Source organism: Bombina bombina, chromosome 7 (assembly GCF_027579735.1).
Source record: "Bombina bombina isolate aBomBom1 chromosome 7, aBomBom1.pri, whole genome shotgun sequence".
NCBI lineage: Eukaryota > Metazoa > Chordata > Amphibia > Anura > Bombinatoridae > Bombina > Bombina bombina.
The window spans coordinates 628,647,120-628,719,208 of record NC_069505.1 but is presented as its reverse complement, the minus strand read 5'-3'; the positions used below and the strand labels follow the sequence as shown (position 1 = coordinate 628,719,208).

General features: G+C 38.5%; 1 protein-coding gene across 1 annotated transcript; it reads left to right on the top strand.

Moving 5' to 3' along the window:
- Positions 1–16,649: 16,649 nt before the first annotated feature.
- LOC128636159 (indolethylamine N-methyltransferase-like) lies at positions 16,650–65,525 on the top strand. Its single transcript, XM_053689209.1, has 3 exons — positions 16,650–16,802; positions 54,521–54,728; positions 64,953–65,525. The coding sequence occupies exons 1-3, from the start codon at positions 16,682–16,684 to the stop codon at positions 65,371–65,373; spliced, it is 750 nt and encodes a 249-aa protein (XP_053545184.1). The 5' UTR covers positions 16,650–16,681; the 3' UTR covers positions 65,374–65,525.
- Positions 65,526–72,089: the final 6,564 nt, after the last annotated feature.

The following is a 72,089-nucleotide window of genomic DNA, read 5'->3' as shown; positions in this document are numbered from 1 at the left end:
GGGAAGAGAGGGGAGGGAGAAGAGGGGGAAGAGGGAAGGAGGAAAGGAGGCAAGAAAGGGAAAGGGGGGGGTGAAAGGGAAGGAGGGTAGAAAGGGAGGGAAGGGAAGGTTGGGAAGGGAGGGGGAGAAGGTGGGAAGGGAGGGGGGAAAGGAAGGAAGGGGGGGAAAAGGGAGGGCGGGAAGGGAAAGGGGTGCAGAGCCTAAAATGATAATAAAGTCCCACTTAATAAGCAAACCGTGGTTCTCAAGTTGTTTTCAGATGGAAATACTTTCTCTCTCCTCAGTGCATAATCTCAGAGAGGGGCCACAGTAGATATGAGGGGTTTGTCTTTCTACAGGGCATATATGGAAAAGGGATCTTAACCAAACCTCTAATAGGGCCCTAAGGTTATTAAATTCGATGGTAACCTGAGCACAAATCAAAATTAACTAGGTAAGTTCTATATTGTTGGTTATATGCTATAAAAGCATCACTCTCTTCAGCTCTCAGGGTGTCCACTTTAACACTAGACTGACCCCTATTTACATAAATTTGGCTACTGTGATCCAGATTTTATCGTATTCATTTTACTTAGTGTAATAACTATAAGAATTATCTGTTTCTCACCAGGTCAATCTCAATAAAATATTGTTTACTCTAATATAGTTGGGTTTGTGACTTTTCATTATAAACCAAAGAATGGGTAACGGGTCACAGGATATTCAAACATAACTCCACAATGTGGGGCGGACTAAAAGATATAATCTTTATAAAAGCTCGTGTGCAGTATTAGACTGAGATGGTTGGCTTGCATGTGTACATTTAAATGTTGTATAAGGCATATCCCTCCCACACTGGTTTCACTCATCAAACTAAGCAGATTTCATTTATAGGACCGAACATGTATTATGGACTCTCTTCTAGGAAACATATTAATGAGGGGGATCAAGGAGGCAGGAAACACCCCAACTGCACAATAAACTTATAGTGAAAATTAGTAAGATGACGCACAGCTAATATGTGAGCCCTGTCAGCCTCTGACTCCCCACCCCAGTCCCAGGATATATATGATAAAATCGAAGGCTTAAGTTGCACAGACCAGTACAGTTCAGTACTATTATAGAATGTTTAAACATGAGTGTATTGAATAAGACATACAGTATATTATAAATTTCCAATCCTGAAATGTATAGGGAGCCCATCCAAGTTCAGACCTCGTGGCTTCATACAAACAGGCTCCCCACACCTAGGTACGATCGCTACCCCCCACACCACAAACCCGTTCCATATATACAAAAAATGGGTGCACAAAGGAGGTAAATTTGTAGGTGTCCACCCTGTCTCAGTTGCTTTACATTTATGAGAGCAAAATCCTCCGCTTCAACTAAAGCAGCCAAGGCAACAGTGTTCAAGACTCAGTGCGGGGTAAACGGCAGGGACCAAGAGCTGTACTAGTCCTGAGCAGACCGCATCCCCGTTTGTGACCAATACCTCACCCGACTCCGACTGGGTCATGAATGTCAGACAGCCAAGTGCCCCCAAGCAGTATGGTCCCAAGCTGTAGGGCTATATCCAGATCTAAAGCGGCTGCGGGACTCAGGTCAGTAGAATGGCGGCAGACCACTTTCTCCTTACTCACGTCAGCAGTGTCATGTCCGTGGGTGCTGGTCACACACCAACCCACATCTCCACCAGTAACCTTAACTGCTTCCGTTACCTCACTGCCATAAGCGGGGGCTTCCTTGTACACATAGACACTGTGCTTGAGTGCCCATAGGTCACGATGCAGCCCACCAGGTGATCCACTAGCGCTGCCGAAGCTATCCACCACAGCTACAGCCTGCGACCGCGACTCCTGAGGGTAGGTAGACATATCAGGAGCTTCCGCCATGTTTAGCTGAATGATGTCGAGCTGTACTCTGGGGCTTGTCTCCTCCTTCACAGCAGGCTCATGTCGCCTTACACCGGTGTGCTCCGCTTCTACAGCTGCTATTAGGGTGTCAAATCTATTGAGTATCAGCAGCTCATGCCTCGCAAACAGGGCTTGAATCTCAGAAAAGTTGGCTCCCTCCATTCTATTGATGAGATCTTCAGCGCTGAAAAAGGCTGCAAGCTTGCAATCATTAGGTCCCCAGTTAAAGTCCTCGGCAATATCCCACTGCAGGGTGCAATTATCTTTAGGATCCTGTTGGAAATCTTCCTAGAGGTTAGATTAATATAATTTAAAGCAAATAAATTCAGGAGCCTCTTTAGTATGCGTCTTGCTTCTTCAGCTACAGGCTCCGCCCCCGAAATTTTGATTTTTGAATGGATTGTTTATGTGCATTAATTTTTATTACTCTAATTTTTATTAATCTAATTTTTATTATCTAATTTTAATATATTTAGTTTTTTTGGGGTTTCACACTTTGGGGATGTTTCTTCTATTCATTCCTATAGATATTGGGGGTGAATATGAGCATGAAACAAAAATGTGTAAATGACATTTAAATGTGTTTTTAAATATTCTTAGAAATCTTTTAAAATATTTTTATGAATTAATGAATTATTATTTATCATTACATTTTTAGATACTGTTTTTTCTTAGGACTTATAAGATATACAGTTGTTCTGTTATTTATTTTTTTATTCATTTCTCTACTTTTCATTTTTTTGAAAAAGGTTTCTTGTAATGTGCTCTTTTTTGTAATTTTAATGTTTTGGTTTTTAGTTGTGAATATAAGTTTATATATAAGGACCATCATTATAGAGAGGTATCAAGTAAGACTGTAGATGCAGAAATAAGAAATTGTGCACTTCATAGACAAAAACAAATGGAATGGCTATGCCTTTAAAAAAAAAAAAAAAAAAAAAAAAAAAAAATTTGAAGATTTCCTGAAGGTATAAAAAGCTGGCATCTGAGACTCACAAACTGAGCTTGAAAAAGGAATTGAAACACGTTGCTCAGTTGGACTATATCAATATTGAACATTGGTCACTCTATGAATTTGAATTTATGAATTTGAATTTGACCAGAGCACTTTTCCATTTTCTGTCCGTTTGGGACCAAGGCTATTTTTACATTTCTGCTGTGTTTGTGTTTAGCTGAAATTTTCCTCTTACTCATTTACTGTACCTACACATATTATATACCGTTTTTCTTGCCATTAAATGGACTTTCCAAAAATACCATTATTTTCATCATATCTTATCATTTACTATAAAAATTTTTATAAAATATGAGGAAAAATGGAAAAAAAACACACTTTTTCTAACTTTGAACCCCAAAATCTGTTACATATCTACAACCACCAAAAAACACCCATGCTAAATAGTTTCTAAATTTTGTCCTGAGTTTAGAAATACCCAATGTTTACATCTTCTTTGCTTTTTTTGTAACTTATAGGGCCATAAATACAAGTAGCACTTTGCTATTTTCAAACCATTTTTTTTTTCAAAATTAGCGCTAGTTACATTGGGACACTGATATCTTTCAGGAATCCCTGAATATCCATTGACATGTATATATTTTATTTTAGAAGACATCCCAAAGTATTGATCTAGGCCCATTTTGGTATATTTCATGCCACCATTTCACCGCCAAATGCGATCAAATACAAAAAATCGTTCACTTTTTCACAATTTTTTTCACAAACTTTCAGTTTCTCACTGAAATTATTTACAAACTGCTTGTGCAATTATGGCATAAATGGTTGTAAATTCTTCTCTGGGATCCCCTTTGTTCAGAAATAGCAGACATATATGGCTTTGGCATTGCTTTTTGGTAATTAGAAGGCCGCTAAATGCCACTGCGCACCACACGTGTATTATACCCAGCAGTGAAGGGGTTAATTAGGGAGCATGTAAGGAGCTTTTTGGGGTATTTTTAGCTTTAGTGTAGAGTAGTAGACAACCCCAAGTATTGATCTAGGCCCATTTTGGTATATTTCATGCCACCATTTCACCGCCAAATGCGATCAAATTAAAAAAAACGTTTCACAATTTCACAATTTTAGGTTTCTCACTGAAATCATTTACAAACAGCTTGTGCAATTATGGCACAAATGGTTGTAAATGCTTCTCTGGGATCCCCTTTGTTTAGAAATAGCAGACATATATGACTTTGGCGTTGCTTTTTGGTAATTAGAATGCTGCTAAATGGCGCTGCGCATCACACGTGTATTATGGCTAGCAGTGAAGGGGTTAATTAGGTAGCTTGTAGGGAGCTTGCAGGGCTAATTTTAGCTTTAGTGTAGAGATCAGCCTCCCACCTGAAACATCAGACCCCCTGATCCCTCCCAAACATCTCTCTTCCCTCCCCTACCCCACAAATGTCCCCGCCATCTTAAGTACTGGCAGAAACTCTGCCAGTACTAAAATAAAAGGAAAATTTGGGCTTTTTTGTGCATTTTTTTTAGCATATTTACATATGCTTCTGTGTAGGATCCCCCTTAGCCCCCAACCTCACTGATCCCCCACCCAACAGCGCTCTAACCCTCCCCCTCTGACTTAATGTGCGCCATCTTGGGTACTGGCAGCTGTCTGCCAGTACCCATTTTAGTGAAAATATGTTTTTTTATAAAAAAAAATGTCCCTTTTCTGTAGTGTAGCTCCCCCCCCCAATACCAACCCCCCACCCCTTCCAGATCGCTTAGATGCTTTTTAAAATAAAGGTTTATTTAATTTTTTATTACACTTTACTCCTAACTTTTTCTGTAGTGTAGCGGTTCCCACCCACTCCCGCCCCGTGCACGCTCCCGCCACCCCCCGTGCACGCGCGCGCCCGTGCGCGCCCCCGAAAGCTCCACCCCCGATCCCGCCCCCCTCAACCTTACAGAGATCACCGATGGCCGCCCACCCGCCTCCCAAGTCGGCTCCCACCCACCAACGATACCGGCCATCGATGTCCGGTGCAGAGAGGGCCACAGAGTGGCTCTCTCTGCATCGGATGGCCAGAAAGTGTTATTGCAGGATGCCTCGATGTCGAGGCATCACTGCAATAACCGGAAAGCAGCTGGAAGCGAGCAGGATCACTTCCAGCTGCTTTCCAGACTGAGGACGTGCAGGGTACGTCCTTGGTCGTTAACTGACATTTTTTAGAGGACGTACCCTGCACGTCGTCGGTCGTTAAGGGGTTAAATAACTATTTTGCAGCTTTCATGTAGTTTTCATCCACCTTTCACAGGTGTATCCTGTTTGGCGCCTTGATTTTTACATCACCCTGGGCTACTCTCTGTAGTGAGCTGCTGTAAAGGCTGTGAGAAGAGCCTGTGTGGATTCTATACACACCGGGACACCTGAGTTTGATAAGAGTCGGGCGCGGGGCTGATCTCTCGGTACCTATGTGTAAGTACCGATATTTGTTTGTTGTATAAACTATATACACCAATTTCAAGTGGACGCTTCTGTCTCCCACCTAGACGCTGTTCAGGACCAGCTGGGAGGAATCAGAAGATTTTTCTTGCCTATTATCGTGCATTGTGCTTTTGTGGAAGGCTTGGGAAGGACATCGTTTGGGACTTTCCTTTTTTGGGACTAACTACAAAGTTTCCATCTGAGTCCTAAAAACTTACACTTTATTTTGTGATCATATTTGTCCTTTTATCAATTTTATGTGTTATTAATTTAGATGTGTTATTAATTTAGATGTGTTTTATAAATTAGGGCCGGTCACTATCAATTGTATCAAATAAGTATTAAATAAATGTTAGATTTATAATTATAACTATTAATTTTAGAAAGAGTATTTTCAATTGTTTATTTCATGTTTTTAAGCATTATAAAATACAATATACATTTTAATCATATGTGGTTTGTTTCATGTTTGTATTCACCACCAATCTAATTTTAATCGAAGTATATGGGAATTAATTTAACCCTTTGGTGTGAGGACCTATAAAAAACCTCTCTGCATTTGAATATATATAGATTTGAATTTTTGCACATGGTTAAAACATTCAGAATTCTGAATTAAAATTTAAAAAACAAAAAAAAACCTTTTTAATTGTATACTTTAGCATCCACTTTGCGCACTTATATTCTGTATTATATTTAAATTTTTGTCTTTTTGGAAGTGATATTGGGAATCTTCCTTATATATAGGTGTTTGTATTCGATTCATTTTACACTGGTCTCTAATTGTTTTATTCTCTTCTAGGGAAATGTATTGCCAGCTGCGAGTACAAGCAGAGGAAATTTACCATGTGGGTACATGTAATTAGAGGTCAGTGTGTTAACAACCTATTGAGCAGGAAAGCAGCCTGTGGTTTGGGCCTTGTCACCAGAGTGAATAAGATTTCGGAAGACACGTTTGGTGAATTGGGCCTACTGAATTGCAACCCAGTCCGAATATCACTTAAAGGTGACGCAGTCCCATACAGCATTACCACTCCTCGTAGAATTCAGTTCCCACTCATGCCTCAAGTGGAGAAGGAACTTCTGCGTATGAAGAATATGGGAGTTATTGCAGAGGTTGTTGAAGCAACTGACTGGTGTGCCCCCATTGTGCCTGTTGTGAAGAAAAACGGGAAGGTACGCATCTGCGTAGATTTGAAAAGGCTGAATGAGGCAGTAAAGAGAGAGAGATATGTGCTGCCGACGCTTGAAGACATAGCTCCACAACTGGCTGGGGCGAAGTTCTTTTCTGCACTGGATGCTTCCACCGGCTTCTGGCAGATACCTCTAGATCCACAGTTCTGCAAAATGACTAACTTCATTACACCGGTAGGTCGGTTTTGCTTCTGCAGACTCCCCTTTGGGATATCCTCTGCTCCTGAAATCTTCCAAAGAGAGATGAGTTACCTCCTAAGGGACCACGAGGGCACGGCAGTCGTCATGGATGACATTTTAGTGTATGGGTCTACATTGGAAGAGCGATTGATCAGCAATTGATCTGTGTGCTACAGACCATTAGAAAGTCCGGGCTGAAATTAAATAAAGAGAAGTGCCATTTTAGAAAATCTGAGTTATGTTACTTTGGGCATATCATCAATGGAGATGACATCAAGCCGGACCCTGATAAAATCCTTGTTATTGAACAGATGAAAAGTCCATCTGATGTACATGAGCTAAGACAAATATTGGTCCTTGTGAATTATGTGGGCAGGTTCCTTCCAGATTTATCCACAGTACTACACCCTATCACAGAGTTGTTGAAGAAAGATGTTGTCTGGGTCTGGGGTCCCCCACAGGAAGAAGCTTTTTGTACTGGTCAAGTCCTTGCAGGGGTCTGCCCCAGTGTTAGGGTTCTACAACCCTTCTAAATAGACCGTGGTTAGAGCTGATGAGGGCAGTTATGGGCTAGGGGCCATCCTCCTGCTGCTGAATGAGAACAAACTACAGCCCATCGAAAAAGAGTGCATGGCTGCAGTTTGGGCCTGTGAGCGCTTAAAGTGTTACTTAGTGAGTTTAGAGAAATTTAGTCTGGAGACTGACCATAAACCACTAGTCCCTCTAATCAACTCCTATGCTATTGACAAAACACCCTTTAGATGCCAGAGACTTCTGATGAGGCTTCTCAGGTTCAACGTTCAGGCAGTGCATGTGCCGGGGAAACAACTGGTAGTAGCAGATACACTTTCCAGGTTCCCGCTGGCTGCTGCTGAAGAATCTTCAACTGAATCAGATGTAAAAGTGTATGTGGATTCAGTTCTGGCATCCAAATCCATTTTTTCAGGAAAGCTAGAGCAAATAAGAAAGGAGACATGTTTAGATACAGACTTCAAGAAGTTATTAAGTACATAAAAGAAGGTTGGGCCGAGATCCGGGCAACCTGGATATCTTTTAAGTTCTTACCAGTCAGAGAGGTCGCAGCTCACAGAGCTGGATGGGTTGGTGCTGTTCCAGGACCACATTGTTATTCCTGTTAGCATGCAGCAGTAGATGTTAAGCAGGATTCATGATGGCCACTTGGGCATTACAAAATGCAGAGAAAGGGCAGCTACAGCAGTATGGTGGCCTGGGATCAGTTCTGACATTGCAAGCCACGTGTCAAAATGTACCTTTTGCCGGGAACGCCGGTCTACTCAGAGAAGGGAGCCCTTGATTTCTACTCTGCTGAATGCAGGCCCATGGCAGAAAATAGCTGCTGATTTGTGCAAACTGCACTGGAAAAAGTATCTAGTCATGATTGACTACTATTCCAGGTATTGAGATTGCACCCTTGAATAAGATCACCAGTCAAGCTGTTATCACTAATCTCAAGAGCTTGTTCACCCGGTGGGGCATACCAATGGAGTTTGTGAGTGATAACGGAATGCAGTTTGCTTCTATGGAGTTCAGTTCTTTAATGTCATGCCGCACCGCTCTAGCCATTGCTAGGGGCACAGCGTCTCCTTCCCTGCTCTTTGCCAGGGGCAGTGTCGGCTCAGGATGCGTGCAGTGCTGACGTCATCACTGCACGCTCCTGATGCCGGTTGGAGCTCAGTGGCGTGAATCCTGCACCTATTTAATTGTTTCCCTAATGATCTGTCACTGCCCAAGTATAGGTGTTACTTCGTGTGCTCCTGGGTGTGACAGATCGTTCCTTCTAAACTACCTATTATTGGTCTCAGTTGCTAAACCTGCCTTTCTGACTACTCTACCTGCCTTAACCTTTAATCTGCTGGACTGCTTTGCTGTTGCCAAACCCTGTCTGCCTGACCATTCTAGTGGTTTATCCTTGGACTGCTTTACTGTTGCCAGACCCTGCCTGCCTGACCAATCTAGTGGTTTATCCTTGGACTGCTTTGCTGTTGCCAGACCCTGCCTGTCTGACCATTCTAGTGGTTTATCCTTGGGCTACTTTGCTGTTGCCAGACCCTGCCTGCCTGACCATTCTAGTGGTTCATCCTTGGACTGCTCTGCTGTTGCCGCTGGGGACTGTCCTGCCTGTGGTGAGTGCCGCCTTCCTCATCTCACTATCTTTCTCTGCTCTGGGATATTCCCTATCATTCCGGCTCGACGCCGGGCTAACAAGACTACTGGCCAAGTTTGGTCTGATAGAGGAGTATCCCACGAGCATTAAATTCCAGCAGTGAATATGATTTTGTCCATTCTATGTCAAGTCCACATTACCCGCAGGCTAATGGAATGGCTGAAAGGGCAATTCAAACAACAAAGATCATTTTGAAGCAATCTGAACCGTACCTAGCCCTCTTGGCCTATAGGGCAACTCCCATCCAAGCCACGGGTTTTAGTCCGGCACAGCTGATCCTAGGACGTCAGACTCGCACCACTTTACCCTCTGTGGGTGTCTTCCAGCCAACCAGCTCTGTTCCTCGGGACAAGGTCCTTAGGAGGGATGAAGAAGCTAAAAGGGGTTATCGATTTGTCTACGACAGAAAACACTCTGTGAGGCCTTTGCAGTAGCTGAATGTGGGGCAAAGTGTCAGAGTAAAACTGGATCATGAGAAGAAATGGAAGATGCCTTCTACGGTAATTGGACACTCTCCAGAACCAAGGTCTTATGTAGTCCTTACTGATGGAGGGACAGTCACACGTCGAAATATAAGACATCTTCAGCCAGTACCAGAGAGTTTGGGACTGAATTCCTCAGAGCCACCATCGGTGGGATCCCCTGTTTTAAGAGGGGTGCCTTCCCCTCAGCAAGATACTTCTTTGCTTCCAGCAGACTCTCAATCACCTTCTTCTATATCAGAGGACACAGTTCATGTAAAATGACGTCAAATGGAAGAGGGGTGAAACTTCCAGCATGATATCGGGATTAGCACTAGTTAGAGCAGTGACCAGAAGAATGAGCAGAATAATCCCATGGTCACTGTGGACTAGGGTAGTCTACCCCGATGTTCAAGTCAGGATTGCATTTCTTGCTGTTCATATTTATTCTCTTTAACTTGTTATTTGTTATACACTTAAAAAGAACTTTTGTATGCTTCTTGTATACCTTGTTATTTGATGTATTCAAAAAAATGTATGCTTTGTCTTTTGAAAAAGGGGAAGATGTGATGAGAGTGGGAGGTGATGTCACCGGATGGGGGGGCATGGCTTATAGCCATTATTGTCTATGTTGCAGTTACTAAGTCAGATGTGTTGTACAAGCTGTTTACTTCTATGCTCTGCAATAAAATAGCGTTGTACCTTCTATACTGTGTCCTGCATCTCATGACAGTGATAAACATAAATACCCTACAAAAATAGATGTTCCCTTCATAACTGATTTTAACACTGACAATACACTTGTCAAAAAAAATCTAAAAAAACATTGGCACCTTTTCCAAACTGATTCTGTGAAAGGAAAAAAAATTCCAGATCACCCAAATATAATATATAAAAGAGCCAAGAATCTAAAAAACATGTTAGCCCCCAGCAAACTAAAGCAAGGAAAAAAGAATTTAACTGAAACAAACCTAGAAGAAAATCCTTTGCAAGGTTTTGGATGTAGAGCCTGTAAATATAGCAGCAAAATAAAAAGGATTCAATCAATTTCCAATAATTTTAGCTTTAATATTAAAGATATTATCAGATGCCAAGATAAAAATGTTATTTATATTTTTAAATGATCGGGCAAAAAATATCACATCGGTTAAACGACAAGAACACTAACGGCTAGATTTAGAGTTCGGCGGTAAAAGGGCTGTTAACGCTCCGCAGGTTTTTTTCTGGCCGCACCATAAATTTAACTCTGGTATCGAGAGTTCAAACAAATGCTGCGTTAGGCTCCAAAAAAGGAGCGTAGAGCATTTTTACCGCAAATACAACTCTTGATACCAGAGTTGCTTACGGACGCGGCCGGCCTCAAAAACGTGCTCGTGCACGATTCTCCCATAGGAAACAATGAGGCTGTTTGAGCTGAAAAAAAACCTAACACCTGCAAAAAAGCAGCGTTCAGCTCCTAACGCAGCCCCATTGTTTCCTATGGGGAAACACTTCCTACGTCTGCACCTAACACCCTAACATGTACCCCGAGTCTAAACACCCCTAACCTTACACTTACTAACCCCTAATCTGCCGCCCACGCTATCGCTGACCCCTGCATTACACTTTTAACCCCTAATCTGCCGCTCCGTAAACCGCCGCCACCTACGTTATCCCTATGTACCCCTAATCTGCTGCCCTAACATCGCCGACCCCTATGTTATATTTATTAACCCCTAATCTGCCCCCCACAACGTCGCCGACACCTACCTACACTTATTAACCCCTAATCTGCCGAGCGGACCTGAGCGCTACTATAATAAAGTTATTAACCCCTAATCCGCCTCACTAACCCTATCATAAATAGTATTAACCCCTAATCTGCCCTCCCTAACATCGCCGACACCTACCTTCAATTATTAACCCCTAATCTGCCGACCGGAGCTCACCGCTATTCTAATAAATGTATTAACCCCTAAAGCTAAGTCTAACCCTAACACTAACACCCCCCTAAGTTAAATATAATTTTTCTCTAACAAAATAAATTAACTCTTATTAAATAAATGATTCCTATTTAAAGCTAAATACTTACCTGTAAAATAAATCCTAATATAGCTACAATATAAATTACATTTATATTATAGCTATTTTAGGATTAATATTTATTTTACAGGCAACTTTGTAATTATTTTAACCAGGTACAATAGCTATTAAATAGTTAAGAACTATTTAATAGTTACCTAGTTAAAATAATTACAAATTTACCTGTAAAATAAATCCTAACCTAAGTTATAATTAAACCTAACACTACCCTATCAATAAAATAATTAAATAAACTACCTACAATTACCTACAATTAACCTAACACTACACTATCAATAAATTAATTAAACACAATTGCTACAAATAAATACAATTAAATAAACTATCTAAAGTACAAAAAATAAAAAAGAACTAAGTTACAGAAAATAAAAAAATATTTACAAACATAAGAAAAATATTACAACAATTTTAAACTAATTACACCTACTCTAAGCCCCCTAATAAAATAACAAAGACCCCCAAAATAAAAAATTCCCTACCCTATTCTAAATTTAAAAAGTTACAAGCTCTTTTACCTTACCAGCCCTGAACAGGGCCCTTTGCGGGGCATGCCCCAAGAAGTTCAGCTCTTTTGCCTGTAAAAGAAAACATACAATACCACCCCCCCCAACATTACAACCCACCACCCACATACCCCTAATCTAACCCAAACCCCCCTTAAATAAACCTAACACTAAGCCCCTGATGATCTTCCTACCTTGTCTTCACCATGCCAGGTTCACCGATCCGTCCTGGCTCCAAGATCTTCATCCAACCCAAGCGGGGGCTAGACATCCACTGAAGAAGTCCAGAAGAGGGTCCAAAGTCTTCCTCGTATCCGGCAAGAAGAGGACATACGGACCGGCAAACATCTTCTCCAAGCGGCATCTTCTATGTTCTTCCATCCGATGACGACCGGCTCCATCTTGAAGACCTCCAGCGCGGATCCATCCTCTTCTTCCGACGACTAGACGACGAATGACGGTTCCTTTAAGGGACGTCATCCAAGATGGCGTCCCTCGAATTCCGATTGGCTGATAGGATTCTATCAGCCAATCGGAATTAAGGTAGGAATTTTCTGATTGGCTGATGGAATCAGCCAATCAGAATCAAGTTCAATCCGATTGGCTGATCCAATCAGCCAATCAGATTGAGCTCGCATTCTATTGGCTGATCGGAACAGCCAATAGAATGCAAGCTCAATCTGATTGGCTGATTGGATCAGCCAATCGGATTGAACTTGATTCTGATTGGCTGATTCCATCAGCCAATCAGAAAATTCCTACCTTAATTCCGATTGGCTGATAGAATCCTATCAGCCAATCGGAATTCGAGGGACGCCATCTTGGATGACGTCCCTTAAAGGAACCGTCATTCGTCGTCTAGTCGTCGGAAGAAGAGGATGGATCCGCGCTGGAGGTCTTCAAGATGGAGCCGGTCGTCATCGGATGGAAGAACATAGAAGATGCCGCTTGGAGAAGATGTTTGCCGGTCCGGATGTCCTCTTCTTGCCGGATACGAGGAAGACTTTGGACCCTCTTCTGGACTTCTTCAGTGGATGTCTAGCCCCCGCTTGGGTTGGATGAAGATCTTGGAGCCAGGACGGATCGGTGAACCTGGCATGGTGAAGACAAGGTAGGAAGATCATCAGGGGCTTAGTGTTAGGTTTATTTAAGGGGGGTTTGGGTTAGATTAGGGGTATGTGGGTGGTGGGTTGTAATGTTGGGGGGGGGGTATTGTATGTTTTCTTTTACAGGCAAAAGAGCTGAACTTCTTGGGGCATGCCCCGCAAAGGGCCCTGTTCAGGGCTGGTAAGGTAAAAGAGCTTGTAACTTTTTAAATTTAGAATAGGGTAGGGAATTTTTTATTTTGGGGGTCTTTGTTATTTTATTAGGGGGCTTAGAGTAGGTGTAATTAGTTTAAAATTGTTGTAATATTTTTCTTATGTTTGTAAATATTTTTTTATTTTCTGTAACTTAGTTCTTTTTTATTTTTTGTACTTTAGATAGTTTATTTAATTGTATTTATTTGTAGCAATTGTGTTTAATTAATTTATTGATAGTGTAGTGTTAGGTTAATTGTAGGTAATTGTAGGTAGTTTATTTAATTATTTTATTGATAGGGTAGTGTTAGGTTTAATTATATCTTAGGTTAGGATTTATTTTACAGGTAAATTTGTAATTATTTTAACTAGGTAACTATTAAATAGTTCTTAACTATTTAATAGCTATTGTACCTGGTTAAAATAAATACAAAGTTACCTGTAAAATAAATATTAATCCTAAAATAGCTATAATATAAATGTAATTTATATTGTAGCTATATTAGGATTTATTTTACAGGTAAGTATTTAGCTTTAAATAGGAATCATTTATTTAATAAGAGTTAATTTATTTCGTTAGATAAAAATTATATTTAACTTAGGGGGGTGTTAGTGTTAGGGTTAGACTTAGCTTTAGGGGTTAATACATTTATTAGAATAGCGGTGAGCTCCGGTCGGCAGATTAGGGGTTAATAATTGAAGGTAGGTGTCGGCGATGTTAGGGAGGGCAGATTAGGGGTTAATACTATTTATGATAGGGTTAGTGAGGCGGATTAGGGGTTAATAACTTTATTATAGTAGCGCTCAGGTCCGCTCGGCAGATTAGGGGTTAATAAGTGTAGGTAGGTGTCGGCGACGTTGTGGGGGGCAGATTAGGGGTTAATAAATATAACATAGGGGTCGGCGATGTTAGGGGCAGAAGATTAGGGGTACATAGGGATAACGTAGGTGGCGGCGATTTGCGGTCGGAAGATTAGGGGTTAATTATTTTAAGTAGCTTGCGGCGACGTTGTGGGGGGCAGGTTAGGGGTTAATAAATATAATATAGGGGTCGGTGGGGTTAGGGGCAGCAGATTAGGGGTACATAAGTATAACGTAGGTGGCGGTCGGCAGATTAGGGGTTAAAAATTTTAATCGAGTGGCGGCGATGTGGGGGGACCTCGGTTTAGGGGTACATAGGTAGTTTATGGGTGTTAGTGTACTTTAGGGTACAGTAGTTAAGAGCTTTATAAACCGGCGTTAGCCAGAAAGCTCTTAACTCCTGCTTTTTTCAGGCGGCTGGAATCTTGTCGTTAGAGCTCTAACGCTCACTGCAGAAATGACTCTAAATACCAGCGTTAGAAAGATCCCATTGAAAAGATAGGCTACGCAAATGGCGTAGGGGGATCTGCGGTATGGAAAAGTCGCGGCTGTAAAGTGAGCGTTAGACCCTTTAATCACTGACTCCAAATACCAGCGGGCGGCCAAAACCAGCGTTAGGAGCCTCTAACGCTGGTTTTGACGGCTACCGCCGAACTCTAAATCTAGGCCTAAGAGAGAGGATTAGGAAACGCCTTCCTTGCATAGATACAGGCAGTCTGGACACCCACCTCTACACTCATTTTAGAAAGATCCATTCAAACAATCTAAAGGATTTCAAATATTAGGGTGTGATGAAGTTGAAACCAAATTGGAGAGGGGGCAATTCAGAACAAAGCCTCTTAAGAATGAAGGCAGAGATTATTTATAAATGGATACTGTATACCCACTAGGTCTCAAGTCAGAGTTAGACATTTCCCCCTTTTTGTAAATTTATTTATAAAATTTATTGTTAAAAAAGCACATCAAATTAACTTTGTAGCACCACATATCACATTTTACAATATAAACAGAAGGGTCCAGGAATCATGTGGCATATAGCTATTAATGTTTTCTTTCAACACATACAAATTAGTATAAGATTGTACTTTCCATTTCTTTTCATTTTTTCTCCTTTTCTTTCATTTGGTGTATTTGTACTGATGTATTCATACATTTTAAAAGTGTATACACTCAAAAATAGTTAAGCAATTTTAACTGTATAGCTGTTAATCTACAAAATACAGACCTTGGATGTAATAATAGACAAATAATATACCATCAGCTGTTCTTCAGAATCCCAAAAATACCACCTTAACACTACAAAGATTCAATACCAAATCAGAAACATCGGAGGTCTATTCAAAAGGAAGCCTAGTGACAGACAAATACATGTCTTGATAAAGCCCAGTTAAGGGCAAAACGCCTAGACCAGGACACTTCTTGTCACTTTGCTGTTCTTTGGGATAACAATTTAACGTCTTGCCCACCCTGTGGAGTTCTAAGTGAGAACGGGGGAGGCAGAACTCGGTTTCCCACATTGAATGAAATGCTTCTAAAGGACTAATCAGACGTACACTCCTCTTATTCTTATAGAGGAAAATCGTTCAGAGAAAGTGATTCACATTTCCCTGTAGCGCTACAGGAGCACCAGCTGTAAATTTCACCTTCAACCTTCCATGATGTCAGAGTAAGTCACATGACCATTCATTCCGTCTGTGATAGAAATGCTGTGGGAAGGTGTCCTCCTAGACGCGGACAGAGCCGCCCAGAGGATCCAAACAATGAATGTAATTTATACCGACTATCTTCTCAAATCAGGTAACACTACCCCTACATAAGGGATATTATCCGCTGAAGGAAGAACACAAAAAATCTGAATTGGGATTTTGGAACTAAGGTAAAATGGATAACTAACAAGTTTTTTCCTCTGCTATATCCGCCCAGTGTTTTGGGTATACAATAGACATCCAAGTGACTCTGTTTACTTATATTTACTGCTTTCTCCCCAGTGGGATTTACAAGAGACATTCCTTGTATTTTATTTTTTGTTGGTTTTAATGGGAGACGTCCCTTATTAACCCTTAAATGTATGTTATTTGCTTTTAACATTGAATATTACATTGCTATAAATTCTATATATTTTTAATTTCATCTCTTACAAGTGCTATACTATCTTTTTCAGCATATATACATTTTTGCTTATGGTAATATTATCTATAGCCCATTAATAACCCTTGAGATATTGTGTATCTTTTTAATTTTATAATAATATAGGGCAACTTCTTGTTCTATACACTCCTATCCTTGCTTTTAGTGCTGCCTCATAGTTTTATAAATTATATATTTTTATATGCATGTCTATATATATATATATATATATATATATATATGTATATTCAATCACAAGTTCTGTATCCTTGAAAAATCAGCCTAATGTTTGTCTTATGAAGAACACGAGTCACCTATTTCAAAATTTACTACACCCCTCTTATGTCAACTATCTAGTATAATTAACCAAACCATGAGAGTATAAAACTCCAGTGCAGCTGATTGTGAATCATCTTTACATTCTGATCACTAGGATGGAGACAAGCTCAGATTCCAGCTCCCAGAAGCATTATGTGATGGAGGAATTTGATCCAAAGCTTTTTGTTGACACATATTGCTCCCCCCGTTTTGACCAGGGTGTTTTTGAAGACACAGCTTTAATTCCATTTAAACTACTAACTACTGAGTTGTCTAAAGGTAAACTGATATATATATATATATATATATATATATATATATATATATATATATATATATTTAACTGACATTATTATCATTATTGTTATTATTATTGTTATTATTATTTATATATAAAAAACACTCTTGCACTGGATAGCTTTTCCTTTCAGAATAAGCAAACTAGCCAACCTTTTATTTGAGAGAAATAACAGTGAGATCTGCAGGGCTGAAACGTATTAGGCTGGCATTTGATAGACAATTTCATACACACCCATGAAACACCCATGTTCAGCCCATTTTACAGCCCATTTTACAATAAAAAAACAAGCACTTTGTATTTTGTACTTATAAATATGATTTTCTATGTGTTTTTTGCTAATCGAGTGTACTTAAATTACGATTTATGCTGTGTTTAGCCCTTTAGAACATGCACCATACCCTGTACAGTGCCTGTGTCCTGGGCTACTAGCACAGTCTTGCCAACAGCACTGAGACTCTGTAGTAAGGCATTACAGAAAAAAGCAATGGATGTCACCCAGGCTAATATCCCTGTGATTCCATGCATGTTTCTCCAATACATGAGATACATGCAGCGATCAATGTGTATGTCATGCTGTTGCTGGATGCCTTCATGTGAGGATATCCAGCAACAGTGACTATATGCTTCAAGTGGATTCCAGATACTAGCATGCTACAATGCATGTTGGTATCATGCTCACTGGGCAATCACTGGATACGTACGCCAACCATTTTTTAGGTTGGTGGGAGAATGAGATGGTAATCATTGACAGTAATGCACAATATATGGAGCAAATACCTTTATGGATTCGCTACATATATGATATCCTGCTTATTTGGGAAGGATCAAAATCATAATTGAATTTATTTTTACAAAAACTCAACCAGAACCACATTAATATAAAACTAACTTATGAATACAGTTTATCCAGTGACGTGCAGTGAGGTCAGAGGCTGGTGAGGCACTGGCTGATATTCCTGAGAAACACACACATATAGATACAAATGTGTATATATATATATATATATATATATATATATATATCATACATATATTAAATGCTATGCTTAACTCATATACATGTCAGTTACAGATAGCACAGCAGCACACAGGTCTTGTTAACTGTCCCTGTGATCTGACTTTGGCAGCGTCTGTAGAGTTAATGGGAACTAGAGCTCTTATTGATTCAGAATAATAAATGTGGATTCAGTCAAACTAAATTAAAACTATAGTTAGAATATGGTTATTCTTCTATATATTTTGCCCATTGGTATTAACTTTAAAATGATTGACTAAGTAGAGGATAGATTTCTATTTGCATCCATATGTCAACATCAGTAAAAACAATATTTTTTTTTATCCTGTTGCTGGTTATTTATTGTGGAATCCATTCCAGTTTCCATTTTTTAATATAACATATTTGCATACATTTTCTTCTTCAACTCTGTAGATAGCTGTGTGAATAGTTTTAAATAAAAGCTAAAAAAAGAATAATGAATTCTTAGAATGCTTGAATGTTAAGAAAAGATCTGTACAGAGTATGGTCCTAAGAGTACAATTTAAGTTATAATTAATCTTCTGAATGATTTCCACAACATAAATTAAAACAATTCCTTTTTAGTCTATGTACAATAGCAACCATATTTGGAAGTCCTTGTAGTAAGTCTGCAGTGCACTGAAAATGTCTGCAAGATTTGACAGTGAATTGAATGATTTTGGAAGCCTTTAAGTGGTTATGTGGATATGAGGTATTATCAGCTGAGTGAACACAATCCTTTTACCCTCTATTTATTTGTAATTTGTGGTCTTTTGTAAATAAACATTTACCCAGAAATACCCACAATTTGCCTGTACTGATTGGTAATTAATGACAAATAAATAAAAGGTAAAAGGACAGAAGATTTGAGCTTCCAATTTGGAACATGTATGCAAGTTGTCTGCTGACATTTAAAAAAAAAAAAAAAATCTATTTCCTTGTGTAAAATATGTTGTATCTGAAAAGTTCCCAGCAAGCAGTTTGCTTAAGAGATGGGTTATTTATTTGTAATAATTGAAGCTGTCAAATGTTTTTCACCAAAATAGTGTAGACAAAGGATTCTGACAACTTGATTGTGTTCACTCAGCTGATAATACCTCAGATCCACATAACCACTTAAAGACTTCCAAAATTGCAAATTGTTTTCTACTTCCCCTTTAATGCCTTAATTTATTTATTAAATTCACTATCAAATCTTGCAGACATTTTCAGTGCACTGCAGACTTACTAGTACAAGGAGGACTTCAATATGGATGCTATTGTGCAAACATATATACTAGAGATAGATCTAAAAATGTCATAGTGTAGTGTACATAACAATATCAATTTGTACAAACATATCTATATTCTTGGAAAGAAACATAAAATATCATAGAAATATGTTCATTTGCATATACATTTGTAGGGGTCTATATATTAACACAAAAAGTTGGCAAAAGAATGTAAATCACTAAAGTAGCATGCACTGCTACGGTGGCTCTTTCTTTACAAAAATTCACATATGTTTGCACATCTTCTAACACACATGCTCTATTTTTACATGAATGCACTTATGTTTGCACATCTTCTCATACACACACACACACATATATATGTTTGTGTATGTGTGTGTGTAGTGTTTATATGTAGAGTTTGTGTGTGTATGAATATGTATGTTTGTGTAGTGTGTGTATGAATATGTATGTTTGTGTAGTGTGTGTGTGTATGAATATGTATGTGTGTGTAGTGTGTGTGTGTATGAATATGTATGTGTGTGTAGTGTGTGTGTGTATGAATATGTATGTGTGTGTAGTGTGTGTGTATGAATATGTATGTGTGTGTAGTGTGTGTGTGTATGAATATGTATGTTTGTGTAGTGGATGTGTGTATGAATATGTATGTGTGTGTAGTGTGTGTGTGTATGAATATGTATGTGTGTGTAGTGTGTGTGTGTATGAATATGTATGTATGCGTGTGTGTATGGATATGTATGTTTGTGTAGTGTGTGTGTGTGTATATATAGAGTGTATATATAAATTCCCTAGAGAGCCATACACTCATACCTTCTTCCACCGTGCAGCACAGACTTGATTCTGTAGAAGTTCAGTGAGTCTGCACTGTCACCACGGGGGAGGGATGAAGGAAGCATAGTGCTGTGCTAGTAATATATTATACAGCAGAGGTCAGCTGCCAGTGTTTCACCCTCTCCTCCATCCTGAGTCTGACTGCAAAACAACTGTACAGTTTGACACAGAAGGAGGTGTTTGCTTGAAAGCATTTTGGCAGATTTAATGTTTTATGCCTTTTTTATTTGTTTAACAACTTGTAAAAATAAACAAAGCTTAAATGAACAGACAGACCTCCTTTCCTAGCCCAGCCGAGGATGAGCCTGTATAAAAAGACAGATTTACAATGTGCCTTTAATCCCTGTCTGAGGCTGAGAGGACCTGTGGATAGGAAATGAACGTCAATGAAAAAAAACAGGGAGGAAGAGGGTTATCAGAGAAAGGAGCAATAACAGTCTATAAAAGCGTCAGTACAGTGCTCTACTGGTCTTTAGCACTTTTGTTCTCCAATTCCAAATGTAATTTTCATGTCTGACATTTGGAATTTTCATGTCTGACATTTGGAATTTGAAAACTAAAGAGCTAAAAACCAGTAGAACACTGCACTGACGCTTTTATATACTAAAGTATTGCAGTGTGATTTACTAAACCCCCCCCACAGCACACACCTACACCATATATTATTCCCTGGCCTGCACAGCTGAGTAAAACTGTAAGGTGAGGAGGCTGCATTCCTTTGACCCATTACCATATAAAACCATTGAACCCCCGATCCCCATTTTAACTTATCTAAGACTTATCTAAAATAAAAACACAGACACAGTAGTTATGGCAAAATGTGGAAAGGTCATGATTTATTACTTAATTGAATTTTGCCACCTTTAAACTATATCTTGCAAAATTCAGCCATAAAATCAACTTCAAAAGAACATCAAATAATGCCACTGCATTAAACCAGAATTTTGGGAACCACGCCTAGGGGGGTGTAACCACTACCCCCCCCTGGCAGGGCAGTTGGAGAAGGGAGAACCCACGGCATAGCCCTCCCCCTAGATAGACCACCGGATCACCCCTCAGGGCTGAGTATGCCATGGGATCCTCCCACCCCCATTCTGCCCCGCCCACGTGCCGGACCCAAACTTCACCGCCTGTTGCGATTGTATGATCAATACTACAAAACAGCTGCCGTTTTCTATCCTCCAGCCAGCGTAGACCGCCAGGTCACCTAGTGCCCTTCGTTTGCGCTGTGTTCTTCCCCTTATTGAGGAGCACGGGCGGTCTTACTGCGACTCAACCAATTAGTCAACATCCTGCCCTTAGCCGTGCTGCTACTGCTTTCTCACGTGACCTCTCCGATTATTGCATTGCGCTCCGCTGCGTCTAAGGGTGGGTGGGTGGGAAACAAAGAAAAAGGTTAGTGACTCCTTCCTGCAGTCCCTCTCCTTATAACACCTTTCCCATAGCCCCCCCCTGAACCTTCTCCTGACCAATGCCTTCTCTCCTTATCTCTGCTGCAACCCCCACACCTGGCACACTAAACTCCACCATTGTTCTCTCCCAGCAGCCCCTCCCTTATGACGTTCCCCTTCCATACACTAGTTTTCTTAACATAAGAAATGCAGCATGGGGACGGAGAGCACACAAGTTCAGTACCCACACCACTATTCAGTGCACTGCACAGGCCATGTTAAACAGCCCTAGCTTCCCCCTTTACTGCTACCGGTTCTGAATGTGTTTGTAATTCATTTGCACTTATCTGGCAAACTTCTCCTCCGGCTCCTGTACGAGTTTTCTCTCCACTTCTCACCGGCGGCAGGCTCACACGTGATGTCACTTGGCTCAGTCTGTTGGCTCTCTTCCTGCACAGAATCTGGCACTGACCGCTGATTGGCTCCAGTGGCGGCTTAGAGAGCAGCCTCCTTTGGGAGCAGTATGGGCCGCGAAGAGCCGTATGCGCCACTTGGTGGCGCTGGCTCTGGCTCATACAAAAATGTAGAAAGCCATCCATATTGCGCAATAGAGGGGGAGCTGAACGGCTCACAGCCTCTCCATTGTGCAATATGGATCACAATGCGCAATCAACATCGCTCAAATGTGGCAGTGTGGTGGAGTGATATATATTAAGTCGTATTCTACATGTATTTAAAACGATCTATAGAGGTCAATAAAATCAAGAGCTATTGAACATCAGAATGGTAATATAGCAAATTTATTCACACTTATACATATACTAAAAAGCTGAACAGGTTAAATACCTTTTAAAATTAGGACGTCTCCCAGTAAGCAGTACCAAATAATGCTAAAACCCCCTGAGTGTAATATTTAAGTGTTGATAAAAATGTGTCAACTGGGTTAATAGATTTAACAGAGTAACGTGTTCACTCTCTATATCTTCTAGATAAGTGTTTTTTTAACAGGTGTATAAAAGTGTCTATTGTGCATACAATAAAGTATCTTAAGTGTATCCAATATAGTATCTCATAAAATGCAATATTAATGGGTGAATATATAAACTGTTTAAAAAATATATTGGCATCAAATTAAAAACATGTTACAACCAATATATTAAATCACTATGTGCATACCTCAGCAATAAAAGAAAATAATCTAATCTATCCTGGAAGCCAATGCAATACTAACTAATCTAAAAAATAATGCTGATAAACTAAAAGGATCCTTTAGATTTAACCAGTAAAAAGTGCTTTTAAAAAGTTCTGTGTTCTCTTTTATTATATCCTTAAAATCGTTTCTTAGGTATCAGGTGTATGATAGTCTGAGTACGTAATAGAAGCAGAGTTAAATTGTAGTAAATTCAGAGGCCCCTCGCTACCCTCGCAGCTTTACCCGGGTGCACTCTGTATGTTAGATGTGACGGTTGATGTAAGTAGCGGTTAACTTTTTAATTTTGTGGTTAACTTATTTTTGTCAGCTGTCCTGGGGAAAAAAACTTTCAAGTAATCCGTTACTACAGTTACACCACCTTTGTTTTGTCTTTCTGTACGGTACGTATATATCACCACAGTAGGCATCTCTTCTTTAACCGTCAGATCCAACTCTGGCTGTATTGGCATGGTGAGTTCGTCTGTGATGTGTAACTTTCCCCATCTCCGCCTCTCGGTGAATCCTTAGAGCACTCTTTGTGGTTCTCTATTACTCAGATGCGTGGTAATTAACTGTAGCAGTGGATATTGAACAGCCGTTCAAAAATTTAGATCTTTCAATTGTATTATAGTTAAAGTCCCAAAAGAAGGTGAATAGTTCTTCTAAAAAAGTGTAATACCCACATAGGACAGGGGAGGTGCTGCCTCACCTGCCTCCTATGGTGGCACGTCACTGAGTTTATCTGAGATTAATTTTCTAGATCTCATAATTCAGAAAGATGAAAGTGGAAATCTGGAAACTTTTTAAGAACACACAGAAATTGTTCATCCGAAGAAATTTTCAAAATGAGAGCTACTGAATTAGAAAAAAAGACTCAAAGCTCAAGGCTACAGTAACAGACGCTTGAAAATAACTCAATACAGAGCCTTACACACTCCTAGAAAGGAATTATTATATCCTAAATCAAAACATCCAGATGAGCAAATCAGACTGATCACCACATACAACTCCCAAATGAGTGATGTAACTAACATCATACAAAAATCATGGAGTATTTTGAAAAATGATCCAGATTTAAATAAAATTCTTGGAGAGAGGGTATCTGTTACAGAAGAAATTTTAAATATCAATTAGTTCAAAGTCACTTAATTAGAAAAATACTCAAAATCATATACTCAGGCACTTGTCCATATAGGATTTCTACTTATTGTTCACATATCATTCAAACCAATCAAGTCTTGGATAGATTTGGTAAGGTACAAAAAATCAAACAACACATCACATGCAACACCTGCGGTGTGATATATGCGTTGAAATGTAAATGTGACTTATACTACATTGGAATGATTACCCTTCCTATGAAAAAAAGATTAGGAGAACACATGAGTAACATAAGAAATGCTGAACAAGATTTACAGAAAGGGAAGAAAATTACTCAAGTAGCAAAGCATTTTCTTCAAAAACATAAAGCTAACACCAAAGATATATCATGCTTTGGTTTAGAAAAAATATCACATGGCATCAGAGGTAGTGATATGGAAAATACATTATTTCAAGCGGAATGTAAATGGATTTATCTGTTGGACACTGTTAATCCTAAAGGATTGAATAAGAACAATATTTTTTATGTATTTCTGTCTAAATACATGTTTAACACATATATGGGTCAATTGATCCATCTAATACGGTTAATCCTAAAGGATTAAAGGCTAATAACAACTTTAATGTATTCTTATCTAAATAGATGACAAACTGCAAAACTGGTTAGGTTTTTTATTTCTGACCTGGAATTCTCACTCCTGAAAAATAAAATTTTGCACGTTGTTCAGTTGTAAAAATCACCAAAATTGACCTATTTTTATTTATCACTCACTGTTATTTTTTATAGAGAACAACTTTTTTCACATTTTCACAAAACATACCATTCAATATCTATCGAACAGAACGTATTAAACTCTGACAAGAATAAAAACCCTTTTTCTATTATACACACATCACAGATAATGTAATACTCACGTACCCAATGATACTTTAGCACACAATGTATCATCCTCTCTCCTTGATACATTTATAATTGACACGTTTGTCTGTTAAACAGCATTTCCAAGTACACACACAAACATTTTTTATTCTCGTAATGCCTATATCACACAATCCATTGAGAGACTACTATAATCACTTTTACTCACCTTACTAATGCCAGGCATTTTTATCACTTATATAACCTAGATATAGATCACATAATTATAAATTATTCGGTATCATAGGGTAACTTCACTCCTTAATTACCTAGTGGTATCATAAAGGTATTACTATTTAGTGCTCTGGGTATGACTATTTAATATTAGAGAGTTCCGGTATTAATGGTACAGATATCTGGTATCCAATAGTACCATGTAGTATTTTGACAGTAACTATATTCCTCCATTACCTTAGTATTAAAGGGAATTATACTCCAGTATTACCCACGGTATTGTCAGGGTATCTGTAAGTAACCTTAAATAAACTACAGATGTATCATAGAATCTAATATTTCATTTAGCTAATATCTACTATGAATTTATTTAGCTGCATTGCGAACAAACCCTGAAATGGGTGATATCAACCCCTCCCTTTTGCTCTCAACTACAGACTTGTAGAACAAAAGAAATAGACAGGACTTCTAAAGAAAACCAAACATTGGTCCCAATTATCCATTTCAAAGGAGGCCTGTGTAAAGAATGTTTCCCTATCTGAAAAACCAGTTGCTCCGTCTGTAAAAATAGTGTAATGTACAAACATACTCAGAGGAAATAGCCCTTATCATAGAGGTGATACATTGTCCCATTCTAAGCCCCCAATATACATCTCCCAGACGAGCTGGCGTATGACATGGGAAACTAGATCTCAGATAAAGGAATTATGCCTAATTTTCATGTAGTTTAAGATACTCAAATGAATATTTATATTCAGACAACATATTAAATATGAACACATGAATCTGGGAGATTGTCTATGCCTAAGAAGGGTAATATGGGAAGCTGAAAATCTAAAAATCCAGATTTCAACATGTCTTAACCTATGTATTTTTGAAAACATAGAAGTCTTAAAGGACCAGTCAACACAGAAGATTTGCATAATCAACAAATGTAAGATAACAAGACAATGCAATATCACTTAGTCTGAACATCAAATGAGTAGCAGATTTTTTTTCTGACAATTTTAAAAGTTATGTCTTTTTCCACTCCCAGTGTACAATGTGACAGCCATCAGCCAATCACAAATGCATACACACTTATTCTTGCACATGCTCAGTAGGAGCTGGTGACTCAAAAAGTTTAAATATAAAAAGACTGTGCACATTTAGTTAATGGAAGTAAATTGGAAAATTGTTTTAAATGTCATGCTCTATCTGAATAATGAAAGTTTAATTTTAATTGAGTTTCCCTTTAAGGATTCAAAGTTTGGACAAATCATATATATAGTTTTCAAACATTAAATATGTGCCTCAGACTATTAAATAATAGGTACGAATACATGGATATGAAATTGTCTGTTTGTATAATATTAAATGTGAATGTCTGTTAAATGAAAAATATAAATAACATCATATGTTTTATACACTCAGCAAGAGATATACAGATATGCAATATTTATACTGATATGGCAAAGTAGTCCAATATAAATCTGATTGCTGATCTCAAGGTATGTATGTGATATTATGATGATAACTGAGATATTAATTAGATCCATGCTAAAAGTATTAAAATCCTTTGAAATACCCATATATTTAAAATGTATAAGAATTACTTTGTATTGTGGGAAGTGTATCATGTTTAATATTGATGAAATGCCCAGATTAAATAATATTAAGTGATCCTATACAAATTGGACATAATTGTTTGCTGAGGCAAGAAATAGTGAATACACTAAATATACATTTTAAAAATATATATGAATATATATTAAACTGTATAGTAGTGTTGAAAATGAAACTGTTTGTCTTGTCTACTGCCCCCGTTGGCCTAAATCCAGAATTACAACCAAAAGACATTTGGCTGTTAAAATTACATTTCCCAGTAGCCAATCAGAGAAGAGTGCGTATCCAAATCTATTGAATGATTAAGAGATGGTGAGGAGTTTTGTCTCAGACAAAAAAACTCTTTGCACACAGAGAATGAGATCTTGGTGGAAAAATTTTGGTTGGTGACTGTTTCGAATTAGCCAATAGAATGAGAGCTGCTTAAATCCTATTGGCTAATTTGAATAGCCAATAGGATTTTAGCAGCCCTAATTCCTATTGGCTGATTCAAATTTTTCAGCCAATAGGAATGCAAGGGACGAAGATCGAAGAGGCCACCTGGATGAAGGCTTCTTGCCGCATGGATGAGGACTTCGCCGGCTGGATGGATCCTTCAAGCGGGACTTCAAAAACTGTAAGTGGATCGTGGGGGGTTAGTGTTAGTTTTTTTTAAGGGCTTTTTGGGTGGGTTTTTAATTTAGTTTAGGGTCTGGGCAGTAAAAGATCTAAATGCCCTTTTTAGGGCAATGCCCATACAAATGCCATTTTCAGGGCAATGGGTAGCTTAGGTTATTTTAGATAGTTTTTTTTGGGGGGGGGGTTTGGTTGGGTGGTGGGTTTTACTGTTGGGGGGGGTGTTTGTATTTTTTACAGGTAACAGAGCTGATATCTTTGGGACAATGCCCCATAAAAGGCCCTTTTAAGGGCCATTTATAGTTTATTGTAGGCTAGGTTTTTTTTTTCGGGGGGGCTTTTTTATTTTGATAGGGCTATTACATTAGGTGTAATTCTTTTTTATTTTTGATAATTTGTTTGTTATTTTGTGTAATGTATATATTTTTTACATTTTATCTCAGGGCAATGCCCTACAAAAGACCTTTTTAAGGGCCCCCCAAAATGCACTTTTAAGGGCCCTTGGTAGTTTATTCTAGAGTAGGGTTTTTTATTTTGGGGTGTTTTTTTAAGGGTATTAGAATAGGATTTATCTTTATTGTTTTGGATAATTTACTTTTAATGATAGGTTTGTTTATTTTTTGTAATGTTAGGTTTTAGTGTAAGGCAGCTTAGGTTTTATTTCACCGGTAAGTTTGTATTTATTTTAGCTAGGTAGTTAGTAAATAGTTAATAACTATTTACTAACTAGTCTACCTAGTTAAAATAAATACAAACTTACCTGTGAAATAAAAATAAAACCTAAGCTAGCTACAATATAACTATTAGTTATATTGTAGCTAGTTTAGGTTTTATTTCACAGGTAAGTATGTATTTAGTTTTCAATAGGTATTATTTAGTTAATAATTGTAAATTTAATTTAAATCTAATTTATTATGTTAAACTTAGGGGGGTTAGGCTTAGGTTTAGGGTTAGGTTAGGTTTAGGAGTTAGTATAGTTTAATTTAGCTTGTTGTGATGTGGGGGGCTGTCGGTTTAGGGGTTAATAAATGGTTAATAGGTTTATTTAGCTAATAATTGTCAATTTAATTTAGCTATATTTTTATTATGTTAAAGTTAGGGGATGTTAGTGTTAGGTTTAGGGTTACGTTAGGGTTAGGGTTACGTTAGGGTTAGGTTTAGGTGTTAATATAGTTTAATTTAGCTTGTTGCGATGTGGGGGGCTGGCGGTTTAGGGGTTAATCAATGTAGTATAGTGGCTGCGATATCGGGAGCAGCAGATTAGGGGTTAATAAGTTTATTTAGGTAGTGGCGATATCAGAAGTGGTAGATTAGGGGTTAATAACTTTAGGCAGGCATCAGCGATGCTGGGGGGCAGCAGATTAGGGGTGTTTAGACGTAGGGTTTATGTTAGGGTGTTAGGTTTAAATGGTATTTTTATTTCCCCATAGACATCAATGGGGCTGCATTACAGAACTTTTTTTCCGTGATCACAGGTAATCGTAATCTAGGTGAAAGTCAGGGAGAAACCCTGACGGGGGTTAGTGGCACAGCTATGGCTGCAACTATAAATATATATTCTATGTATATGATTATATGTGTTTATATGTGTATATACACATATTGACACATAAATATACACTCACCGGCCACTTTATTCAATTGCTTGGTAACACAAATTGCTAATCAGCATGGCAGCAACTCAATGCATTTAGGCATCTAGACGGTGAAGACGACTTTCTAAAGTTCAAACCGAGCTTCAGAATGGGGAAGAAAGGGGATTTAAGTGACTTTGACCATGGCATTGTTGTTGGTGCCATACGGGCTGGTCTGAGTATTTCAAAAACTGCTGATCTACTGTGATTTTCACACACAACCATCTCTAGGGTTTACAGAAAATGGTCAGAAAAAGAGAAAATATCCAGTGAGCGGCAGTTGTGTGGACGACAATGCTTTGTTGATGTCAGAGGTCAGAGGAGAATGGGCAGACTGGTTTGAGACAATAGAAAAGCAACACTCGTTACAATCAAGGTGTGAAGAATACCATCTCTGAACGCACAACACGTCGAACATTGAAGCAGATGGGCTACAGCAGCAGAAGATCACACCTGGTGCCAATCCTGTCAGCTAAAAACAGGAAAATGAGGCTACAATTCACATAGGCTCACCAAAATGAGAGAATAGAAGATTGGAAATCTCAATTTCAGCTGCGACATTCAGATGGTAGGGTCAGAATTTGGCGTAAACAAAATAAAAGCATAGATCTATCCTGCCTTGTATCAACGGTTCAGGCTGCTGGTGGTGGTTTAATAGTGTGGGCAATATTTTCTTGGCACACTTTGGGCCCCTTAGTACCAATTGAGCATTGTTAAAATGCCACAACCTACCTGAGTATTGTTGCTGACCATGTCCATCCTTTAATGACTAGAGTGTACCCATCTTCTGATGGATACTTCCAGCAGGATAATGCACCATGTCAGACAGCTCAAATCATCTCAAACTGGTTTCTTGAACATGACAATGAGTTCACTGTACTACAACGGCCTTCACAGTCACTAGATCTCAATCTAATAGAGCACCTTTGGGATGTAGTGGAACGGGAGATTCGCATCATGGATGTGCAGCCCACAAATCTGTAGCAACTGCGTGATGCTATCATTTCAATATGGACCAAAATCTCTGAGGAATGTTTCCAAAACCTTTTTGAATCTATGCCACAAAGAATTAAGGCAGTTCTGAAGGCAACAGGGGATCCAACCCGGTACTGGAAAGGTGTACCCAATAAAGTGGCCGTGATTGTGTATATATATATATATATATATATATAGAAGCAAGTAAAATGTGTTCACTCAGTACACTGGGTAAACACAAGTGATACTCTATAGTTGGCGCTAGTCAATATTGTGTAGGGTATAGTGGCAGCTATATAAGACAAGTACTGGTTGAGATGTATGGTCCCAGTCAGTAAGTGAAAAATGTGTATACAAGGATAGATACAGCGCCTATATATCCATTAAAGTATGGGTGGTATATGGGAATATGAGTGAGAGCTAAGGATAATTAGTTAAGAAATAATAACAATTAAAAGAATATAAAAAATAGTAAAATAAATAATGCTAAAAAAATGATGAATAGATTATGAAACAATGTTCATGTGAGTCTTTAGACAATATACAGTCCGTGGGAAATCTTCACATGAAGTTGGTATGCAGTAAATAGATGGTATATAATACCCTTACCAGATATTACCTCAATCTAATGAGGTAAGTATGCCGCACTGGGGGTATATACAGATGGTAGAATCTTCTCATTGTATCCAGATGTGGTGCCTCTTGGGTTTTCGTTAGCCTCCTGGAGTATGCAGGGATGTGTTTCTGGTTGTAGATAGATCCCTTGTACTTCCTTTGTGTTGGTAGTTAGCCTCTTGGAGTACCTTTTCTGTCTTGGTATAAACTTTCTCCAGCGTAAAGATACCCAGGGAGACAAGAAAGGATATATAGTGTAATACAGTTTATTTACAGTTAGGCACAGAAATATAATTCACATAGCACTCACATTTGGCATCCTCAGACTATATGAGGTATGTATATGGCACATAGGACTCCAGTGGGTCCTTCCACAGATAGGTATGAGATACAGGTTCCCCAATCTTGGTATAAGACTGTGTAGTGAAGTATTATGCAACTGTTGCTGTTTCCCAAGTGAGGTAATATTGTATAATACACTTATCTCAAGAAGTAAATGCTCGCAAGCTAGCTACAAGGAGTGACACTGTTATTAAAAAGTGATTTAGATAAAACACAATTAAAATTAAGTAGATAATAAATAAGTAGTTAGTATCCCTGACGCGTTTCAAAGGTTTGTGTAGATAAATCCTTCTTCTTCAGAGGGTTGAGTGAGGAGCTGGGCCGTTATCGCTACTTGTACGCTTCGGGCGGCGGCACGCCCTCTGCGTACGTGAAGTCATGCGTGCCAGCGTTACGTGACGTGAGTCTCACGTTTGTATTAGACATAGTGTCTATGCTGTAAAGCTTATTGATTGGTTGCCTATTGCTGCGTAGTTGGTTGGATTAATGCAGCCTAGGCTTGTGGGATATGTAGTTCTCTAGTTGCTGCCCATAGATGACTACGATCTCTAGTGGTATAAACAAAATGTAACACTCGCAACAGTAGAATGTGTACATATTGTGGTGTGTGACCTAGACATAATGCTTACATACATTTCTAATACCGGGACCCATAGAGATTGGTACGTTTTGGTACATATTCACCTGTTGGTTGGTTAGACACAGTAGAGGCCTGTGGGATATGTAGTTCACTAGGGAATGCCCCTCTATACATATATCTCCAATCTAGAGAGCAGTCTAACAGAGTTAGTGGCTAGATATAATAAAAGTATTGGTGGGACATGAGCATGTCATAATGTGTAATCTAAAATTGATATTCACACAAGGCGATCCCATGAAATATTTTTGCATTTTATAATACCTGTATATACAATGATGAATACATCCCTTCTATATTTTAATAGTAAGATTGGTATGCATAGATGATATTGCATATTGGTTTCTTACTGTTAATTCTAGTTTGTGAGAGGTTTTCATATATTTGAAGCACCCTTCAGTTGTTAGGTTGTGCTTCATATGGAACATGTAATGTATACTATATATCTTTGGTAAAGATTTAGAGCTCTATATAGTTTCCTCTATTCTTAAATTGTGGAACCTCTTTTGTAGAATTTATAGTTGAGGTTCAGATAGTTATTGGGCCTATGTTAGAAGGCCAAATCATGTTTTATTTTAAAGATATATGTTCTATTGATATATGGTATACAAGTGTTCCTTAGTATTGGGTATATGTTATATATTATGCAGGAAGGTATTGAACCTGGTAGATAGATATATATATATGTGATCAGAGTGAAACTAATCTCTATTGCTCAACTAGATATATGTGTACTCCTTACACTATATTTTTTAACCTATCATTAGGTCTCAAGAATATTAGTCTCTGTCTGTCTGCAGTTATATATTCGTAATGTCTTATTATTTGTTAGTGTATAGTATAAGGAATATAGTACTGCACTGTAGTAAGCTAAGTAAGGTCTGGTCGGATATAAATTAATATAGATACAATTTATAGGCTGATCAAAGGTTTTAGTATATTTGAGAAGCTTAGATTCGTGCAACCTACTGAATTAAGAAGGCTGCAATATCTATATCCTTATTTAGACCTTTGGGGGTCAAAGAATCTAGTTTGTGTATCCATTGTGTTTCCTTTCTTCTCAGATGGAGTTCTCTACTTACTCCCTCTGGTGGATCTCTGATATGTTCAAGTATAGTGCCTCTTAAACATGACGGATTAGAGTTATGTATTAGGCGAAAATGATTTGAGACACTATGTTTTTTGAAACTACTTTCTATATTTCTAATATGTTCCAAAAGTCTGGTTTTGTAGGGTCTAGTGGTACGTCCTACATATTGGAGCTTACAGTCGCATTCAATAAGGTATACTACATATTCTGTTTTGCAGTTTGTAATGGAGTCAAATTCCCAGCTTTTATTATTTGCGGATGAAGTGATTTTTTTAGTAGGTTTATTGATGCTGTAGTGATGTTTGCAAGCCTCGCAGTGTAGCCGGTTGCATTTAAAGAAGCCTTTTGTCTTATTTTGCAGCCAATTGGTGGTTTTTGTGGTTTTAGATATAGATTTCAGTTTACTTGGAGCTATTGTTGCTCTAATGTTTCTACCTTTTCTAAAGACCAATTTTGGGTTGTTTTTAGTTATTTCATTTAATAGGTTATCTTTTTTTAATATGTGCCAGTGTTTATTTAAGATAGTTTTGATGGCGTTGGCACCTTCGTTATATGTTGTGATCATAAGTGGCAAATCTTTTTGTTTTTTGCTATTTTTCTTAGAATTTTTTATTAATGTGTCTCTATTCATTTTATTAACCTTATTGAATGCCTTTTGTATATTGTCAGCTTTGTAACCTTTATTTAGTAATTTATTGGTTAGAATTTTTGATTCATGTAAGAAGTCTTTCTGTCTGGAACAATTCCTTTTTATGCGTTGGAATTGTCCATATGGTATACTTTGTATCCATGCTGGATGATGGCTACTAGTTGCTGTTAGGTAACTGTTGCTGTCTGTAGCTTTGCTATATAATTTAGTTTGAATAGAGTTTTCTTCCTGATAGAGTATGAGGTCTAAGAATTCAATTTCTTTAGAATTAGTTTTATCTGTGAATGTTAGATTGAAATCATTAGTGTTAATATAGTTGACGAAGTCTTGAACTGTATTATTATTGTCCTTGTGTTCCCATATTATTATGATGTCATCGATAAAGCGGTGATATGTTTTGATGTTGTCTATGAAGGGGTTATTCTCCCAGATGTATTTGTCTTCCCACATACCCATGTATAGGTTGGCATAGCTGGGGGCGAATTTCGTCCCCATAGCTGTGCCACCTATTTGAAGAAAGTATTCGTTATTAAAGGTGAAGTAATTTTTTTGTAGGATGAACTTGGCAGAATCCTTTATGAATTCGGTTTTATTTGTTTCTAGATTTGATAGTTTGTTTAGCCAGTAGTCTAGTGCTTCTATACCTTTATTGTGGGGGATATTGGTATATAGGGAGCTGACGTCCAATGCGAGCCAGCAGTAATTGTCCTTCCATTTGATGTTGGATAATTTACTAATAGTGTCTGGTGTGTCTCTGATGTGTGATTTAAGGTTGGGCACCAGAGGTTGGAGGAATGAGTCTATATATTCTGATAGTTTTGTAGTAAGGGACCCTATTCCTGAAATAATTGGTCTACCAGGAGGATTAATATTGCTTTTGTGAATTTTAGGTGTGTGATAGAAGGTGGCTACTTTTGGGTTGGTAAAAGATAAAAATAGGAATTCGTGATTATTAATTATGTTTTCATGTTTTGCAGTGTCTAGAAGATTTATGTATTCTCTTAAGTAACATTCAGTAGGATTGGTTTTGAGGGGTCTATATGTCTCATTGTCACCAAGTAATCTCATGGCTTCCTGGATGTATTCTGCTCTATCCTGTATGATGATCCCTCCTCCCTTGTCGGCTTCCCTTATTACTATATCATGATCATCTTTTAGCTGTTTCAGTGTAATTTTCTCTTTCTTGGTAAGATTATCCTTTTTTATTTTATATGTTTCACACATTTGTAGTAAATCCTCTTGGACTAGCTTTTCAAATACCGGGATATAGTTTCCTTTAGATTGTGTGGGAAAAAAAGTAGATGTAGGTTTGAAACTAGAATGTGTTGGAAAATTTACAGTTGCTGTGTTAGAGCTAGGTACATGGTCATTAGCGGTTGGGTTATCATTATCATTTAGTAATGATTCAAGGTCTATTAGAGCGTTTAGATCATTATCATTTAATTGAGAGGGAGTTATATTGTTCAGGTTTGTAGATTCATCTTTTTGTATTTTTTGGAAGTGCCTATTTAGGGTTAACTTCCTAATATATTTGTGTAAGTCTATGAAGAGGTTAAAGGGATTAGGTCCCTTAGTAGGGGCGAATGCTAAGCCTTTTTTTAGAAGGTTTAGTTCTTGTAATGAAAAGGTTTTATGTGATGATAAATTAAATATTTTTACTTCTGAATGTAAGTCTATAGGGTTAGATTTTACATTTTGGTTGATCTTATTCTTTTTTGATTGCATTCGTTTTCCTGCTCTACACCCTCTTCTTCTGACTCGTTTCTTCTTCTTTTCTGGTGGTGTTGTTTTATTCTCCAATGTGGGATGTTGGTGTTCTGCTCTGGTAGTAGAGGTGTGTGTGGATCTCTGGGTACTGTATTCTGGTTGCTCTGTTTGTAATGCCGGTTGTATGAATGATGTGGTAGTTGATACGGGGAGGGAGGATATGATTGGTGCTGTGAGTGTGTGGTGTAGTCTGGTCTCTTGTGGTTGGGGGAGTGTTTGTAAGGCTGTCTGAATTGTATTACACTATATATCCTTTCTTGTCTCCCTGGGTATCTTTACGCTGGAGAAAGTTTATACCAAGACAGAAAAGGTACTCCAAGAGGCTAACTACCAACACAAAGGAAGTACAAGGGATCTATCTACAACCAGAAACACATCCCTGCATACTCCAGGAGGCTAACAAAAACCCAAGAGGCACCACATCTGGATACAAGGAGAAGATTCTACCATCTGTATATACCCCCAGTGCGGCATACTTACCTCATTAGATTGAGGTAATATCTGGTAAGGGTATTATATACCATCTATTTACTGCATACCAACTTCATGTGAAGATTTACCACGGACTGTATATTGTCTAAAGACTCACATGAACATTGTTTCATAATCTATTCATCATTTTTTTAGCATTATTTATTTTACTATTTTTTATATTCTTTTAATTGTTATTATTTCTTAACTAATTATCCTTAGCTCTCACTCATATTCCCATATACCACCCATACTTTAATGGATATATAGGCGCTGTATCTATCCTTGTATACACACATATATATATATATATATATATATATATATATATTTACTGGAATCACACAGTTCCCATAGACCGATATGTAAAGGCACTTTTCAGTGTCTTTTTTTTTAAACACCCCACTCCCAACTTTAGCCTCACATTTTGGGGGCATTTGGGGGACATTTATAAAATTAATCAGAGATCTGATCTCTGGTTAATTTTATAAGCGTTACTTGCTACCGCAAGCTTGCAGTAGCAATAACCAGCCACTTGTAATGAATGGTTACCTATTGTGCGTCTGCTAAAGGGCATATTTACCCTTTTGCTGGCATACAATAAATTAACGCTCCACTTGTAATCTCGCTCAATGTGTCAAAATACCTTGGGGTGTCTAAGATCTACAAATCTATACTTTTTTGTGGCAGTTTTGGATTGAGTAACCGCTATTAGCAGAGCAAATTTTTGTGTTGAACCAATAATTCCATCTTTGTAGTATTTCGCCTATATTGGCTATAACTTACATGGAACCCTAGACTGGAGGGGCATTTGTAAAATCAGGCAACATAATGAATCTATTTGGAGCTATTTTTATCTTTAGCTACATTAGGCCTAGATTTGGAGTTTGGCGGTAGCCGTGAAAACCAGCGTTAGAGGCTCCTAACGCTGGTTTTAGGCTACCGCCGGTATTTGGAGTCAGTCAGGAAAGGGTCTAACACTCACTTTACAGCCGCGACTTTTCCATACCGCAGATCCCCTTACGTCAATTGCGTATCCTATCTTTTCAATGGGATATTTCTAACTCCGGTATTTAGAGTCGTGTCTGAAGTGAGCGTTAGAATTCTAACGACCAAACTCCAGCCGCAGAAAAAAAGTCAGTAGTTAAGAGCTTTCTGGGCTAACGCCAGTTCATAAAGCTCTTAACTACTGTGCTCTAAAGTACACTAACACCCATAAACTACCTATGTACCCCTAAACTGAGGTCCCCCCACATTGCTGCCACTCGATTAAATTTTTTTAACCCCTAATCTGCCGACCGCCACCTACGTTATACTTATGTACCCCTAATCTGCTGCCCCTAACACCGCCGACCCCTATATTATATTTATTAACCCCTAATCTGCCCCCCACAACATCGCCGCCAGCTACCTACAATAATTAACCCCTAATCTGCCGACCGCAAAGCGCCGCTACTTACGTTATCCTTATGTACCCCTAATCTGCTGCCCTTAACACCACCGACCCCTATATTATATTTATTAACCCCAAATCTGCCCCCCACAACGTCGCCTCCACCTGCCTACACTTATTAACCCCTAATCTGCCGACCGGACCGCACCGCTATTATAATAAAGTTATTAACCCCTAAAGCTAATTCTAACCCTAACCCTAACACCCCCCTAAGTTAAATATAATTTTATTCTAACGAAATAAATTAACTCTTATTAAATAACTTATTCCTATTTAAAGCTAAATACTTACCTGTAAAATAAACCCTAATATAGCTACAATATAACGAATAATTACATTTTAGCTATTTTAGGATTAATATTTATTTTACAGGCAACTTTGTAATTATTTTAACCAGGTACAATAGCTATTAAATAGTTAAGAACTATTTAATAGTTACCTAGTTAAAATAATAACAAAATTACCTGTAAAATAAATCCTAACCTAAGTTACAATTAAACCTAAAACTATACTATCATTAAATTAATTAAATAAAATACCTACAATTATCTACAATTAAACCTAACACTACACTATCAATAAATAAATTAAAGGGTTGAGTGAGGAGCTGGGCCGTTATCGCTACTTGTACGCTTCGGGCGGCGGCACGCCCTCTGCGTACGTGAAGTCATGCGTGCCAGCGTTACGTGACGTGAGTCTCACGTTTGTATTAGACATAGTGTCTATGCTGTAAAGCTTATTGATTGGTTGCCTATTGCTGCGTAGTTGGTTGGATTAATGCAGCCTAGGCTTGTGGGATATGTAGTTCTCTAGTTGCTGCCCATAGATGACTACGATCTCTAGTGGTATAAACAAAATGTAACACTCGCAACAGTAGAATGTGTACATATTGTGGTGTGTGACCTAGACATAATGCTTACATACATTTCTAATACCGGGACCCATAGAGATTGGTACGTTTTGGTACATATTCACCTGTTGGTTGGTTAGACACAGTAGAGGCCTGTGGGATATGTAGTTCACTAGGGAATGCCCCTCTATACATATATCTCCAATCTAGAGAGCAGTCTAACAGAGTTAGTGGCTAGATATAATAAAAGTATTGGTGGGACATGAGCATGTCATAATGTGTAATCTAAAATTGATATTCACACAAGGCGATCCCATGAAATATTTTTGCATTTTATAATACCTGGATATACAATGATGAATACATCCCTTCTATATTTTAATAGTAAGATTGGTATGCATAGATGATATTGCATATTGGTTTCTTACTGTTAATTCTAGTTTGTGAGAGGTTTTCATATATTTGAAGCACCCTTCAGTTGTTAGGTTGTGCTTCATATGGAACATGTATTGTATACTATATATCTTTGGTAAAGATTTAGAGCTCTATATAGTTTCCTCTATTCTTAAATTGTGGAACCTCTTTTGTAGAATTTATAGTTGAGGTTCAGATAGTTATTGGGCCTATGTTAGAAGGCCAAATCATGTTTTATTTTAAAGATATATGTTCTATTGATATATGGTATACAAGTGTTCCTTAGTATTGGGTATATGTTATATATTATGCAGGAAGGTATTGAACCTGGTAGATATATATATATATATATATATGTGATCAGAGTGAAACTAATCTCTATTGCTCAACTAGATATATGTGTACTCCTTACACTATATTTTTTAACCTATCATTAGGTCTCAAGAATATTAGTCTCTGTCTGTCTGCAGTTATATATTCGTAATGTCTTATTATTTGTTAGTGTATAGTATAAGGAATATAGTACTGCACTGTAGTAAGCTAAGTAAGGTCTGGTCGGATATAAATTAATATAGATACAATTTATAGGCTGATCAAAGGTTTTAGTATATTTGAGAAGCTTAGATTCGTGCAACCTACTGAATTAAGAAGGCTGCAATATGTATATCCTTATTTAGACCTTTGGGGGTCATAGAATCTAGTTTGTGTATCCATTGTGTTTCCTTTCTTCTCAGATGGAGTTCTCTACTTACTCCCTCTGGTGGATCTCTGATATGTTTAAGTATAGTGCCTCTTAAACATGACGGATTAGAGTTATGTATTAGGCGAAAATGATTTGAGACACTATGTTTTTTGAAACTACTTTCTATATTTCTAATATGTTCCAAAAGTCTGGTTTTGTAGGGTCTAGTGGTACGTCCTACATATTGGAGCTTACAGTCGCATTCAATAAGGTATACTACATATTCTGTTTTGCAGTTTGTAATGGAGTCAAATTCCCAGCTTTTATTATTTGCGGATGAAGTGATTTTTTTAGTAGGTTTATTGATGCTGTAGTGATGTTTGCAAGCCTCGCAGTGTAGCCGGTTGCATTTAAAGAAGCCTTTTGTCTTATTTTGCAGCCAATTGGTGGTTTTTGTGGTTTTAGATATAGATTTCAGTTTACTTGGAGCTATTGTTGCTCTAATGTTTCTACCTTTTCTAAAGACCAATTTTTGGGTTGTTTTTAGTTATTTCATTTAATAGGTTATCTTTTTTTAATATGTGCCAGTGTTTATTTAAGATAGTTTTGATGGCGTTGGCACCTTCGTTATATGTTGTGATCATAAGTGGCAAATCTTTTTGTTTTTTGCTATTTTTCTTAGAATTTTTTATTAATGTGTCTCTATTCATTTTATTAACCTTATTGAATGCCTTTTGTATATTGTCAGCTTTGTAACCTTTATTTAGTAATTTATTGGTTAGAATTTTTGATTCATGTAAGAAGTCTTTCTGTCTGGAACAATTCCTTTTTATGCGTTGGAATTGTCCATATGGTATACTTTGTATCCATGCTGGATGATGGCTACTAGTTGCTGTTAGGTAACTGTTGCTGTCTGTAGATTTGCTATATAATTTAGTTTGAATAGAGTTTTCTTCCTGATAGAGTATGAGGTCTAAGAATTCAATTTCTTTAGAATTAGTTTTATCTGTGAATGTTAGATTGAAATCATTAGTGTTAATATAGTTGACAAAGTCTTGAACTGTATTATTATTGTCCTTGTGTTCCCATATTATTATGATGTCATTGATAAAGCGGTGATATGTTTTGATGTTGTCTATGAAGGGGTTATTCTCCCAGATGTATTTGTCTTCCCACATACCCATGTATAGGTTGGCATAGCTGGGGGCGAATTTCGTCCCCATAGCTGTGCCACCTATTTGAAGAAAGTATTCGTTATTAAAGGTGAAGTAATTTTTTTGTAGGATGAACTTGGCAGAATCCTTTATGAATTCGGTTTTATTTGTTTCTAGATTTGATAGTTTGTTTAGCCAGTAGTCTAGTGCTTCTATACCTTTATTGTGGGGGATATTGGTATATAGGGAGCTGACGTCCAATGTGAGCCAGCAGTAATTGTCCTTCCATTTGATGTTGGATAATTTACTAATAGTGTCTGGTGTGTCTCTGATGTGTGATTTAAGGTTGGGCACCAGAGGTTGGAGGAATGAGTCTATATATTCTGATAGTTTTGTAGTAAGGGACCCTATTCCTGAAATAATTGGTCTACCAGGAGGATTAATATTGCTTTTGTGAATTTTAGGTGTGTGATAGAAGGTGGCTACTTTTGGGTTGGTAAAAGATAAAAATAGGAATTCGTGATTATTAATTATGTTTTCATGTTTTGCAGTGTCTAGAAGATTTATGTATTTTCTTAAGTAACATTCAGTAGGATTGGTTTTGAGGGGTCTATATGTCTCATTGTCACCAAGTAATCTCATGGCTTCCTGGATGTATTCTGCTCTATCCTGTATGATGATCCCTCCTCCCTTGTCGGCTTCCCTTATTACTATATCATGATCATCTTTTAGCTGTTTCAGTGTAATTTTCTCTTTCTTGGTAAGATTATCCTTTTTGATTTTATATGTTTCACACATTTGTAGTAAATCCTCTTGGACTAGCTTTTCAAATACCGGGATATAGTTTCCTTTAGATTGTGTGGGAAAAAAAGTAGATGTAGGTTTGAAACTAGAATGTGTTGGAAAATTTACAGTTGCTGTGTTAGAGCTAGGTACATGGTCATTAGCGGTTGGGTTATCATTATCATTTAGTAATGATTCAAGGTCTATTAGAGCGTTTAGATCATTATCATTTAATTGAGAGGGAGTTATATTGTTCAGGTTTGTAGATTCATCTTTTTGTATTTTTTGGAAGTGCCTATTTAGGGTTAACTTCCTAATATATTTGTGTAAGTCTATGAAGAGGTTAAAGGGATTAGGTCCCTTAGTAGGGGCGAATGCTAAGCCTTTTTTTAGAAGGTTTAGTTCTTGTAATGAAAAGGTTTTATGTGATGATAAATTAAATATTTTTACTTCTGAATGTAAGTCTATAGGGTTAGATTTTACATTTTGGTTGATCTTATTCTTTTTTTATTGCATTCGTTTTCCTGCTCTACACCCTCTTCTTCTGACTCGTTTCTTCTTCTTTTCTGGTGGTGTTGTTTTATTCTCCAATGTGGGATGTTGGTGTTCTGCTCTGGTAGGAGAGGTGTGTGTGGATCTCTGGGTACTGTATTCTGGTTGCTCTGTTTGTAATGCCGGTTGTATGAATGATGTGGTAGTTGATACGGGGAGGGAGGATATGATTGGTGCTGTGAGTGTGTGGTGTAGTCTGGTCTCTTGTGGTTGGGGGAGTGTTTGTAAGGCTGTCTGAATTGTATTACACTATATATCCTTTCTTGTCTCCCTGGGTATCTTTACGCTGGAGAAAGTTTATACCAAGACAGAAAAGGTACTCCAAGAGGCTAACTACCAACACAAAGGAAGTACAAGGGATCTATCTACAACCAGAAACACATCCCTGCATACTCCAGGAGGCTAACGAAAACCCAAGAGGCACCACATCTGGATACAAGGAGAAGATTCTACCATCTGTATATACCCCCAGTGCGGCATACTTACCTCATTAGATTGAGGTAATATCTGGTAAGGGTATTATATACCATCTATTTACTGCATACCAACTTCATGTGAAGATTTACCACGGACTGTATATTGTCTAAAGACTCACATGAACATTGTTTCATAATCTATTCATCATTTTTTTAGCATTATTTATTTTACTATTTTTTATATTCTTTTAATTGTTATTATTTCTTAACTAATTATCCTTAGCTCTCACTCATATTCCCATATACCACCCATACTTTAATGGATATATAGGCGCTGTATCTATCCTTGTATACACACATATATATATATATATATCCACATAATAAAGCAGGCACTCTCCGTTTTAATTTTATCGTTTAATGGTAAACGTTTTCGGGGTCTCCCCCGTCCTCAGACCACTTACAGATAACTGATAATACACAACTTAAATAGCTACTCACCCTCACCGTGTCAAATCGCCAACAGACTCCCAGCTTCCGTGTCGCGCAACTGCGCATGCGCGCCCGGAACTAAGGAGAGCCGACCAGGACCAACCACCCACTGCTAAAAGCAAAAGTGAAAATCAACATCACACACAATAATGCAGCAGTGTAGACCGCTAACTGCATATAGTACCATACTGCAGAGAAATATTATTACCCTATACTCGGCATATTGAAATATACACAGACCTATCCTCAAGCCTTGTTTACACCTTATTGCTTCAAATGTTACGTATACACCTGTTACCATTCTGCCATAAAGGGGATATTATTATATTTTTATACGGTTATATTTACACAGTTATATTTACATATTTACACAGAAGGGACATCCGTGTTAGGTTGCATTATTCATCCTGTATTACACTCCTGCCCCTAACTAAACACTTGGCCCGATATCTCTTTAACCAACTTAAAGGTGTTGGACCCCTGTGTACATTACTTAACCACAAAGCACCCCACCATGTCCAACGTGGCCCCATCTTATGCGAATCTGTTTATGGCCCACTTCGAAACGGTCGCAACTACTGCCTTTGGTGATCACAGAATACGGCTATACCGACGTTATATTGATGATCTCTTCCTTATCTGGTGTGGTACAGAGGATGAGTTACTGGTGTGGTATGCAGAATTAAACAAGGTGAATCCACATATACAGTTGAAGATGACCTATGATATACATACCATCGACTTCCTTGATCTAAGGATCTTTAAGGAAAACACAGGTATCAGCACAACCTTATACTATAAGGAAACTGACAGGAACTCACTATTGGATGCTACAAGCTGCCATCCTCCCAGTTTGAAAAAATCATTGGCAAGATCACAGTTTAAGCGAGTGGTACGCAACAACAGTAACCAGCAAAGGAAGGAACAGCAACTACAGGAAATGTACAAAAAATTCATGGACCGTGGGTATGGTTCTAAACATCTTGACGAATCACTGATTGAAGCGACGGGGCTTACACAGGAAGAGGCACTTATGAAGATGGAGAGGGATAAGGGTGAGGAGAAGAAGATGATCTTTACCACCATCTTCTCACCTGAGAAGCTACAGTTCTCCAATATCTTGAGGGAACATTGGGACATTTTGGAGAGTGACAAAACACTACCTTTTGCTTCCTGTATGTCACCTCTGGTTGGGTTCAAACGTGGAAGATCACTGAAAGATATGCTCCTGAGGCCCGACAACAGTGACAGCTATATGCCTAGTACATGGTTAAAAACCACGAAAAAAGGTTGCTTCCGTTGCAGTGGTTGCACTACCTGTGGTGGGTTAACCCAGAGCAGCACGTTTCAACATCCATGGTCTAATAAAAAATATAAAATCTTGCACAGGGTGACCTGCACAACCACGTATATTGTTTACTTACTACACTGTCCGTGTGGTAAATTTTACGTGGGTAAGACCCAGGATGATCTCAGGACGAGGATGGCGAACCACCGGTCAGCGATTCGGCTGGCAATCAAGGATGGTGATTCAGATCAACCGGTGGCTCGCCACTTCTGTACCAGTGGTCATGCTGTATCTGACCTTCGGTATATTATCATAGATCACGTTCCACGTAACCCTAGGGGGGGTGACAGGGGCAGGCGTCTACTACAACGAGAGTCTCAGTGGATTTTTAACCTGGAGACTATGTACCCAAAGGGGCTGAATGTGCATTTGGATTACCAATGTTTTTTGTAAGACTTGTAGTGGATGTATGCCTACTGCCACCGTCATAGTTAGAAGTGAGCTTAAGATATTATGTTGGGGTATGTCCATGACTGGATTAAATACATGCAATTAAATTGCAATCCAGCTCATTATCTTTTTGACTGGGTTCCCCACTGCTAGCTAAACATCAGTGTAACTGAGGATGACTGTTAAATATTTTAAAAAAAAGGTGACATGGTGGGGTGCTTTGTGGTTAAGTAATGTACACAGGGGTCCAACACCTTTAAGTTGGTTAAAGAGATATCGGGCCAAGTGTTTAGTTAGGGGCAGGAGTGTAATACAGGATGAATAATGCAACCTAACACGGATGTCCCTTCTGTGTAAATATGTAAATATAACTGTGTAAATATAACCGTATAAAAATATAATAATATCCCCTTTATGGCAGAATGGTAACAGGTGTATACGTAACATTTGAAGCAATAAGGTGTAAACAAGGCTTGAGGATAGGTCTGTGTATATTTCAATATGCCGAGTATAGGGTAATAATATTTCTCTGCAGTATGGTACTATATGCAGTTAGCGGTCTACACTGCTGCATTATTGTGTGTGATGTTGATTTTCACTTTTGCTTTTAGCAGTGGGTGGTTGGTCCTGGTCGGCTCTCCTTAGTTCCGGGCGCGCATGCGCAGTTGCGCGACACGGAAGCTGGGAGTCTGTTGGCGATTTGACACGGTGAGGGTGAGTAGCTATTTAAGTTGTGTATTATCAGTTATCTGTAAGTGGTCTGAGGACGGGGGAGACCCCGAAAACGTTTACCATTAAACGATAAAATTAAAACGGAGAGTGCCTGCTTTATTATGTGGATATTTGTTTGCTTGCAAGTGCACCCCGGCAGCTGAATATAAAAAAAGTGTGCTGGTTCCCTGCTTCTGGTGGTATTTGTATATATTGGACCTACAGCACCTTGTGTAAAATCGTCCTCACCCTGAAAAATTGACTGGGACACTATCTGTTTAGTAGAGTTATTCTGCTTGATTGCTTTTAAAACGGTGACGGTGTGGTGCAGCAGTTGGGATTGCAAGAGTATACACAGACTGAGCTATGAGTCAAGAGGACACAGGGGCCTCTCAGGTGGATGATCAATTGGAGGATAATATTGAGGGAGCAAATGTGTTCCAATTCTCTGAAGCGGATGCAAATAGAATCCGATTTGATGCTATCACAATTAGGAAACAAAGAGAACAACCTGATCAGATATTTAACTATGTGGTGAAATTAAAGAAAAAGAAAATTGATTTACAGCTTCATGGGTGCTACCTATCAGAATATCACAGGAAGGCATTTATTCCAAAAGGGTTCAGGATCAAGAACATACCCACTATTGGGCGTAATAACCCCACTTTCTGCCTTAAATGGTGTGGCATCCTGAATAAGGGCTCTTTAGATCTGATGCTATTGGTAATACAGGAGGTGAGCGACCAATTAAAACAAATTGAATCAGAATTACAAAATTTTGAGTCTACCCATATGACTAAACTTACTGAGGATCCCGGTGAGGCATGGCTTGACAAAATAAAATCAAGTATTGACACCTATGAGAAAGAACTGTTAACGTTTAAGGAACGTAAATGGGAAGCGGTGACACAAGATTATAAAGAAAAACGCATCTATAGATGGCTACTTGGTCCTCAAGAGAGGGGTAGCTTGTCTAGATTTAGACGTGCACGAGTGTTTAAACCAAAGTCACTTGCGACAGTGGAAAGTTCAGATAACAGCTCTGATCCAGAGGGTCAATTGTCCACTCAGAGGGAGTTCCCCCAGGGATCACAATCTATGACCACTCGCTCAAAAAACGAGCAGGGCATAGGCCACACCAGAGGCGGGGGCGACGGGGGGCGCAGAACAAGAGGAAGACCTCCCCGGCAATGGCGCAAATAGACAACACTGAGGAGACAAGCAAAATCATCATGAATCTAAGCTCATATGTACTGACAGATGCTGAAGAAGCAGTATTACAAAAAGGTTTAAAATTTATCCCAACCCTTTATGCTAATGAATTTTTCCTCAATGTAGATCTCTTTAAGTTCCAGAGATCCTTGAGGTTGAAGGAGCACTTTGGGATTTCCAATGTTGAAGCAGGGGGACTACGACGAAAGGGTAAATTTGATCCAAAAAGTACTAATGCGAGCATTGCAACTTATGCAAGAATGACTAAGGATGACATGATGAGAGACCTTTACAATCATCAAAAGAGCTTTAGAAATAATTTGAATAGAGAACAGCGCTTAGCTCTTAAAAGCCTACAGAACAACAAGGATTTAGTGATACGGGAGGCGGACAAAGGAGGGGCCCTGGTCCTGCAAGACTATCGGGACTATAAGCAGGAAATTGTACAGCAATTGTCCGATGGTGGCACATACAGACGACTACCGGGTAACCCCACTGTAGCCTTCAAGACAAGAATTGACAACTATTTGGAATGTCTTCATCAACAAGGCTTCATTGATAAGGCCTTGAGGGATTACCTACAAGTTGGGCATCCTATTGTCCCTGTGATTTATACCTTGCCGAAGGTACACAAAAATCCAATCACACCTCCAGGAAGACCGATTGTGTCAGCCAGGGGTTCTATTTTACAACCCCTGGCTACATTTGTAGATAGTATTCTGCAACCAATCGTGAGGCATACTGACTCCTTTCTCCTGGACTCTATGGAGTTGATACAGCTGTTAAAGACCTATCATACATCTGGTGGAGGCGAGTTGCTGGTCACACTAGATGTGACCAGTTTATACACCGTGATTCCCCATGATCAGGGTATGGCTGCTATGGTGTACCATCTTCTTAGACATCCTTATGTGGGGCCTCCAGTGGATGTGATGTCGGAACTACTGGATTTCTGTTTGAGATGTAATTATTTCAAATTTGAGAGGGACTTTTATTTACAGATCTCAGGAACAGCGATGGGGTCCAACGTGGCCCCATCTTATGCGAATCTGTTTATGGCCCACTTCGAAACGGTCGCAACTACTGCCTTTGGTGATCACAGAATACGGCTATACCGACGTTATATTGATGATCTCTTCCTTATCTGGTGTGGTACAGAGGATGAGTTACTGGTGTGGTATGCAGAATTAAACAAGGTGAATCCACATATACAGTTGAAGATGACCTATGATATACATACCATCGACTTCCTTGATCTAAGGATCTTTAAGGAAAACACAGGTATCAGCACAACCTTATACTATAAGGAAACTGACAGGAACTCACTATTGGATGCTACAAGCTGCCATCCTCCCAGTTTGAAAAAATCATTGGCAAGATCACAGTTTAAGCGAGTGGTACGCAACAACAGTAACCAGCAAAGGAAGGAACAGCAACTACAGGAAATGTACAAAAAATTCATGGACCGTGGGTATGGTTCTAAACATCTTGACGAATCACTGATTGAAGCGACGGGGCTTACACAGGAAGAGGCACTTATGAAGATGGAGAGGGATAAGGGTGAGGAGAAGAAGATGATCTTTACCACCATCTTCTCACCTGAGAAGCTACAGTTCTCCAATATCTTGAGGGAACATTGGGACATTTTGGAGAGTGACAAAACACTACCTTTTGCTTCCTGTATGTCACCTCTGGTTGGGTTCAAACGTGGAAGACCACTGAAAGATATGCTCCTGAGGCCCGACAACAGTGACAGCTATATGCCTAGTACATGGTTAAAAACCACGAAAAAAGGTTGCTTCCGTTGCAGTGGTTGCACTACCTGTGGTGGGTTAACCCAGAGCAGCACGTTTCAACATCCATGGTCTAATAAAAAATATAAAATCTTGCACAGGGTGACCTGCACAACCACGTATATTGTTTACTTACTACACTGTCCGTGTGGTAAATTTTACGTGGGTAAGACCCAGGATGATCTCAGGACGAGGATGGCGAACCACCGGTCAGCGATTCGGCTGGCAATCAAGGATGGTGATTCAGATCAACCGGTGGCTCGCCACTTCTGTACCAGTGGTCATGCTGTATCTGACCTTCGGTATATTATCATAGATCACGTTCCACGTAACCCTAGGGGGGGTGACAGGGGCAGGCGTCTACTACAACGAGAGTCTCAGTGGATTTTTAACCTGGAGACTATGTACCCAAAGGGGCTGAATGTGCATTTGGATTACCAATGTTTTTTGTAAGACTTGTAGTGGATGTATGCCTACTGCCACCGTCATAGTTAGAAGTGAGCTTAAGATATTATGTTGGGGTATGTCCATGACTGGATTAAATACATGCAATTAAATTGCAATCCAGCTCATTATCTTTTTGACTGGGTTCCCCACTGCTAGCTAAACATCAGTGTAACTGAGGATGACTGTTAAATATTTTAAAAAAAAGGTGACATGGTGGGGTGCTTTGTGGTTAAGTAATGTACACAGGGGTCCAACACCTTTAAGTTGGTTAAAGAGATATCGGGCCAAGTGTTTAGTTAGGGGCAGGAGTGTAATACAGGATGAATAATGCAACCTAACACGGATGTCCCTTCTGTGTAAATATGTAAATATAACTGTGTAAATATAACCGTATAAAAATATAATAATATCCCCTTTATGGCAGAATGGTAACAGGTGTATACGTAACATTTGAAGCAATAAGGTGTAAACAAGGCTTGATGATAGGTCTGTGTATATTTCAATATGCCGAGTATAGGGTAATAATATTTCTCTGCAGTATGGTACTATATGCAGTTAGCGGTCTACACTGCTGCATTATTGTGTGTGATGTTGATTTTCACTTTTGCTTTTAGCAGTGGGTGGTTGGTCCTGGTCGGCTCTCCTTAGTTCCGGGCGCGCATGCGCAGTTGCGCGACACGGAAGCTGGGAGTCTGTTGGCGATTTGACACGGTGAGGGTGAGTAGCTATTTAAGTTGTGTATTATCAGTTATCTGTAAGTGGTCTGAGGACGGGGGAGACCCCGAAAACGTTTACCATTAAACGATAAAATTAAAACGGAGAGTGCCTGCTTTATTATGTGGATATTTGTTTGCTTGCAAGTGCACCCCGGCAGCTGAATATAAAAAAAGTGTGCTGGTTCCCTGCTTCTGGTGGTATATATATATATATATATATATATTTACTGGAATCACACAGTTCCCATAGACCGATATGTAAAGGCACTTTTCAGTGTCTTTTTTTTTAAACACCCCACTCCCAACTTTAGCCTCACATTTTGGGGGCATTTGGGGGACATTTATAAAATTAATCAGAGATCTGATCTCTGGTTAATTTTATAAGCGTTACTTGCTACCGCAAGCTTGCAGTAGCAATAACCAGCCACTTGTAATGAATGGTTACCTATTGTGCGTCTGCTAAAGGGCATATTTACCCTTTTGCTGGCATACAATAAATTAACGCTCCACTTGTAATCTCGCTCAATGTGTCAAAATACCTTGGGGTGTCTAAGATCTACAAATCTATACTTTTTTGTGGCAGTTTTGGATTGAGTAACCGCTATTAGCAGAGCAAATTTTTGTGTTGAACCAATAATTCCATCTTTGTAGTATTTCGCCTATATTGGCTATAACTTACATGGAACCCTAGACTGGAGGGGCATTTGTAAAATCAGGCAACATAATGAATCTATTTGGAGCTATTTTTATCTTTAGCTACATTAGGCCTAGATTTGGAGTTTGGCGGTAGCCGTGAAAACCAGCGTTAGAGGCTCCTAACGCTGGTTTTAGGCTACCGCCGGTATTTGGAGTCAGTCAGGAAAGGGTCTAACACTCACTTTTCAGCCGCGACTTTTCCATACCGCAGATCCCCTTACGTCAATTGCGTATCCTATCTTTTCAATGGGATATTTCTAACTCCGGTATTTAGAGTCGTGTCTGAAGTGAGCGTTAGAATTCTAACGACCAAACTCCAGCCGCAGAAAAAAGTCAGTAGTTAAGAGCTTTCTGGGCTAACGCCAGTTCATAAAGCTCTTAACTACTGTGCTCTAAAGTACACTAACACCCATAAACTACCTATGTACCCCTAAACTGAGGTCCCCCCACATCGCCGCCACTCGATTAAATTTTTTTGACCCCTAATCTGCCGACCGCCACCTACGTTATACTTATGTACCCCTAATCTGCTGCCCCTAACACCGCCGACCCCTATATTATATTTATTAACCCCTAATCTGCCCCCCACAACATCGCCGCCAGCTACCTACAATAATTAACCCCTAATCTGCCGACCGCAAAGCGCCGCTACTTACGTTATCCTTATGTACCCCTAATCTGCTGCCCTTAACACCACCGACCCCTATATTATATTTATTAACCCCAAATCTGCCCCCCACAACGTCGCCTCCACCTGCCTACACTTATTAACCCCTAATCTGCTGACCGGACCGCACCGCTATTATAATAAAGTTATTAACCCCTAAAGGTAATTCTAACCCTAACCCTAACACCCCCCTAAGTTAAATATAATTTTATTCTAACGAAATAAATTAACTCTTATTAAATAACTTATTCCTATTTAAAGCTAAATACTTACCTGTAAAATAAACCCTAATATAGCTACAATATAACGAATAATTACATTTTAGCTATTTTAGGATTAATATTTATTTTACAGGCAACTTTGTAATTATTTTAACCAGGTACAATAGCTATTAAATAGTTAAGAACTATTTAATAGTTACCTAGTTAAAATAATAACAAAATTACCTGTAAAATAAATCCTAACCTAAGTTACAATTAAACCTAACACTATACTATCATTAAATTAATTAAATAAAATACCTACAATTATCTACAATTAAACCTAACAGTACACTATCAATAAATAAATTAAATACAATTCCTACAAATAACTACAATTAAATAAACTAACTAAAGTACAAAAAATAAAAAGAACTAAGTTACAAAAAATAAAAAAATATTTACAAACATTAGAAAAAATTACAACAATTTTAAACTAATTACACCTACTCTAAGCCCCCTAATAAAATAACAAAGACCCCCAAAATAAAAAAATGCCCTACCCTATTCTAAATTACAAAAGTTCAAAGCTCTTTTACCTTACCAGCCCTGAACAGGGCCCTTTGCGGGGCATGCCCCAAGAAATTCAGCTCTTTTGCCTGTAAAAAAACACATACAATACCCCGCCAACATTACAACCCACCACCCACATACCCCTAATCTAACCCAAACCCCCCTTAAATAAACCTAACACTAAGCCCCTGAAGATCTTCCTACCTTATCTTCACCTCACCGGGTATCACCGATCGGTCCTGGCTCCAAAATCTTCATTCAACCCAAGCGGGGGCTGGCGATCCATCATCCGGCGGCTGAAGAGATCCAGAAGAGGCTCCAAAGTCTTCATCCTATCCGGGAAGAAGAGGCGATCCGGACCGGCAAACATCTTGATCCAAGCGGCATCTTCTATCTTCATCCGATGACGACCTGCTCCATCTTGAAGACCTCCAGCGCGGATCCGTCCTCTTCTTCCGACGACTTCCCGACGAATGATGGTTCCTTTAAGGGATTCTATCAGCCAATCAGAATTAAGGTAGGAAAATTCTAATTGGCTGATGGAATCAGCCAATCAGAATCAAGTTCAATCCGATTGGCCGATCCGATCAGCCAATCAGATTGAGCTCGCATTCTATTGGCTGATCGGAACAGCCAATAGAATGCAAGCTTAATCTGATTGGCTGATCGGATCAGCCAATCGGATTGAACTTGATTCTGAATTTTCCTACCTTAATTCCGATTGGCTGATAGAATCCTATCAGCCAATCGGAATTCGAGGGACGCCATCTTGGATGACGTCCCTTAAAGGAGCATTCATTCGTCGGTAGTCCGTCGGGCCAGCAGGATGTTCCGCTTCGGAGGTCTGCAAGATGGATCCAGAAGAAAGAAGATTGAAGATGCCATTGATAGAAGACTTCAGCCGGATCATGGACCTCTTCAGCTCCCGCTTGGATGAGGACTTCAGCCGGATCATGGACCTCTTCAGCTCCCGCTTGGATGATGACTTCATCCGGATCATGGACATCTTCAGCCCCCCGCTTGGGCTTGGATCAGGACATCGGAGGAGCTCTTCTGGATCGATTGGTGAACCTGGTATGGTGAAGATAAGGTAGGAAGATCTTCAGGGGCTTAGTGTTATGTTTATTTAAGGGGGGTTTGGGTTAGATTAGGGGTATGTGGGTGGTGGGTTGTAATGTTGGGGGGGTATTGTATGTGTTTTTTTTACAGGCAAAAGAGCTGAATTCTTTGGGGCATGCCTCGCAAAGGGCCCTGTTCAGGGCTGGTAAGGTAAAAGAGCTTTGAACTTTAGTAATTTAGAATAGGGTAGGGCATTTTTTTATTTTGGGGGGTCTTTGTTATTTTATTAGGGGGCTTAGAGTAGGTGTAATTAGTTTAAAATTGTTGTAATATTTTTCTGATGTTTGTAAATAAGTTCTTTTTTATTTTTTGTACTTTAGTTAGTTTATTTCATTGTATTTATTTGTAGATATTGTATTTAATTAATTTATTGATAGTGTAGTGTTAGGTTTAATTGTTACTTAGGTTAGGATTTATTTTACAGGTAATTTTGTAATTATTTTAACTATTTTAGCTATTGTACCAGGTTAAAATAAATACAAAGTTGCCTGTAAAATAAATATAAATCCTAAACTAGCTATAATATAAATATAATTTATATTGTAGCTATTTTAGGATTTATTTTATAGGTAAGTATTTAGCTTTAAATAGGAATAATTTATTTCATAAGAGTTAATTTATTTCGTTAGATTTAAATTATATTTAACTTAGGGGGGTGTTAGTGTTAGGGTTAGACTTAGCTTTAGGGGTTAATACATTTATTAGAATAGCGGTGATCCCCAGTCGGCAGATTAGGGGTTAATGTTTGAAGTTAGGTGTCGGCGATGTTAGGGAGGGCAGATTAGGGGTTAATACTATTTATTATAGAGTTAGTGAGGCGGATTAGGGGTTAATAACTTTATTATAGTAGCGGTGCGGTCCGGTCGGCAGATTAGGGGTTAATAAGTGTAGGTAGGTAGCGGTGACGTTGTGGGGGGCAGATTAGGGGTTAATAAATATAATATAGGGGTCGGCGGTGTTAGGGGCAGCAGATTAGGGGTACATAGGGATAATGTAAGTAGCGGCGGTTTACGGAGCGGCAGATTAGGGGTTAAAAATAATATGCAGGGGTCAGCGATAGCGGGGGCGGCAGAATAGGGGTTAATAAGTGTAAGGTTAGGGGTGTTTAGACTCGGGGTACATGTTAGGGTGTTAGGTGCAGACGTAGGAAGTGTTTCCCCATAGACAACAATGGGGCTGCGTTAGGAGCTGAACGCGGCTTTTTTGCAGGTGTTAGGTTTTTTTTAAGCTCAAACAGCCCCATTGTTTTCTATTGGGGAATCGTGCACGAGCACGTTTTTGAGGCTGGCCGCGTCCGTAAGCAACTCTGGTATTGAGAGTTGCAGTGGCGTTAAATATGCCTGTACGCTCCCTTTTTGGAGCCTAACGCAGCCATTCTGTGGACTCTCAATACCAGAGTTATTTAAAAGGTGCGGCCAGAAAAAAGCCAGCGTTAGCTACGTGGGTCGTTACCGACAAAACTCTAAATCTAGCCGTTAGTTTGTAGAAATGGTTAGAAAGAAAACTGTAAATAGAAAGCTTTTTTTTCCCATTTTTTCGGTATTAAATTAATATTTATTGTATATTTACTTTTTATCCCTAGAAATGCCTGTTTGTCTATTACAAAATGGTGTATAATATGTATGGGTGCACTCTGACCCTTGTCACTCTTAAAGGGATACTGAGCATGCAATTTTATGCAACTTTCTAATTTACTCCTATTATCAAATGTTCTTCATTCTCTTGGTATTTTTATTTGAAAAGCAAGAATGTAAGTTTAGATGACGGCCCATTTTTGATGAACAACCTGGGTTGTCCTTGCTGATTGGTGGATACATTCATCCACCAATGAACAAGTGATGTCCAGGTTCTGAACATTCTTTTTCAAATAAAGATAGCAAGAGAATGACGAAAAAGTAATAATAGGAGTAAATTAGAAAGTTGCTTAAAATTGCATGCTCTATCTGAATCATGAAAGAAAAAATGTGGGTTCAGTATCCCTTTAACTCATCTGCACACTGACCTGCCCTTTGACCCTTGTCACTCTTAACTTATCTGCACACTGACCTGCCCTCTGTCCCTTGTCACTCTTAACTAATCTGCACACTGACCTGCCCTCTGACCCTTGTCACTCTTAACTAATCTGCACACTGACCTGCCCTCTGACCCTTGTCACTCTTAATTAATCTGCATACTGACCTGCCCTCTGACCCTTGTCACTCTTAACTCATCTGTATACTGACCTGCCCTCTGACCCTTGTCACTCTTAACTCATCTGCACACTGACCTGCCCTCTGACCCTTGTCACTCTTAACTAATCTGCACACTGACTTGCCCTCTGACCCTTGTCACTCTTAACTTATCTGCACACTGACCTGCCCTCTGACCCTTGTCACTCTTAACTTATCTGCACACTGACCTGCCCTCTGACCCTTGTCACTCTTAACTAATCTGCACAGTGACCTGCCCTCTGACCCTTGTCACTCTTAACTAATCTGCACACTGACCTGCCCTCTGACCCTTGTCACTCTTAATTAATCTGCATACTGACCTGCCCTCTGACCCTTGTCACTCTTAACTCATCTGCACACTGACCTGCCCTCTGACCCTTGTCACTCTTAACTAATCTGCACACGGAACTGCCCTCTTACCCTTGTCACTCAACTTATCTGCACACTAACCTACCCTCTGACCCTTGTTACTCCCAAAGCTTGGTTGATTGTTGGATGTCTCTGTAATTAAAACACATGTTTTTTTTGTTCTGGTTTTTCATAAATCTCATCTTTTTCCATAGGACATATTAAAGGTGAAACCTTGATTTGCATGCCGCCTGGCACCATTATTATACTCCTTATTCCATTGGCAGAGTGCTTTAATGACATCACCGTGTTAGAATTCAATGACGCTAGCATAAAGGAATTGGAGAAATGGACAACTACTCATGACGATGCCTATGATTGGTCTCACACATTTAATACTATAGCAGATTTTGAAGGCAAAGGGTAAAGAATATTTCTAATATCTGGGTTGCAGACCAGCTGCATGTTTGATATCATTTTAAATTCATGTGACACCCTGACCTGCCCAATGACCCTTGTCACTCTTAACTCATCTGCATACTGACCTGCAATCTGACCTTTGTCACTTTTAACTCATCTGCATACTGACCTGCTCTCCGACCCTTGTCACTATTAACTCATCTGCACACTGACCTGCCATCTGACACTCGTCACTCCCAACTCATCTTCACACTGACCTTCCATCTGACCCTTGTTACTCTTAACTCATCTGTATACTGACCTGCAATCTGACCCTTGTCACTCTTACATCATCTGCACACTGACCTGCCATCTGACACTCGTCACTCCCAACTCATCTTCACACTGACCTTCCATCTGACCCTTGTTACTCTTAACTCATCTGTATACTGACCTGCAATCTGACCCTTGTCACTCTTACATCATCTGCACACTGGCCTGCCAGCTGACCCTTGTCATTCCCAACTCATCTGTACACTGACCAGTCATAGTGCCTCTAAGTCTCTGCCTGGACTGATATTTACTATGAGCCTGACACCATTACTCTAAATGTATAAATATTTTTTTTAAATCAATCAATCAATCAATCAATCAATTAACCAATCGGGTTTAAGAGGAGGCTTACTGTCAGGATTGATCCCTCATAATCCTTTGACTGGTTGATTATTTGATAGGACTATTTTTACCAAGCAGGTGAAACAATGAGTGTACAAAAACATTTTGAACTATATTACAAATAGTGCGCTATTTAGCTCTCTCGCTTAAGTTTAAATTTCTAAAAGTAATATTTTTCTGCATGTCAGATAGCGTGTGTATTACAAGTAAAAAGGAAAAAGGTTGCACATGAGCGAAACCCAATGCACACTAACCAAAGGACTTAAGATATAGCAACCACGTTAACTTATTCTCCCCATACACTTCAATGGAGGGCGCAGAAGAAAAAAACATTTCACTTATCACTTGCACACTAACTCAACAAGAGTTATTAATATTTCACATTCCAGTGTTATATACACACAGGAGAATGTTTTATTGTAAATATATATATTTATATATATATATATATATATATATATATATATATATATCTGTATATATCTATACCTATTGATATAAATATACACACACATATATATATATATATCTGTATATATCTATACCTATTGATATAAATATACACACACATATATATATATATATATATATATATATATCTGTATATATCTATACCTATTGATATAAATATACACACACACACACACATATATATATATCTGTATATATCTATACCTATTGATATAAATATACACACGCACATATATATATATATATATATATATATTCCTAAAGATATGTAGGTATAGATATATGTTTTACATTAACATTATCATATACAATATCGCACAAAAGTGAGTACACCCCTCACATTTTTGTAAATATTTTATTATATCTTTTCATGTGATAACACTGAAGAAATTACACTTTGCTACAATGTAAAGTAGTGAGTGTATAGCCTGTATAATAGTGTAAATATTTTATTATATCTTTTCATGTGACAACACTGAAGAAATGACACTTTGTTACAATGTAAAGTAGTGAGTGTACAGCCTGTATAACAGTGTAAAGTAGTGAGTGTACAGCCTGTATAACAGTGTATAACAGTGTAAAGTAGTGAGTGTACAGCCTGTATAACAGTGTAAAGTAGTGAGTGTATAGCCTGTATAACAGTGTAAAGTAGTGAGTGTACAGCATGTATAACAGTGTAAAGTAGTGAGTGTACAGCCTGTATAACAGTGTAAAATAGTGAGTATACAGCCTGTATAACAGTGTAAAGTAGTAAGTGTATAGCCTGTATAACAGTGTAAAGTAGTAAGTGTACAGCATGTATAACAGAGTAAAGTAGTGAGTGTACAGCCTGTATAACAGTGTAAAGTAGTGAGTGTGCAGCATGTATAACAGTGTAAAGTAGTGAGTGTACAGCCTGTATAACAATGTAAAGTAGTGAGTGTACAGCCTGTATAACAGTGTTAAGTAGTGAGTATACAGCCTGTATAACAGTGTAAAGTAGTGAGTGTGCAGCATGTATAACAGTGTAAAGTAGTGAGTGTACAGCCTGTATAACAGTGTAAAGTAGTGAGTGTACAGCCTGTATAACAGTGTAAAATAGTTAGTGTACAGCCTGTATAACAGTGTAAAGTAGTGAGTATACAGCCTGTATAACAGTGTAAAATAGTGAGTGTGCAGCATGTATAACAGTGTAAAGTAGTGAGTGTACAGCCTGTATAACAATGTAAAGTAGTGAGTGTACAGCCTGTATAACAGTGTAAAATAGTGAGTGTGCAGCATGTATAACAGTGCAAAGTAGTGAGTGTACAGCCTGTATAACAGTGTAAAGTAGTGAGTGTACAGCCTGTATAACAGTGTAAAGTAGTGAGGGTACAGACTGTATAACAGTGTAAAGTAGTGAGTGTACAGCCTGTATAACAGTGTAAAGTAGTGAGTGTACAGCCTGTATAACAGTGTAAAGTAGTGAGTGTACAGCCTGTATATCAGTGTATAACAGTGTAAAGTAGTGAGTGTACAGCCTGTATAACAGTGTAAAGTAGTGAGTGTATAGCCTGTATAACAGTGTAAAGTACTGAGTGTGCAGCATGTATAACAGTGTAAAGTAGTGAGTATACAGCCTGTATAACAGTGTAAAGTAGTGAGTGTACAGCCTGTATAACAGTGTAAAATAGTTAGTGTACAGCCTGTATAACAGTGTAAAGTAGTGAGTATACAGCCTGTATAACAGTGTAAAATAGTGAGTGTGCAGCATGTATACCAGTGTAAAGTAGTGAGTGTACAGCCTGTATAACAATGTAAAGTAGTGAGTGTACAGCCTGTATAACAGTGTAAAATAGTGAGTGTGCAGCATGTATAACAGTGCAAAGTAGTGAGTGTACAGCCTGTATAACAATGTAAAGTAGTGAGTGTACAGCCTGTATAACAGTGTAAAGTAGTGAGGGTACAGCCTGTATAACAGTGTAAAGTAGAGAGTGTACAGCCTGTATAACAGTGTAAAGTAGTGAGTGTACAGCCTGTATAACAGTGTAAAGTAGTGAGTGTACAGCCTGTATATCAGTGTATAACAGTGTAAAGTAGTGAGTGTACAGCCTGTATAACAGTGTAAAGTAGTGAGTGTATAGCCTGTATAACAGTGTAAAGTAGTGAGTGTGCAGCATGTATAACAGTGTAAAGTAGTGAGTTTACAACCTGTATAACAATGTAAAGTAGTGAGTGTACAGCCTGTATAACAGTGTTAAGTAGTGAGTATACAGCCTGTATAACAGTGTAAAGTAGTGAGTGTGCAGCATGTATAACAGTGTAAAGTAGTGAGTGTACAGCCTGTATAACAGTGTAAAATAGTTAGTGTACAGCCTGTATAACAGTGTAAAGTAGTGAGTATACAGCCTGTATAACAGTGTAAAATAGTGAGTGTGCAGCATGTATAACAGTGTAAAGTAGTGAGTGTACAGCCTGTATAACAATGTAAAGTAGTGAGTGTACAGCCTGTATAACAGTGTAAAATAGTGAGTGTGCAGCATGTATAACAGTGTAAAGTAGTGAGTGTACAGCCTGTATAACAATGTAAAGTAGTGAGTGTACAGCCTGTATAACAGTGTAAAGTAGAGTAGAGTATACAGCCTGTATAACAGTTTAAAGTAGTGAGTGTACAGCCTGTATAACAGTGTAAAGTAGTTAGTGTACAGCCTGTATAATAGTGTAAAGTAGTGAGTGTACAGCCTATATAACATTGTAAAGTAGTGAGTGTACAGCCTGTATAACAGTGTAAAGTAGTGAGTGTACAGCCTGTATAACAGTGTAAAATAGTGAGTGTGCAGCATGTATAACAGTGTAAAGTAGTGAGTGTACAGCCTGTATAACAATGTAAAGTAGTGAGTGTACAGCCTGTATAACAGTGTAAAGTAGGGAGTGTGCAGCATGTATAACAGTGTAAAGTAGTGAGTGTACAGCCTGTATAACAATGTAAAGTAGTGAGTGTACAGCCTGTATAACAGTGTAAAGTAGTGAGTGTACAGCCTGTATAACAGTGTAAAGTAGTGAGTATATAGCCTGTATAACAGTGTAAAGTAGTGAATGTACAGCCTGTATAACAGTGTAAAGTAGTGAGTGTACAGCCTGTATAACAGTGTAAAGTAGTGAGTGTACAGCCTGTATAACAGTGTAAAGTAGTGAGTGTACAGCCTGTATAACAGTGTAAAGTAGTGAGTGTACAGCCTGTATAACAATGTAAAGTAGTGAGTGTACAGCCTGTATAACAGTGTAAAATAGTGAGTGTGCAGCATGTATAACAGTGTAAAGTAGTGAGTGTACAGCCTGTATAACAATGTAAAGTAGTGAGTGTACAGCCTGTATAACAGTGTAAAGTAGTGAGGGTACAGCCTGTATAACAGTGTAAAGTAGTGAGTGTACAGCCTGTATAACAGTGTAAAGTAGTGAGTGTACAGCCTGTATAACAGTGTAAAGTAGTGAGTGTACAGCCTGTATATCAGTGTATAACAGTGTAAAGTAGTGAGTGTACAGCCTGTATAACAGTGTAAAGTAGTGAGTGTATAGCCTGTATAACAGTGTAAAGTAGTGAGTGTGCAGCATGTATAACAGTGTAAAGTAGTGAGTGTACAACCTGTATAACAATGTAAAGTAGTGAGTGTACAGCCTGTATAACAGTGTTAAGTAGTGAGTATACAGCCTGTATAACAGTGTAAAGTAGTGAGTGTGCAGCATGTATAACAGTGTAAAGTAGTGAGTGTACAGCCTGTATAACAGTGTAAAGTAGTGAGTGTACAGCCTGTATAACAGTGTAAAATAGTTAGTGTACAGCCTGTATAACAGTGTAAAGTAGTGAGTATACAGCCTGTATAACAGTGTAAAATAGTGAGTGTGCAGCATGTATAACAGTATAAAGTAGTGAGTGTACAGCCTGTATAACAATGTAAAGTAGTGAGTGTACAGCCTGTATAACAGTGTAAAATAGTGAGTGTGCAGCATGTATAACAGTGTAAAGTAGTGAGTGTACAGCCTGTATAACAATGTAAAGTAGTGAGTGTACAGCCTGTATAACAGTGTAAAGTAGAGTAGAGTATACAGCCTGTATAACAGTTTAAAGTAGTGAGTGTACAGCCTGTATAACAGTGTAAAGTAGTGAGTGTACAGCCTGTATAATAGTGTAAAGTAGTGAGTGTACAGCCTATATAACATTGTAAAGTAGTGAGTGTACAGCCTGTATAACAGTGTAAAGTAGTGAGTGTACAGCCTGTATAACAGTGTAAAGTAGTGAGTGTACAGCCTGTATAACAGTGTAAAGTAGTGAGTGTACAGCCTGTATAACAATGTAAAGTAGTGAGTGTACAGCCTGTATAACAGTGTAAAGTAGGGAGTGTGCAGCATGTATAACAGTGTAAAGTAGTGAGTGTACAGCCTGTATAACAATGTAAAGTAGTGAGTGTACAACCTGTATAACAGTGTAAAGTAGTGAGTGTACAGCCTGTATAACAGTGTAAAGTAGTGAGTATATAGCCTGTATAACAGTGTAAAGTAGTGAGTGTACAGCCTGTATAACAGTGTAAAGTAGTTAGTGTACAGCCTGTATAACAGTGTAAAGTAGTGAGTGTACAGCCTGTATAACAGTGTAAAGTAGTGAGTATACAGCCTGTATAACAGTGTAAAGTAGTGAGTGTACAGCCTGTATAACAGTGTAAAGTAGTGAGTGTACAGCCTGTATAACAGTGTAAAGTAGTGAGTGTACAGCCTGTATAACAGTGTAAAGTAGTGAGTGTACAGCCTGTATAACAATGTAAAGTAGTGAGTATACAGCCTGTATAACAGTGTAAAGTAGTGAGTGTACAGCCTGTATAACAGTGTAAATTTGCTGTCCCCTCAAAATAACTCAACACAAAGCCATTAATCTCTAAACCTTTGGCAACAAAAGTGAGTACACCCATAAGTGGAAATGTTAGAGCCTGTCATTGATTGACCAGTAACAGGTGGGCTAATCCATCTTAAGTGGCCCAGCATAGGTTGCTTGAGCATTTTATAATTTTCCTAGGCTTTTCTTTATTACCTTATGTATTAATATTGCAAAACCACAATTTTAAAAAAAACACAATTTTAAAAAATAATAATATATTTTACTTGGTTTAACCACGGCGGCCATCTTTGTGTGAGAGTACATGACACATTGTGGTTATACAGATGTTATGAAAACTTCAATGTCTTAGCTCAGGATGGTCCTAGCTCCTTGGAATAAAAAACGATGTCTAGAGCACATTACAAGGTACATTTACATATATAAACAGTTTGCTCATTCTTGTTCCATAGACTTTGTTACCCATTCCCCAGTTTTGCACAACTAACACAGTTATATTAATATACTTTTTACCTCTGTGATTACCCTGTATCTAACCATCTGCAGACTGCCCCTTATCTCAGTTATATTAATATACTTTTTACCTCTGTGATTACCTTGTATCTAACCCTATGCAGACTGCTCCTTATTTCAGTTATATTAGTAAACTTTTTACCTCTGTGATTACCTTGTATCTAAGCCTCTGCAGACTGCTCCTTATCTCAGTTATATTAATATACTTTTTTACCTCTGTGATTACCCTGTATCTAACCCTCTGCAGACTGCCCCCTTATCTCATTTATATTAATATACTTTTTACCTCTGTGATTACCTTGTATCTAAGCCTCTGCAGACTGCTCCTTATATCAGTTATATTAATATACTTTTTACCTCTGTGATTACCTTGTATCTAAGCCTCTGCAGACTGCTCCTTATCTCAGTTATATTAATATATTTTTTACCTCTGTGATTACCCTGTATCTAAGCCTCTGCAGACTGCTCCTTATCTCAGTTATATTAATATACATTTTACCTCTGTGATTACCTTGTATCTAAGCCTCTGCAGACTGCCCCTTATCTCAGTTATATTAATATACTTTTTTACCTCTGTGATTACCTTGTATCTAAGCCTCTGTAGACTGCTCCTTATCTTAGTTATATTAATATACTTTTTACCTCTGTGATTACCTTGTATCTAACCCTCTGCAGACTGCCTCCTTATCTCAGTTATATTAATATACTTTTTTACCTCTGTGATTACCTTGTATCTAAGCCTCTGCAGACTGCTCCTTATCTCAGTTATATTAATATACTTTTTATCTCTGTGATTACTCTGTATCTAAGCCTCTGCAGGCTGCTCCGTATCTCAGTTATATTAATATACATTTTACCTCTGTGATTACCTTGTATCTAAGCCTCTGCAGACTGCCCCTTATCTCAGTTATATTAATATACTTTTTACCTCTGTGATTACCTTGTATCTAAGCCTCTGCAAACTGCTCCTTATCTCAGTTATATTAATATACTTTTTACCTCTGTGATTACCCTATATCTAAGCCTCTGCAGACTGCTCCTTATCTCAGTTATATTAATATACTTTTTACCTCTGTGATTACTTTGTATCTAACCCTCTGCAGACTGCTCCTTATCTCAGTTATATTAATATACTTTTTACCTCTGTGATTACCTTGTATCTAAGCCTCTGCAGACTGCCCCTTATCTCAGTTATATTAATATACTTTTTACCTCTGTGATTACCCTGTATCTAAGCCTCTGCAGACTGCTCCTTATCTCAGTTATATTAATATACTTTTTACCTCTGTGATTACCTTGTATCTAAGCCTCTGCAGACTGCCCCTTATCTCAGTTATATTAATATACTTTTACCTCTGTGATTACCTTGTATCTAAGCCTCTGCAGCCTGCCCCTTATCTCAGTTATATTAATATACTTTTTACCTCTGTGATTACCCTGTATCTAAGCGTCTGCAGACTGCCCCTTATCTCAGTTATATTAATATACTTTTTACCTCTGTGATTACCCTGTATCTAAGCCTCTGCAGACTGCTCCTTATCTCAGTTATATTAATATACATTTGACCTCTGTGATTACCTTGTATCTAAGCCTCTGCAGACTGCCCCTTGATCATCTGACTGTGACTATTTAAAATCTATTGAGTTGCATTTAGTACTGTGTTGTGCTAACTCTTAAATAACTTCCCGGGTGTGAACACATTGTTATCTATATGGCCCACATGAACTATCAGTCTCCTGTTCTGAAAAGCAAACAGAAAAGTATGCGATTAAGAGGCTGTTAATAGAGCCTTGAAACAGGCAGAAATTTAGATGTTTAAAGGGGCAGTTTACTCAAAAATTTTCTCCCCTTTAATTTGTTCCCAATGATCCACTTTACCTGCTGGAGTGTATTAAATTGTTTACAAGTAGCTCCTTTACCCATATATTGGCATTTGAAATTGTTAATTTAGCATGTGGTATCCCCACCTATTCTGAAAGTTTGTGGCCGCGCGTACCAGCTATAGATAAGCTTTGTAAACACAGCCAGCAGAAGAAATTACACTCCCAGTGTGTTAAAGCAGAGATAAGGTAATAAAATGTTGATTTTCCATTGTTCTCTCAAAGTATTGGGGATTGTTTTAAGGACAGATATAAGATAAAGAAGCAGGTTTGTGTGCACAATGTGATACAGTAATGAGATCGGATTATACCTACAAGCTCAACCTATTTTATTAGGCTGTGGCTTCAAAACACAAAATCAGAGCTTTAATATACAGAAATAAACCTTAAAAACCAAATTTTCATACATTTTTTACTCTGCAGTTGGTAAAAAAGCAATTGTAAACACATTAAGGGAAAAACTATTTTACAGTATACTGTCCCTTTAATGTTATAAAGTATATTAATCTAACAATGTTGGTTGTGCAAAGCTGGGGAATGGGTAGTAAAGGCATTATCTATCTGTTTAAACAATAACAATTTTTGTGTAGGCTGTCCCTTTAAGTCCTAATGTAATGATCAAGATCGCTGAAAGTTACACTTTCATGGTTGATTTATAATGAGAAGGGTTTGGGTCTCAGCCCTAAATTTATAAAAATGGTCAAGCAACAAACTTGACAAATATTGGACCACTTGAGATAGATTGACCAAGGTAGTATGATGTCACTCAAAAGGAGAGAGGATGGAAGTGTTAGTTCAAATCTTTTCCTTAATTACGCCCCAATTGTATTCTACACATGTTTAGTACTATGGCACGACATAACATAAGTTAACTTTAGCTTTGCTAAGTTTCTATAAACTAGTACTGTTTTGAATGGCATAGACAGCTATTCTATTGTATATATATATATATATATATATATATATATAGAGAGAGAGAGAGAGAGAGAGAGAGAGAGAGAGAGAGAGAGAGAGAGAAAATAACTAATTGTGTAGTTCATTAACAAAGCTAGACAGGCCAGTAGGCCTGTTTTTCCCACAGAAAATCTCTGGAATACACTGTTTCCAATGCAGCAAGGAATTCTGGGTAAGATATGCAAATTAGGTTCACAATGACACACTTTTTTACTTCATGTCTGCTTTTCAGCACATTCCCTTTAAGCTTAGCTAGGGTTAAAGCAGTGATTCAAAACTATCCCAGGACAGCCTGTTTCATGGTTTTTGCCACTCATCAGCTGTGAGAAAGTTTGAATCACTGCTGGGTGAAGTTGTTTCCGGGCAAAACACAACAACATTTTAAATTAGGGGGAGGTAAAAGGTGAGTTTAAAATCCTCCACTACGCACAAAATATACTTCATGTCTGCTTTTCAGCAGATTCCCTTTACGCCAAAGCATCACTGTTCACACAGCTTATAAGCTTAGCTAGGGTTAAAGCAGTGATTCATAACTATCCCAGGACAGACTGGGAGAAAGTTTGAATCACTGCTGAGTGAAGTTGTTTCCGGGCAAAACACAACAACATTTTATATATATATATATATATATATATATATGTATATGATGGTCCTTTAAGAAGACTGAACTCATCACTGTCAAATCCCTAACTAATCCTATTCTAATACTGAATACATTATAACTCTAGAGTGCCCACATCAGATGGTACTGCCCACCCCATAGACTATTAAATGTTGATACAAAACTATCTGCAGTTCAGCAGGTAAGCGCTTGGTGCAGCTAACAGGATGCAAACATAGCCTTTAGCATTTAACAATAGAAAGATTTGATATTTGATTTAAACTAATTACTGTAAATACTTATATTTTTAGTGAGGACTGGAAGAAAAGGGAAGAAAACCTTAAAAAATCAATTAAAAAAATTCGGAAATGTGATCTCACCAAAGAAAATCTAACTGACCCAGTTACTCTTCCAAAAGTCGACTGTTTATATATTGGTAGTACCCTAGGAATGATGTGCAAAAGTCGAGATGAATTTTCCACAAGCATGAAGAAGATCTCAAGGTGGCTAAAACCAGGTGGCCATCTGATATTATATGTTTTGTTAAATGGTGAATTTTACACGGTTGGGGAACACCAATTCCACTATCTAACACTGGATGAAGAGTTTCTAAAAAAAATTCTCAAGGACATGGGGTACAAGATTGAAACCATGGAGCTGATTGAAAATAAATCAAAGCATGAGGCTGTATCTTATGATCACATGGCATTTATAACTGCCGTCATGCAATGAGATTTAAAAAAAAACACATTAACCAGTATAACAATGTGTCTTGGGTGGGATGGGCATAAATGTGCAGCCCTTCTTACATTTTGCTAATATTGTGCAAGATTTAATTATTGCTAACAGTGACTTTGGTGGCTACAATAAATTGTAATGAAGTATTTCTTAGTTTATGTCATCTCTGCAGTTCCAAGAAAGGTTGATCCAATGAGTGGTGAAAGTAAAATAAACCAGAAGAATTGGGAAAATTAATTGGATATAAAATTTGACACCACAAAGTATAAATAATGCATTTTAGATTAAAAAACTGAAAAGATAATTACACACTCAAGTGTACTTTATAGAGAGAAATGGGACTTGGGAATGATTACTTCAGATGATATGATGGTTGGTCACTTTATAGATCACTAGTGAGATCTCATCTTGTGTATTGTGTACAGTTATGTACAAGGAGACGACTAAACTAATACATGGTCTAAACAATAAAACTTACAAGGAAAGTTATCTTGACCTTAATAATTATAGCTTAGAAGGGAGAGCAGGGATAAGGCTGGGGCAGAAGCATTTGATAGAAAAAGAGCAACAACAGAACAAGGGATCATCATCTTACAATGGGGGGTGGCAAGTTCAGGAGTAATTTGTGGAAGCTTTTTGACTGATTCATGGAATAAACTCCCAATAGAGGTGCTACAGACATAAGGATAAAGTATGATAAGTTTAGTATTTAATTTGAAAATGTCATAGAACTAAATAAAATAAGTCAGGGGGCGCTACTTGTGTGAAAATCCCTTACATATTAAATTGAAGTGAAGAGAAAGTGCCCAACAGACTATAACAAAACAAACAATTACTATATAAAAATGAATAAAAAACATAAGTGATAATCTGCCCAAATACAAAAGCTCACTGTATAATAGAGCTCAAAATATATGTGACAAGAGAACATCTAGCGCAGCCAATAGACAGTCTCAATAAAGATACACACACCTCACAGGTCCTAAATGGTTGCTTTAAGGTAGCTCCCTGCTCATGGTTCAGTGTAAAGAAGATATCAGTATATAAATAAAGAAGGATGCACCCTTTAGGATAGTATGGCCCATATTTATCAAGCTCCGTACGGAGCTTGAAGGGCCATGTTTCTGGAGAGTCTTCATACTCGCTAGAAACACAAGTCATGAAGCAGCGGTCTAACGACCGCTGCTCCATAACCCTGTCCATCTGCTCTGAGCAGGCGGACAGGAATCGCCAGAAATCAACCCTATCGAATACGATAGGGTTGATTGACACCTCCCTGCTGGCGGCCGATTGGCCGCGAGTCAGCAAGGGGTGGCGTTGCACCAGCAGCTCTTGTGAGCTGCTGGTGCAATGTTAAATGCAGAAAGCGTATTGCTCTCCGCATTTAGCAAGGTCTTGCGGACCTGATCCACACTGTCGGATCAGGTCCCCAAGACCGATGATAAATAGGGGCCTATGTCTGAACAGGGTAATTGAACACATGAAAGTAACACAATTAGGCTGGTACCTGTGTGATGGTAAAATGGTACTCTCGGCTAATACAAAATCCTCCAGATGAACTTCTCATGGTCTCAAGCTCCAGGAATCACAGACACCAGGGAACTTCTCTCTACTTCATATCTCAAACAGGATCAAACACTTTCAGATTGTACTAAATATATTTTGGTAACTGCATAGTTAATAATATTAAAAATGTATTTAATCTTTAGAAAAATGACACACAATTTAGTAGGAGTCAAACATATTTTGTACGACCATACATAACTTTGTCAATGACATTGGGTTATGACCTTCAACCTTTTATTAATGTTCACTCAGGTTAATAAAGGAGGTTCATCAAACAAAATCACCTAAACATGCAAAAAATATGTTGCCTCAGATTTATGTACAATTTTCCAACATTTTAATGTGGCTAAACAAACAATTTAACATCCAAGTCAGAATTAAGGCAGAAGGTACTTTGGTTACTGATTGGAATATCCAGAATATCTGATGTTGACTCAAATAATAAAAAACTGAAATAATCTCCTCCTCTGTATATTTCCATATAAATAAATGGTCATCTATAAAGAGACCATAAAAGAGAATCTTCCCTATAAACGGATTCCTGTCGTCAAAGACATGGAGAAGCCTACACCAATCCAATAATAGGTTGGCATATGTGGGGCAAATATATACAGTGGGGCAAAAAAGTATTTAGTCAGCCACCAATTGTGCAAGTTCCCCCACTTAAAAAGATGAGTGAGACCTGCACTTTTCATCATAGGTATACCTCAACTATGAGAGACAAAATGTGGAAACAAATCCAGACAATCACATTGTCTGATTTGGAAAGAATTTATTTGCATATTATGGTGGAAAATAAGTATTTGGTCACATACAAACAAGCAAGATTTCTTGCTCTCACAGACCTGTATCTTCTTCTTTAAGAGGCTCCTCTGTCCTCCACTCATTACCTGTATTAATGGCACCTGTTTGAACTTGATATCAGTATAAAAGACACCTGTCCACAACCTCAAACAGTCACACTCCAAACTCCACTATGATGAAGACCAAAGAGCTGTCAAAGGACACCAGAAACAAAATTGTAGACCTGCACCAGGCTGGGAAGACTGAATCTGCAATAGGCAAGCAGCTTGGTGTAAAGAAATCAACTGTGGGAGCAATAATTAGAAAATGGAAGACATACAAGACCACTGATAATTTCCCTCGATCTGGGGCTCCAGGCAAGATCTCACCCTGTGGGGTCAAAATGATCACAAGAACGGTGAGCAAACATCCCAGAACCACACGGGGGCGCCTAGTGAATGACCTGCAGAGAGCTGGGACCAACGTAACAGAGGCTACCATCAGTAACACACTACGCCACCAGGGACTCAGATCCTGCAGTGCCAGACGTGTCCCCCTGCTTAAGCCAGTACATGTCTGGGCCCATCTGAAGTATGCTAGAGAACATTTGGATGATCCAGAAGTGGATTGGGAGAATGTCATATGGTCAGATGAAACCAAAGTAGAACTGTTTGGTAGAAACACAACTCGTCGTGTTTGGAGGAGAGAGAATGCTGAGTTGCAACCAAAGAACACCATACCTACTGTGAAGCATGTGGGTGGCAACATCATGCTTCGGGGCTGTTTCTCTGCAAAGGGAACAGGAAGACTGATTCGTGTACATGAAAAAATGAATGGGGCCATGTATCGTGAGATTTTGAGTGCAAACCTCCTTCCATCAGCAAGGGCATTGAAGATGAAAAATGGTTGGGTCTTTCAGCATGACAATGATCCCAAACACACCACCCGGGCAATGAAGGAGTGGCTTCGTAAGACGCATTTCAAGGCCCTGGAGTGGTCTAGCCAGTCTCCAGATCTTAACCCCATAGAAAACCTTTGGAGGGAGTTGAAAGTCTGTGTTGCCCAGCGACAGCCCCAAAACATCACTGCTCTAGAGGAGATCTGCATGCAGGAATGGGCCAACATACCAGCAACAGTATGTGACAACCTTGTGAAGACTTACCGAAAATGTTTGACCTCTGTCATTGCCAACAAAGGATATATAACAAAGTCTTGAGATGAACTTTTGATATTGACCAAATACTTATTTTCCACCATAATTTACAAATAAATTATTTCCATATCAGACAATGTGATTGTCTGGATTTGTTTCCACATTTTGTCTCTCATAGTTGAGGTATACCTATGATGAAAATTACAGGCCTCTCTCATCTTCTTAAGTGGGAGAACTTGCACAATTGGTGGCTGACTAAATACTTTTTGCCCCACTGTATATATATAGCTGTTCCTTGTCTTTTACAAAACATATCCCCCTCAAACATAAAAAAGGTTGTGTGTTAAAAGGTATACGAAATCTCAAAATGAGCTGTTTAGTGATAGTATCGTAAAAGGGTAGCTGTCCAAAACTAATGTAACCCCCAGTAGCTCATTATTCTCTGGAATAGATTTATATAATGAAACAGCATCAATGGTCAGAAACAAACATTTTTACTGCCCCTTAATCCGAGTTATCAGATTGGTAGTATCATAAATCTCTCTCTCTCTCTCTTTCTCTCTCTTCAACATCAGATCTACTAAGCTTATCAATAAACACAAATCAACTTATATAGTTTTCTTGAGAGCTTCAACAGCAACTAATTGAGTATGAACAGGATAAAAAATTAATTTCTTGTCTTAACTGTTTTAAAATCTATGGTATTACTCCCTTATCTAATACATCCCGTCATGTTACTAAAAATCCAATTCTGCACATTTATCTGCAAATTACAGAACATTTTGTTATAAAATATCAGATTGTAGATGACTGATTCCTTCCTTAGCAGTGATGTTTTAAAAGGGATGTTAAACACTATGAGATAGTAATATAATATGATAAATCATATATATATATATATGTCAGGTTAGGAAATGTCCAGAAGAAGACCCAAATGCTAGGGCGAACTTAAACAACACCCTTGCACTCTGAGTTTAATCCAGGACGTGACCCCACGACAACCTCCAAAAAACAATGTACTCACGATATGGAGCAGGGTTAGCCTGTGCCAAAGTAATTCAAGATATCAGCCAGACAGACTTCTGAATAAGGAACTGGTTTCAGGAAATGTCTTCCACAGAATCAGGAGAGCAGGGATAGTCCACTTATACTCAGACAGAAGAAGGGTAAAACAGGAAACAGTTAATAATGCAGGAGTAGGTATTTTGTTATCAGGCAGTCTGAGGGTTAACACTGTGTAGACAGTCTTTGCAGAGTATGCAACAGGTAATCAGGCAGTTTGAGGATTAACACAGAGTAGACAGTCTTTGCAGAGTATGCAACAGGTAATCAGGCAGTTTGAAGGTTAACACAGATTAATCAGTACTTGTTGAGATTGGCAACAGGATATCAAGCAGTTTGAAGGTTTACACTAAATAATTGTATTTGCAGAGTTTGGAAACAGGTAAACATGCAGATTGAAGGTTACACAGAAATAACACTATTTGAATAGTTTGGCAGTACACAGAGTAGTCAGAATTTGCAGAGTTTGCAGCAGGTAAACAGGCAGTTTGAAAGTTTCACAAAACAAACAGTACTTGCATTGTTTGGAGACAGGTAATCAGGAGGTTGAAGATTAATCCAGCATAGTAAATCCTTGAAGAGATTGGCAACAGAAAAGCAGCAGTTAGAGAGATTCCACAGCGAATTCCTAACAGAAGCCACAAAGTTAAACAAACAAACGGGCACTGGAGAAACAGGAAGCCTGGAATAAAAAGCCTGGTTGTGACATCATCAGAAAGGGGTGGCTCAGACACCTGTAAATCAAGCACACAGAGAGGACTGCAGAGCTTCCCAGCAGCCGAGCCTGACAGTGCCCCCTCCTCAAGGACCCCTCCGGGGGACCCGACCTGGCCTGGCAGGGTATTTCTTGTGAAAAGACTTGACAAGAGCTGGAGCATGAACATGAGAGGCCAGTTCCCAAGATTGTTCAGAAATAGGATAACCCTTCCAATGGACCAGGTAGTACAGCCCATTGCCCCATAGCTTGGAATCGAGAATCTGGCTGACTTCAAACTCAGAAGTTCCCTCTACGGAAAGTGGAGGAGGTGGTTTCCTCATGGTACCGATTGTAGATGACTGGCTTGAGTAGGGAGACATGAAACACTGGATGGATCTTAAGAGTCTTGGGTAAGGCCAGGCGGTATGCAGAAGAACAAACTCTGGAAACAATTCGAAAAGGTCCAATATACTTAGGACCCAACTTGGTACAAGGTTGTTTTAGAAGTATGAATCTGGTGGATAAAAATACTCTGTCTCCAGTACAAAGTAAAGGAGCCTTGCACCTTCTGCGATCAGCATATTTCTTATGTCTTAAGGGAGAAGAGAGTAGATTTTGACGAATGAGTTGCCAGTGATTACTGAGATTTTTCACTATACGATCTGCTCCAGGGACTTAAGTAGAACTGGTAAATCATAGGAAAGGTTCTAGGTTCAAATCCATAAGCTGCCTTAAAGGGAGAGGTCTGTAATGAGGCGATATAACGTGAGTTGTGAGCTAATTCTGCCAAGGGCAATAACTGAGACCAGTTGGAGTGGTGATGGTCTACATAATGTCTAAGAAAAGATTCCAAGGCTTGATTTACATGCTCAGTCTGTCCGTTGGATTGAGGATGGTGTGCAGTAGAAAGTGATATTTTGATTCCGAAGTGCTTACAAAAAGACCTCCAAAATTTGGAAACAAATTGGACTCCACGATCTGAGACTATGTCAGTGGGAAAACCATGTAAATGAGATATATGTAGAAGAAAGAGTTCAGAAAGTCTTTGAGCTGAAGGCAAGCCTAGAAGAGGTATGAAGTGAGCAGACTTGGAGAACCGATCCACCACTACCCAAATGGTCGTATTTCCAGCAGAAACAGGAAGATCTGTAACAAAGTCCATGGATAAGTGAGACCAAGGTTAATGAGGAATAGGAAGTGGGTGTAATAGACCAAACGGTCGATGAGAAGATTGTTTGTTCGAAGCACAAGAACTACAAGCAGCAATATAATCCTTAACATCCCTCCTCATAGTTGACCACCAAACATGCTGCTTCAATTTCCACAATGTATTGGTTATTCCAGGATGACCTGCTGAAATGTTGTCATGAGCCCAACGTAGAAGCTTAAGATGTAATCATTTGGGTACATACAGGATACCAGAAGGTAGTTTGCAAGAAGATGGTACCC

Excerpts from the sequence above, each read along its gene's own strand:
- LOC128636159 (XM_053689209.1), top strand. The coding sequence starts at position 16,682 with ATGGAGGAATTTGATCCAAAGCTTTTTGTTGACACATATTGCTCCCCC. Across the intron at positions 16,803-54,520 it reads AACTACTGAGTTGTCTAAAG|GACATATTAAAGGTGAAACC; the intron begins GTAAACTGATAT and ends CTTTTTCCATAG. Across the intron at positions 54,729-64,952 it reads GCAGATTTTGAAGGCAAAGG|TGAGGACTGGAAGAAAAGGG; the intron begins GTAAAGAATATT and ends TTATATTTTTAG.